Source organism: Cherax quadricarinatus, chromosome 6 (assembly GCF_038502225.1).
Source record: "Cherax quadricarinatus isolate ZL_2023a chromosome 6, ASM3850222v1, whole genome shotgun sequence".
In the NCBI taxonomy this organism is placed as follows: Eukaryota; Metazoa; Arthropoda; class Malacostraca; order Decapoda; family Parastacidae; genus Cherax; species Cherax quadricarinatus.
The window spans coordinates 54485629-54557717 of record NC_091297.1 but is presented as its reverse complement, the minus strand read 5'-3'; positions in this window follow the sequence as shown (position 1 = coordinate 54557717).

Below are 72089 nucleotides of genomic sequence, written 5' to 3'. Positions count from 1 at the left end.
ACAAACTCCCTCATCGCATTGAGTAAACGAACCATAAAAGTCCGTATTACCTCCCAATGCTGGATATAAAATTCACACGGGATGCCGTCAGTGCCTGGCGCCTTACTCTTGCTCACTCCCTGCAATGCCTCCCACACCTCCGCCTCAGTTATAGACCCACCCATGAGAAGGCGATCATGATCATTCAACTCGCATCGTACACCCTGCCCCAATTCATGCATTGCATGCTCACTCACTTCTTTACTTTGCATTTTGAGCTTACACCAAGTATCGACATAACTTATTCCTTCAGTTGTTGTTAAGACCTGTCCCTCATTATACCCGTCAACTCCATCCTGCACCACTAAACTCACAATTTCAGTCGCCTTTTGCCTTTGTGCCTGACTACATAAGACACAAGTAGACGGCTTATCACCCCACAAAGCCTCCTCCACCTCACTCGTAATACATGCCCCATCAAAAATCTTATTTTTCAGTACCTGGATTTGTTCCTTAAGATCGTCAATTTCGTCCACTAGGTAAATTCCAGACACCTCTCCCTGCACATAACAATGCTGTAAATAACCCTCCAGGTACCTCAGGAAACCATACCCCAAGCGAGAGGCCTCCTTACCCCAATGCACATAAAAATCCTTAATTCGAGGCTTCACAACCTCATCCCATTGTCGCATTAAATCCCACCCTTCCCAGGAGTCTACTTCCATAGACGCCCATAACTCCATGAATAGTATCCTATCATCTGCACTTTGTAGCAGCTGCGTATTTAACTTCCAATATCCCTTATCAGTATCAAGCTCCACAAGAATTCCATGATGGTCGGAGAAATAGACATTTAACATGCACACATTGATTACAACTACCCGCCGAGACGCACACCCTATCTAAGTGCGCCACTACACACGAAAGTATGCTCAATCCCCAAGTCACGTCTTCTGCTTACATCCACCAACCCCAGCCCAGACAACAAATCACCCAAAATAAGCAAACAAAAACCCGCCCCCCCTTGGCTCAACGTCTTTACGGCGCACCACACAGTTCCAATCACCACCGACCACTGTAACATCTGGCAGGGACCTCAAATAGTGCATTAGGACATCTCTAACAAAAGTATTTTTGATATTAACATCATGTTCGGCCGGCCGATATACTCCTATGAAAGCAACCCTCCTATTACCCCAATCTCCCATGACTTGCACCACCCAGCCCTCCCCCCTTCCTCCCAATGTTTCATCACAAATGGGCTGGTCGGTTTTATCAACACAGCCACTCCACCTTTCAGACGTCTTGAGTGGGTCATGTAAATGTCATAACCATCCATCTCAAACAAACTTCCTACTTTATGGTTATGTTCTTGTAAAAAAACACACATCTACTGCAAAACGATTCAACCACTCATGTACCTGCGCACACTTTCTGAGAGTTTTTAAACCATTAACATTAATAGTTACACACCTAACTGTGCCAAAGGTGGCTTTCCTCTAGGGGCCACCACTCCCTTTTTCTCTGCATCGGCAAGCACCTTAGGCACTTCCCATACCTTTGGCATTCTCCGTGGTATTACCTGTTGTCCTGGACCTGCGCGACCCTCCACCCATGATTTCCGACCACGTCTTCTTCCCTGAACGTGTTCCAGGGGTCAAGACGTCGTCGGAGTCGGATGGGGTAGCCGCACGCGTCCTAGAAACAACATCCTCAGCTATGTCAGTGCTTGGGGTGTTCTTGTGAATGTCAGCCTCAACAGTATGAACTCTCGGACCCTCCAAATCTTGCACGTTAGTTAACTGATCAACATCAACTAAACATACTCTCTCCTCACTTGAACACTTCAACAAAGACACACATGGCACATAATCATACTCATGCGATGCTGAAAGGTTCTTCAATGTAGAAACAATATTGGCCTCCATGTCACCTGCCTCTCTTGCTAGAGGGATCTCACTTCTCACATGTTCTGCCTCATCAAGGGAGACAGTCCCAGGTAGAGTCACACAAGATGACTCTACTAGCATTGCCCGATCAACCTTAGCACTCAACGATGTCAGGCATGGCAAATCCTCGACGGCTTCGTCTTCCGGAGTCTGACGCGGAACCTCGCCGTCCGGACGACGAAAACGTCCCGAGAGCAGTTGGCGCTGAACACATTGTGCCACCATGTGATCCAAAGCGCCGCAGAGGCAGCAAGTTCGTCTCTTTCCAGGATACGTAATGTACACCTAGGAACGAAAATCCTCCAGGCGTACGTACGAAGGAATCGGCTGGCGTTGGGACATTTTCAGAGTGAAGGACCCCTCTTGAAGACCAGCATAAAGGCTGTCAGACCACCGACCCATAGTAACCTGGTGGATCTTCCCATAACCTTCAAAAGTGTCACGTATGTCGACTTCATTGGCCTCAAAAGGCACGTTTCACACACGCACCCATGTATAGTATTGAGAAACATCGTGCAACTGAACAGTGACTGCTGGGGTGACTTGCTTGCTTACATCCTGGTACTGGTTGACAGTCTGCTCATAGGTCTGAGTATCACAAAACTTGACGAAAATCCAGGAAAGTCCATTCAAGGCGACACCACACAGGGATTCACGCTGGATGCCATATGTATTATGAATGATCGCTGGCACTAACCCATTAATCAATGCACTGGTGATTGAGCCCCGTATTAGCTCAGTACAAACAGAATTAACTTTTCGGCAAAACGCAGTCGCCATTGTTGCTGATGTATCAAAACACTCCTCCACCAGGTGTGTGGACTGAGCAGAAGCAGCTGACAAACGCTCAGCACAACGTCTGAGCAGAGAATGAAGATTGAAATTAGGACTCCTCAAAACAGGAGCAAAGGAAAGCAGATGCTTCAACCTTGTAAACAAGTCTGAACAATCCCTAGTCCAGATGAACTGAACTTTGCTACTAGTGAGCTCAGTGAGAGGTGTAGGTGGAAGTGTGTGTACTGGCTTGCCTGTCACTTGACAGACGGGGCAATGTCGCACATGATATACTACTGTTTCCTTCATTTTTGGCCAAGTAAAATGTTTTACCAGTTTACCGAGTGTCTTCTTGACACCCAAATGTCCTCCAATGGGACTACTGTGAGCAAAATCAATGGCTTGTTCACGAAATGTAACTGGTAACACTACGAGATACTTGACTGTGGTGGAAACACTATCAGCTGACAACTTACATGTATTTTTCTCCATCAGTACACCGTTACTATAATAATAACAATTATCGAGATCCTTTGATTCACTCTCAGTAACTGCTATATCTCTCAGTCTTTCCGGTGACTGATCAACAAACTGATCCTTGATTAAATCATCATGAGTTAGAAATTTTACATCAGTTGTGTCCTGACTAGGTTGATGACCAGGGGAAGTCAGTGTTAATGATCCTGGGCGCAGAGCATCACTAAACATATTCAAGCTCAAATCATTGTCATCTGCTAACTCAACAGGAGACAAGGATGGTTGTTGTATCTTTGACATAGCTCTAGTAATTGCGCTGAGAGGAAATAAAATAGGTTTCTCTCTACAAGCTTCAATGGCATAATTATCATCAGTGGTATTATCAATCACAAGTGGTTCCTTACATATACCAGCATGAAGGATATCGTTCCCTATCAACAAGTCCACTGACCTGTTGAGAAATACACCACTGGATATACCCACTGAAATATAACCAGTATAATAGCTTGTTTCAATGTAAACTTTGTGCAGAGGTACTTTTATAGCAGCCCCACTGTAAGCTTCTAACAATACATCTATCTTGCAATAGGTATCATCAGTTATGTGCAGCACATCTCTTAGTAATGTGAGATAACTGCCAGTGTTTCTGAAAGTAATTATCTCAGTTAGATGGGATTCGTCAAGTCCTACTTTGCCTCTCGATAAGTACGGACACATCGCTGAACGAATCTTTTCGTCAGATACACTTTCTGATGCTAGTCATCTATTCTGAGTAATATTAACTAAAACAGTGGGATCCGAGGTATTACTAGGATTTTGGTTGCACGGAAGAGGATGCAACTTGTGTGGGGGCACCAGCCACACGGCTGCTTCTCGTATCTCTTTCTAACTTATAGCAATACTCTCTAGAATGTCCTTTTCTGTTACAATAGGTACATTTAGCTTTCTTATTCTCGATATGAGACTTCTGTCTTACCACAGAGACAGATTCAGGATTGTGAGTTTTCCTGGTAAAGGTACGAGAAGTTACAGTAGCAGGTGCATCAGGCCGGCACTGATCAGCTGATTTAGGTTGCTAACTTCTAGGGCAATTTTTAGTTACCTTGTTTCTCTGTGTTTTAGTACGTACAAGTTTGTGAGAAATCTCGTAATTGTCTGCTAATGCTGCAGTTTCCAGAATATCCGAGGTAGTATGATCGATCAGATATTCTTGTATGTCCACGGACATACAGTTGTAAAACTCTTCGTGAAGTAACAACTGAACCAGACTGTCATAATTATTGCACTTAACAGCTCTGCACCACTTCCCAAATGCAATTTTTTTCTCATGAGCAAACTCTACAGAAGTTTGATCTTGTCGTCGTTGTAACGTACGAAATACACGTTGATAACTTACAGGTAACAAGTTATATGTCTCTAGAATAGTTTGCTTGACAGCATCATAACTAATGTATTTGGCAAATGGTAAAGCAGCAGTACAAGTTTGAGCTCTTCATGTCAAAGCTGTGTGCAACAAGGTAGCCCAGTGCTTACATGGCCAGTTCGTAGCACGTGCCTGGTTCTCAAACACATCAAAATATGTGTCTAAGTCACTCTCAAAAAACTTAGGAACCATTGAGGCAGCTTTCTGTACATTAAATGTGTCCCGTGTTGTACTAACAGGTTTATCAACTTTGTCAGATCTGTCAGTCCGTTGTCTTCTGAGATGAACATTTTCTCTCTGGAAATCTTCTTCGTTCAATTTCCTCTGTGCCTCTATTTGTGCAGTCTGCAACATAATGAGGCTTTCCATCCTCTCAAATTGTTCCTCAGAGATAGGACCAGTGGGTAATGGAAAAGTGGGGAAATTAACATGTCTCTCTGGATGGTCCTTAGGTCGGACACCTTGTCCAGCCATCCCTAGAGAGTCTAGATCTGGTCTAGGATAAATAGATACAGGTGTAGCATACGCTACTAGAATGAGGCTGAGCCATATTACCAGCTACACTCTGTACTGTTGTGTTAGTCAGGCAGGAAGGTGTGAGCTCGAACGGAGTTACACTAGGCTCAGACACTTCTGCCGTAGTCATCAAATAGAGTCATACTTCCTAACAGAGACACTATGCTCTCTGTATCTGAATCATAATCAAACATCTCTGCATGAGCAGGAAACAATATATCTTTAATTAACGCTCTGACAGTTTCTGCAGTGTAATTCCTGTTATACGTCACACCAAGATATTTGGCTACTCGCCAACACGTCTGAAGTTTTAAGGTTCTCAACTTTCACAAAGTCAGAGTATCAATTAACTGTTTCACTTTGACATACATCACGAAAATAAATGTACTACGAGAGAGTGATAATGGGAAACTATAATCTTAATGGGAATTTTAGTGTTGATTGTCTTACAGCTAGAGCTCATAAACAGTATTTCCATCTCCTTGGATCAAGAGACTCGTTCAAGTACATACATCAACGTATTATGTTGTACATGACTAAACTCAAAGTCTTTAGATTAGGAAAGAACTCAAAGTGTTTGACCATAGAGTTACTAGTGTGTCAAACTGGACAATTTCTCCAACACCCTGGATCAAAAGCATCCCGGACAGGCCCCCCTTTGTTACAAAAAACGCGATATCTAATAATGATAGAGATCTCCAGTGAATACTAGAAAGGACTGCTCGTCTAGCATCCAGTCTGTTACTGGATTTTTGTAACAAGTAGTCAGTATCCTGATCCAATTATCCATTAGAATTTAGTAAGATTCAATAGTGCTTCAGGATTACAACTGGTAGGCTACTAACTAAAGAGATTAAAATCTAATAAGTTTATTAATGACAATAAAGTTGTCTAGGCATATAAGAGCAAAGTAAATTATAGTAATCAATTGAACATAATATAGGATACAAGTTCCTACACTTCTCTCATGTACAGTAGTATTGTGCTGAAGGCACATATCACCTCTTTATGGCTTTTAAGTACCGTCTGGTACATTGTTAGCATTTAATAACATAATACACATATATACAAGTAAGTTTGTGTGTATGTGTGTAAGTGCTCTAAGTAGTTCGCTATGTTTCAAGACTTGACTAGACTTAACCTGTGACTGACTAAAAGTCCTCACATAAACTAACTTCTTGACCAACCAGGCAATCAGAACAGCTTGCTTGAACAATAAAGCGACTGTTAAGCCAAACAGCAATATAACAAGCAACAGCAACACAGAATCAGGAACAAGGAGATAATATAACGACACTAAGTAGGGACCATCTGCAGATCCTCCACAAAAGTCACAAAACTCCCATACTACTGAATCTAAGTTCAGCATTAGAAAATCCCCGACTGTGACAATACACAGATACCAGTACAAATTAGGTCAGAAGCTACAGCTCAGGACCTGAGTTTCTCAGAGTGTCGATACAACACACAACCTCAGTACAACGTCGAAAATCACTAAGTCTAGGCCATGCTCTGTGAACAGAGTTACACAGAACCAACAACAAGAACGCTACAGAGACGATCTTCCAACAAGGGCCAGCAAGATAAATTAGACACATGTGCAACACTTGGGTATCTTTATTGAGGAAACGTTTCGCCACACAGTGGCTTCATCAGTCCATACAAAGGAGAATCTTGAAGAACAGGAGGAGAATGAGGTAATCAGTCCCTCAACCTTGAGTCGATGTGGTCAGTCCATCCTCTAAAGCCACCAAACCCCCCTCCCCCCCTTTTGCTTCCACGAAATCCCTTAGGAACTCATGTCCCTCCACTATTGACCTCCCTGGCAACCCAAACTGAGTTTTCGATACTACTCTATCCACTACGCATTTAAACTGATTCCCCAAAATTTTGGCAAACAGCTTATAATCTGTGCATAACAACGATATTGCCCGGTAGTCTCTAAGTGTATGTTGCCCCTTACCCTTCGGTACCAATACTACTACAGCTGTTGCCTGCTTCTCCTCCAACTCTCCCCTCTCCTTCATTAAATTTAATTACCTAACCAAAACCCCCTCATTAACTCCCAATGCTGTAGATAAAACTCTGCCGGGAGTCCATCGAATCCCGGAGCTTTACCCTTATGTATTTCACTTAAAGCCTTCCATGTTTCTCCCTCAGTTATTTCCCCTCCCAACGCTTCCCTATCACTGTCTCCCAACAGACATATCACATTCTCACACACCTGTTTTAAAACCCCAGCTCCTACCCCATCCCTTTGCCAATACTTTCCATACCACTCGTCCGCAAACACTCCCATTCCGTCTGTGGTGTGTATAACCTTACCCACCCTATACCCACCTACCGACTCATGAACCTCCAACCATTGAATAGCTGTTGCCTGCTGCCATTGCTTTTGCCTACACAACACACACGACGAAGGCTTATCGCCCCATAACACCTCTTCCACACCTGCCATTACTCTCACCGCTTGGAACCTCTCATCTTGGAGCTCGCACAGCCTCCCCTTAAGTGCCAGTATGTCATCCATAGGATAAATACCCGCCACCGCCCCTCTCGCATAACAACCCCGTAACCTGTCCTCCAAATAGTTGGCCAGCCCATATTTTAAAGAATTAATTCGTTTCCCTTCTCTCACGTAATATTGCCTAATTTGTTCTTTAGCCACACCATCCCACCATGTTACCATATCCTCCACCCCATGTACCTCCACACTTAACCCCTCCCACAGTGTTGTAAATCCCTCCAACCCCTCCTCATCTCCTAACACACGTATTTAACTTCCAGTAACCCCTAGAGATACCCACCAGTGACTCCCTTCCCACCTCTGCCACGACCGCCCTATGATCTGAATAAGCTACCTCTATTGTGAAGAAAAACTTTACCAAGACCCCTTGAGAAATGTACATCCTATCTAACCTAGCCGCATAACCCCTCCTCACGGAAGTGTGCTCTACCTCCCACACTCCCCCTCCAACTGCATCCCTCAACTGAATATCCCTCAAGAGGTCTCGTAAGGCCGCCGACATGTGCCCTGCCCCTTTTGGTTCCACGTCAGCCCTCCTGATAACACAGTTCCAGTCCCCACCAACGATGGCCACCGCAGGTAAACCACGTAAGAAGAAAACTAGGTCATCACTTTCACATCGTTCTCAGCAGGTGCATACACACTAACAAAGGTTACCCTCTTCCCCTCCCCCTCCCTCCTCCCCCTCCCCCACCCCCTCCCCCCTTCCCCCTCCCCCCTCCCCCTACCCCCTACCCCCTACCCCCTCACTTCTTATCAACACAAACGGGCTCGCCTCCCTGATCAGTATACCCACACCACCTTTCAGACGTGCAGATGGCAGAGTCATGACCTGAAACCCCGCTACCTCCAGCTCTCTTCCCTCCTTGAAATTGTGTTCTTGCAGGAACACTACATCCACCCTATATTTACACAGAAACATTCGAAACCATTCCCTCTTCACACTATTACACAGTCCATTTACGTTCACAGTCATACACCTAAGGCCTCTTTATATTTTAAAACCCTTCATTCATCCCAGGGCCTCCTGCCCCAGAGCCAGCACAGGGCTTCATACCATCAACTCCCCCCTTTCTTGCGATGCCTCTTTCTTATCCTGACTACCTCGACAGTACTCTTCCTTCCTCCCAGACCTCTGCGCCGGCGTCAGACCATCATCTGAGTCTGATGCCGCTGCCATCTTCCTCGTGATTCCCTCCACTTCTATGTTGTCTTCTGAGGTTCCCTCACCATGAATCTCAACCTCCACCACGCCCCATTCCACGGCACACGGCTACATCTCACGCTTACTGCTTGGCCCGTCATCCCTGCTATGGTTTTTATCATCACATTCCTCCACAAGCAATACCGTGCCTCTCACCAGCTCAGGAACAACATCCTCTGCAGGCGGCATCAATGTCCTTAACACTTCCTGAAGCTCTTCCTCGAGAGCCTGTACCTCCTCCTGCACTTGCACTTCTTCACTTTTCTCCTGCCTAGTAACAGTTCCTGTTATGTCACAGCTTGCCTCACACACGCCAGTCTCCTCTATGAGATCCTCTACCACTTCACTCCACAAGCGCCCATGCCCTTGCTTTCGCGTGGGGCTCTCAACAACAGCTACCACACTGGTAACTGGTGCTTCACCAGTTTGTGCAGGCGCCCTCCTCAGCTTCACACACGCTGCCGCCATATGGTCGTATGCCCCACATAACCTGCATGTACGTCTCTGTCCGGCGTACGAAACCATAACTTGCGTCCGGAAGTCCTCCAACACGACGTAAGACGGTATGGGATGTCTCAGAGTCATCTTCAGGGAAAAGGTTCCCTCTAGACGGCCCATGTAAGCACCAGCTGTCCACTTGCCCTGTTGTGCCAGATGTACGGTCCCATATGCCTCGAAAACACTCCTGATGTCAGCCTCATCTGCCTCAAATGGGACATTACGAATCTTAACCCACGTAAAGTGGCGAGATATGCCGATCAAACGCACCTTCACAGCTGGAGTAGCATCAAGACTCACGTCTTGGAATCTCGTCACCAAAGACTCGTACGCGGACGTGGAATTCAGTTTGACGAAGATTCTGTATGCCCCATTCAGGGCAACACCATACATCTCATCGTCCTGGATACCATACGTCTCCCTAATGATGGTCAGGAGTAACACCTACGCTGAAGAGGGTGAATTTGCCCCACAAAGCAGCTCTATACCGATGGTATTTACGCGCCTCCTCACACTCAGCGCCATGTTGGTACAAGGTAGCTCGCCTGAAAACAGCAGAGGGGTGCAGAGCACAACCGCACTCTAACGTGGTCAGGCAGCGAATCAGTATTTAAGTCCAGACAATACTCTGGAAAAGTCTTCTAAGAACTGGTCCTGGGTGGGAGGGCGGTAACTAGTTCCTACTAAGATGGGTTTAGTCTTGGGAAGCAGATCTTTAAACCATAGAATCTCCAGTTTATTGTTATCTAAATCAGGTCTTGGGTTGTAAGCTAAGTCATTTCTAATGGCACATACCCCACCACCCTTTCTGTTCCTATCTAAGCGTTTTATATTGTAACCTTATATTTTGACCTCATTGTCAGTCACCCTATCATCCAACCAGGATTCAGAGATGGTTATTACTGCCGCCCTAGTTCTGTTAGCTAAAATCCTAATCTCTGCCAATTTTGGAAAAAGTGATCTTGCGTTGACATGAATAAAGTGAAGGCCTGTTTTCATAAAACAATTATAATCATCAATATATGGCAATGGGTCATTTGTATTAAAATTAGGTAAATCAATGTCATCACTGCTAAAGGGTAACTGTGCCAAAGTGTATTTGTTACACACAAAATGAATTCTGGCACCGTTGCTATAATTGTACATACATCCATCATGCACCCACCCCTTACACAATTTTCATAAGGTGCATTTTTTGTTTTTCATGCGTACTTTAGTACAGTGTATGCACCTGTTTGGTAGTGTTTGAGATAATAAGATTGGCTGTATTGTCTCACATTGACGTATGTATGTATTACATATGGAGTTAAGGTTATCATCCCTAGCTACTAGACCATCATTATCACCGTCATTTATCTGTCTGTTTTGCCTCTGCACAATAGTTTGAGGTCCTGGACTAATTTGGATATCACCACTTAAGAGCGCTACAATAAGAGCTGTGTGCCACTGTTTTTGTTTGGGTATGCGGTGTTGCCATACCTTGCGACAATAGTAACATTTATTTTTCTGGTAGGATGGCAACTGTTGGGCTTTTACTGTCCAGGATGCTATTACTCCATTCACCTTTTCCAGCCACCATGACTGATTTCTTTCTTCATAGAATTGCAGGAGAAAGATAAATATAATTATGGCAGCCTGTACCCCCCTAATGCCTGCCATTTTCACTCTTCACTCTTTTACTCATATACAACCATATTTATTTCTCTTTTCCAGTCCCTAGTACACTTAGTATCTGCTTTAGCAATCACCACTGAATTACTAGTAAATTTTCTACATCAAAACCCTCTTCGTTCCTCACTTTTCCCTTAACTTCACAAACCCCTTTCAGTAAACCCCCTTGTTTCACACTCCCCTTCCCGCCTCATTTCACAGTCTGGTTTCACCTATTAACTTCTAACTCCCTTCCATTCTGGCAGGACCAGAAAGTTTTAATCAATGGTTTTATCCTTCCAAATCCCCCTCAGTTCCATTTATCGGGGGTTGTGTTGCGTTGTTGACTGCCTGACCTGGTCTGCTGTCTCAGCCATTTTTAAAACACTGAGGGAAGTAAACGCCACCTACAATCTGATTTTCCTTGAGTTTTATAGATAGATTTGGCGTTTTCTACTATGATTCTCTCACTGTACACTGGTCAGCTGAATATATGTCAGCTACTAAAGCATTAACCTCGACTGTTTAACTATTCACTTCTTTCCCACGACTGGCACTGAGGGATATCCGACCAATATCCTTGGAGTTTTGTATTGTAGATTTGACGATGTCTCTTGTGTTTCCCTCTCGTTAGCACTGGTACAGGTGATATGATGGTGGTACAGATATGATGCTACTGTTGAACAGATGAACGTCAGTATAGATGGGAACTTCACTTCGCTAGTTGTACGTCTGGCAGTAGCTGGTGTTTGGATGCCGGTCAGCCATGTTTAAATGCTCAATTCTTTCCCTCGTTTGGCACTGAGGGAAAAAAGTCCTATAGACTTGTCATTTACTTGGAGTTTTGTTGTTAGGTTTTCTGCCATGTTGTCTTCCCGTTGAACACTGGTACAGTTGATATGGAGGTCAGTTATTTCAGTGTAGTGGAAAACGTCTCATGTCTGGTTCACGTCTGGCAGCAGTTCTAGTACTTGAAAGTCGGTCCCTCTTTTGTCACATTTAGTCAATTTCGTTGTCGTCACCGTCAGTTTTCATGTCACTATAGGTTCCTTGCATGTTGTTTCAGCAGTACTTGCAATTTGGCCATCACTGGAGTTCGGATAGGCCCAAGGGACGGCAAGATATAGGAGCAACCTTGTGGCTGCTTGCTGCCACGGAGTGGCTGCCATGGAGCAAGAACCAAGTCAAGCAGATTGTTTCTCTAGTTGGTTCTGTCACAACCTGTTCTAAAAAACAATCCTGAACCGTGTCAAGAAAGTAAATAGACTCAAGATTTCTTGTCTTATTGTTCCAATCAATTTGTCTAAAGTTAAAAATCTCCCATTACCACAACATTTTTATATCTAGATGCCTTATGAATTTCGTCCCATAACTGCTTACTGCCCTCCCTATCAAGGTTTGGGGGCCTATAAATCACACCCAAAATTAATTTGTCACGACCCTCGAGAAACTGTAGCCAAACAGATTCTGTGTTCGATGTTTCTAATCTTATATCATGTCTAAGACAACAATTTAAATTATCTCTGACATACATCGTCACTCCACCACCCTTCCTATTGGCCTTATCAGTGTGGAATAGTTTATAACCTTGTATGTTGCATTCAGAAGGCATTTCTCTATCTTTCAGGTTGAACCAGGTCTCTGTTATACCAGTAATATCTATATTACCTGCACTTGCAAGTAATCTTAGCTCTATCTTATTTCCTAGACTCCTACTATTTGTATAGTAAGCCTTAAGTGAGCTAGTCACTCATTGCCTTCTACTATCTCTCTTTGTTTGTTGATCAATTGGTTTGCCTTTACTATCAACTTTATTTTGTATATTGTCTTTTAAAAATATCCCTGAGGTATCCCGGTAATATCTGCTGTTTTGAACCCTAATACTGCATCCTGGTTGTTTCCCACAAACACCCATGCCCCTATAATCTATCAGTTTAAAGTCCTAGACAAGTCATCAATTACCCCCTCAATCGAATTGGCTAATGCAACCACTCCAACCACAGAGAGATGAACCCCATCCCTTGCATACAATCACATTTGCCATAGAAGTTGTCCCAGTTATCAATGAATGTGATTGCAAGTTCCTTGCAGAACCTGTCCAGCCAGCAATTTATACCAATTGCCCTAGACATCCATTCATTGCTCACTCCCTTTCTAGGCAAGATACTACTTATGACTGGGATCTTTCTCTTAAACCTGACTATTTCTATGGCTGACCTGTACTTATCCAGCAGCTCCTGTCTCTTGCACTACCCCCACCACTAAGACAGATAATGGGCTTGTTCCCATTACCTGACATAATATTATCCAACCCTCTGACTATGTCACCAACACAAGCTCCTGGGAGGCACACTCTCTATCTGACCTTTCTATCTCTGTTACAAAAAGCACGGTCCATATATCTTACCTGAGAATCTCCTACAATGAGTATATTCTTACTTTGATTAGCAGGGGGATCAGTGGTACCTTCAACCTCACTAACCACTGAAGTACACTCGTTCTGGAGAACAGAGAATCTATTTCCTACCTTCACATCTTTTCTATTAACTCTCCTTATCTTCCTTCTTCCTGAACTGTGAGCCACTTTCCACTTCAAGTGGCTGCCACTCTTACTGCTGGTGACCATTTCTTCCTTACCAGCTAAATTCATCTCATACTCACTCCCAAACCCGTCTATGTGTAGCCTCAGCCTCCTATTTTCCTTCTGAAGAAGTAGAACCTCCTTCTTCAACACTTTAACCTGAGATTCTAAAACACTACAACTAACCATTGTCTTGGTAACAGCCCACGCTAACTCCTAAGTGCTTAGGCAGGTATGACCACACGTGACCACTGACCTTTGCATACTATACGTATCAGTGACCGTTGCACCCTGTGTAGGGCCCAAGGTGTTATTTTTCATGGTCAAACTGGAGTGTAATCTTTACTTAATATTATATCATGAATATCATTATTAATAGCTGAAATGAAGATGTTCAGCATTATATTATCTAATCATCGTTATCATCATCATGACTGTTATGATCGTTATTGTTATTATTTGATATATTTTAGGTAGGATGCTTTACTGGAGAGTTAAATTGACTGTGGAATAGCGGGTGGTCAATGACTGTTAGTCTTAGGGTATAGCATTGACACTCATGATGGTCAGAGTCATGCTATCCTACCCAACCTAACTTGACACGCGAAATCGTAATGACACGATTGCAAACAAACCATACCGATGGTCTGGAGTTTTGAGACTCTCTGATCGCGGGTTCTATCCCCACCCGTGGTATGGTTTTTTTCTACCTGACCTAAGGTGGAGAACATGTGCTCTGAGGCAGTCTGGTTCTGCTTGGGGTCAAGCAAACGTATCACTCTTATTGAGTGTCTTGCATTGATTCAGAGCTAACTAGAAGGCAGAGTCTTCCATGACTCTCCTTCTTTTGAGGTTGTCACACAATATTGCATTCTGTAGGTCTGGGACTAGTCTTGTTGCAAACCTTTGCACTTTCTCTAGTTTCTTTACGTGCTTGGCTAGGTGTGGGTTCCAAACTGGTGCCGCATACTCCAATATGGGTCTAACGTACACGGTGTACAGGGTCCTGAACCATTCCACATTAAGGTGTCGGAAAGCTGTTCTGAGGTTTGCTAGGCGCCCATATGCTGCAGCCGTTATTTGGTTGATGTGCGCTTCAAGAGATGTGCTTGGTGTTATACTCACCCCAAGATCTTATTCCTTGAGTGAGGTTTGTAGTCTCTGGCCCCCTAGACTGTACTCCGTCTGTGGTCTTCTTTGCACTTGGTGGGATTGAACTCCAGGAACCAATTGCTGGACCAGGTCTGCAGCCTGTCCAGATCCATTTATAGTTCTGCCTGGTCTGCGATCGAGTGAATTCTCATCAACTTCACGTCATCTGCAAACAGGGACACCTCGGAGTCTATTCCTTCCGTCATGTCGTTCACAAATACCAGAAACACCACTGGTCCTAGGACTGACCCCTGTGGGACCCCGCTGGCCAGAGGTGCCCACTCTGACACCTCGCCACGTACCATGACTCGCTGCTGTCTTCCTGACAAGTATACCCTGATCCATCGTAGTGCCTTCCCTGTTATCCCTGCTTGGTCCTCCAGTTTTTGCACTAATCTCTTGTGGGGAACTGTGTCAAACGCCTTTTTGCAGTCCAAGAATATGCAATCCACCCACCCCTCTCTCTCTTGTCTTACTGCTGTCACCATGTCATAGAACTCCAGTAGGTTTGTGACACAGGATTTCCTGTCCCTGAAACCATGTTGGCTGCTGTTGATGAGATCATTCTTTTCTAGGTGTGTGTGTGTGCGTGTGTGTGTACTCACCTAGTTGTGCTTGCAGGGGTTGTGTCATAGCTGCTGGTCCCGCCTCTTCACTGGCCTCTACTCGGTCACTCTCCCTGCACCATAAGCTTTATCATACATAAGAACATAAGAAAGAAGGAACACTACAAAAGACCTACTGACTCATGCGGAGCATGTCCATGTCCCTCCCCAGATTAGCCCAATGACCCACCCAGTCTGGTCACCTCCACTCAAGGATGGAGCACGGCACCAGACCCAGCCGCACAAGCTAGTCAGGTCCAACTCACACCCACCCACACCCACTCATGTATTTATCTAACCTATTTTTAAGACTACACAACGTTTTAGCATGAATAACTGTACTCGGGAGTTTGTTCCACTCATCCACAACTCTATTACCAAACCAGTGCTTTCCTATATCCTTCCTGAATCTGAATTTTTCCATCTTGAAACCATTGCTGCGAGTCCTGTCTTGGCTGGAAATTTTAAGCACGCTATTTACATCCCCTTTATTTATTCCTGTTTTCCATTTATACACCTCGATCATATCCCCCCTAATTCTACGCCTTTCGAGAGAGTGCAGATTCAGGGCCCTTAGTCTATCCTCATATGGAAGATTTCTGATACTGGAATCATCTTTGTCATCCTCCTCTGTACGTTTTCCAGAACATTTATATCCATTCTGTAATACGGTGACCAGAACTGAGCAGCATAGTCTAAATGAGGCCTAATCAAGGATATATAGAGCTGAAGAACAACATAAGGACTTCTATTATTTATACTTCTAGATATGAAGCCAAGAATTCTGTTAGCTTTATTGCGACCACTAATGCACTGTTGTCTTGGTTTTAGATACACAAATAACCCGCACATAAAAGAGAGAAGCTTACGACGACTTTGTCAATGGTCCAAGTCGGACCGAAGCGTCGTCGTAAGCTTCTCTCTTTTATGTGCGGGTTATTTGTGTATCGTTCCAGTCACGGTATTGTGCCTTTTTTGTTATTTATGGTTTTAGGTTACTGCTAACCAGAACTCCTAAATCCTTTTCGCAATCAGTAGCATTAAGATCTACATTATTTAGTTTATACGTTGCATGGTTATTTAACTTTCCAACATTTAGAACTTTGCATTTGTCTAATATTAAACTGCATCTGCCACTTCTCCGACCATTGCATCAGTCTATTAAAATCATCCTAGAGTGCTCTAGTGTCCTCATTAGAATAAATTGGACGGCCTATTTTGGTGTCATCAGCAAATTTGCTTATGTCGCTATTTACTCCCTCATCTATGTCGTTCATGTAAATTGTGAACAACAACGGGCCGCCCAACACTGACCCCTGAGGAACACCGCTTGTGACGTGCCCCATGCTGATTTCTCCCCATTTATGCAAACTCTCTGCTGCCTATTTGTCAGCCATGCATCTACTTAGAAAAAAATTCTCCTCCTATTCCATATGCCTTAAGTTTCCTCAATAGCCTCTGATGTGTAACTCTATCGAAAGCCTTACTGAAGTCCATATACACAATATCATATTCATTTCCATGATCTACCTCTTCAAACACCTTAGTGAAAAAGTTAGTAAATTCGTAAGACAGGAACGCCCCTTTGTAAAACCGTGTTGAGATTCATTAATCAATCTGTTCCTATCAAGATGGCTACGAATTACTTCGGCAATTATTGATTCCATAAATTTTCCCACTATGAAGGTAAGGCTTATTGGTCTATAGTTCGAAGCTAAGGACCTGTCATCTGCCTTGTAAATAGGTATTACATTTGCCATTTTCCACTTATCAGGCACTACCCCAGTTTGTAGTGATATGTTAAAAAGATTAGCCAAAGGTATGCTAAGTTCCTCTTTACATTCCTTTAACACCCTTGCAAACAGTTCATCAGGGCATGGGGATTTGTTAGGTTTTAGTTTCTCTATTTGCCTAGGGACCATGTCACTAGTTACTGCAATCGTACATAGTTTATTATTCTGTTCTACATAATCTATTATTTCAGGAATTTCGCTAGTATTTTCCTGGGTGAAATCTGAGAGGAAGTAGGTATTGAGAATTTCACACATATCCTTATCACTGTCAGTGATCTGACCAGAGTTACTCTTAAGTGAGCCAATCTTGTCCCTAATCTTACTTCTGTATACCTGAAAGAACCCTTTTGGGTTAGTCTTTGAATCCCTTGCGACCTTAGCCTCATAATCCCTTTTTGCTTTTCTTATTCCTTTCTTTATTTCTCTCTTTAATTGAATATATTGATTTCTTAACTGCCCAACTCCTCTTTTGATAAGCCTATATATGCCTCTATTTTGACCAGTGAGATGTTTTAATCTATTGTTCATCCATTTGGGATCATTTTTGTTAGATCTAATTTCCCTACTCGGAACAAAAGTTGTCTGGGCAGCTAGAACTATGCTGAAAAACGTCATATTGGCAACCAAGATCACCTACCTGACCCATAGTCAGGACATCCCAGTTTAGCCCACCCAGGTCATTTCTCAGTCCCATGAAGTCGGCCCAGCAAAAATCTGGGACATTTTGATTGCAGTTATCTGGGTAATTCCATGATATATTGAAACTAAGTGATTTGTGATCACTTTCCCCAAGCTCATCATTAACCTCAAGATTAGTGAATCTTTGTTGGCAAGAACCAAGTCAAGCAGATTGTTTCCTCTAGTTGGTTCTGTCACAGCCTGTTCTAAAAAGCAATCCTGAACCGTATCAAGAAAGTCACTAGACTCAAGATTTCCTGTCATATTGTTCCAATCAATTTGTCTAAAGTTAAAATCTCCCATTATCACAACATTTTCATATCTAGATGCCTTATGAATTTCGTCCCATAACAGCTTACTGCACTCCCTATCAAGGTTTGGGGACCTGTAAATCATATTCAGAATTAATTTGTCACGTCCCTCGAGAAACTGTAGCCAAACAGATTCTGTGTTCAATGTTTCTAATCTTATATCATGTCTAAGACAGTAATTTAAATTTTCTCTGACATACAGCGCCACTCCACCACCCTTCCTGTTGACCCTATCAGTGTGGAATAGTTTATAACCCTGTATGGTATAAACCTTGGTAATAAATACCGACAAGTTGGTTTAGAAAGACACGTAAGCAAACACTATGACATATTTATTAGAAAACGTTTCGGTCCTGGGACCTTGATCACTTCTAACATACAGAGGTAGAAAGACATTATATATATAGGCGGAGAGTGAGGTGTGACGCACGTGACCTGAGGAATGTCATAAGAACATAAGAATGGAGGAACACTGTAGAAGGCCTACTGGCCCATGCGAGGCAGGTCTTTATCAAAACAACCTCTACCTATGATGAGGACGGGTAGACGATGAAATCATGTGACTCTTGTGTTGTTGGGTTGGTGGTGCTTAAGTATCATGTATGCTAATGTTTTTGAAATTTTGTAGTTTCCAGTGTTGCGTTCTATAGTGTCGGTGACGGCGATTAGTGAGGCTTCTAGGAACCATCGGCGTCTGAGGTCTGGTTCGGTGAGAACGAGTTATGCCTCATTCCAGTTCATCAAATGCCCCGTGGAATCTCTGTGGAGGACACAGGCGTACCTTATATCGTCTCTGTTAGAGGCATATCGATGCATCGAAATGCCTCTAACTATCCCTATAATCTATCACCTATACCTCTATAATCTATCAGTTTAAATTCCTAGACAAGTCATCAATTACCCTCTCAATTGAATTGGCTGATGCAACCACTCCATCGCCAGAGAGATGAACACCATCCCTTGCATACAAATCACGTTTGCCAAAGAATAGGTCCCAGTTATCAATGAATGGGATTGCAAGTTCCTTGCAGTACCTGTCTACCCAGCAATTTATACCAATTGCCCTAGACATCCATTCATTGCCCACTCCCTTTCTAGGCATGATGTTACATATGCCTGGGATCCCTCCCTTAGACCTAACTACTTCTATGACTGACCTGTACTTATCCAGCAGCTCCTCTCTCCTGCCCTTCCCAATGTCATTATCCCCAGCACTAAGACAGATAATGGGTTGTTCCCATTACCTGCCATAATATTATCCAACCTGCTGACTATGTCTCCAACACCAGCTCCAGGAAGACACACTCTCTGTCTGACTTTCTGTCTCTGTTACAAAATGCACGGTCCATATATCGTACCTGAGAATCGCCTACTATTAAAACATTCTTACCTTGATTAGCAGGGGAATCAGTGGTACCTTCAACCTCACTAACCACTGAAGTACACTCGTCTTGGAGAACAGAGAATCGATTTCCTACCTTCACATCTTCTCTATTAACTCTCATCTTCCTTCTTTCTGAACTGTGAACTGTGTGTATATCTGTGTGTGTGTCTGACTGTGTATGAGTGCATGTGTGTGCATGTGTGTGCCTGTGTATGCATGTGTGTGGTATAGATGGTTGCGATGATAGTGAGTATGTTGCAGATAGTGGAGATAGTGGTGATGGTTCAGACGGTGGTGATAATGGTGGTGATAGTGGTAGTGTTGGTGCAGATGGTCGTGATAGTGGTGGTGGTGTAGATGGTGGTGATAGTAGTGGTGGTGTAGATGGTGGACACAGTGGTTGTGGTGTATAGTTGGTGGAGATAGTAGTGGTGATGTACATGGTGGTGACAGTGATGGTGGTGGTGATAGTGGTGGTGGTGGTGTAGATAGGGATGATAGGGGTGGTTGTGGTGTAGATGGTGGTGATAATGGAGGTGGTGTAGATGGTGGTGATAGTGGTGATGGTGGTGTATATGGTGCTGACAGTGGTGATGGTGGTGGTGTAGACGGTCGAGATAGTGGTGGTGGCGGTGTAAATTATGGTGATAGTGGTGGTGGTGGTGGTGTAGATAGTGGTTTTGATGGTGTAAATGGAGGTGTTAGTGGTGGTGGTAAAGACGGTGGTGATAGTGGTGTTGATGGTGTAGATGATGGAGATAGTGGTGGTGGTGGTGTAGATGAAGGTGACAGTAGTGGTGATGGTGCAGATGATGGTGATAGAGGTGGTGGTGGTGGTGGCGTAGTGGGAGTGGTGGTGAAGATTGTGGTGATAGTGGTAGTGGTGCAGTAGATGGTGGTCATAGTGGTGGTGGTGGTGATGGACTAGATGGAGATGATAGTGGTGATGGTGGAGTAGATGGTGGTGATAGCAATGGTGGTGGTGGTGTAGATAGTGGTGGTGTTGGTGTAGATGATGGTGATAGTGGTGATGGTTATGTAGATGGTGGTGATGGTGGTGATAGTGGTGGTGGTGGTGGTGGTGGTGGTGATGTAGATGGTGGTGCTAGTGGTGGTGGTGTAGATGTTGGTGATAATTGTGGTGGTGTAGATGTTGGTGATAGTGGTGGTGGTGTAGATGTTGGTGATAGTGGTGGTGGTGTAGGTGATGATAGTGGTTGTGGTGGAGATGGTGGTGATAGTGGTGGTGATGGTGGTGTAGATGGTGCTAATAGTGGTGGTTGTGTAGATGGTGATAATGGTGGTGGTGTACATTGTGGTGATAGTGGTGGTGGTGGTATGGATGGTGCTGTTAGTGGTAGTTGTGGTGGTGCTGATGGTGGTGATACTGGTGATGTTGGTGGTGGTGGTGGAGATGGTTGTGATATTGGTGGTGGTGGTGTAGATGGTGGTGATAGTGGCGGTGTAGATGGTGAAAGTAGTGGTGGTGAACTGAAGATGGTGGAGAGAGTGGTGGTGGTGTACATGGTGGTGATAGTGATAGTGCTAGTAACAGTGGTGGTGGTGGTGTAGATGGTGATGATAGTGGTGGTTGTGGTGTAGATGGTGGTGATAGTGGTGGTGGTGGTGTAGATGGTGTCATTGGTGGTGGTTGTGTAGATGATGGTGGTACTGGTGGTGGTGTAGATGGTGGTGATAGTAGTGGTTGTGGTGTAGATGGCGGAGATAGTCGTGGTGGTGGTGTAGACGGTGGTGATAGTGGTGGTGGTACTGTAGACAGTGATGCGTGGAGGTGCAAATGGTGGTGATAGGGGTGGTGCTAGTGGTATTAGTGTAGATGGTGGTGATAGTTGTGGTGGTGGTTTAGTTCGTGGAGATAGTGGTGGTGGTGGTGTAGATAGTGGGAGTGTAGATGTAGATAGTGGTAATAGTGGTGGTGGTGATATAAGTGGTAGTGATAGTGGTGGTGGTGTAGATGGTGGTGATAGTGGTGGCGGTGTAGATAGTAGTGGTGGCGGTGTAGATAATAGTGGTGTTGGTGTAGGTGGTGGTGATAGCTGTAGTGGTTGTGTAGATGGTGGTGGTGTAGATGGTGGTGATAGTGATATTGGTGATAGTGGTGGTGGTGGAGATGGTCGTGATGATTATGGTGGTGAAGATTCTGAAACGGGTGGTGGAAGTATAGATGGTGGTGATAATGGTGGTGGTGTTGTAGTTAGTGGTGATAGTGGTGGTGGTGATGGTGGTGCAGATGGAGATAGTGGTGGTGTTGGTGCAGATGGTGGTGATAGTAGTGGTGATGCGGATGGCGGACATAGTGATGGTGGAGTGTAGATGGTAGAGATAGTGGTGGTGATGGTGTACATGGTGCTGATAGAGATGGTGGAGGTGATAGTGGCGGTGCTGGTGAAGTAGATGATGATGATAGTGGTGGTTGTGTAGATGGTGGTGACAGTGGTGTTGGTGGCGGTGTAGATGGTCGTGATAGTGGTGATGGTGGTGGTGGTGGTGTACATTGTGGTGATGGTAGTGGTGGTGCTGTAGATGGTGATGATAGTGGTGGTTGTGGTGTAGATGGTGGTGATAATGGAGGTGGTGGTGCAGATAGTGGTGATAGTGGTGGAGGTGGTGTAGATAGTGGTTTGATGGTGTAAATGGTGGTGATAGTGGTGGTGGTGTAGATGGTGGTGATAGTTGTGTTGGTGGTGCAGATGATGCAGATAGTGGTTGTGGTGGCGTAGATGGCGGTGAAATTGGGGTGATGGTGTAGATGGTGGTGGTGGTGTAGATAGTGGGAGTGGTGGTGAAGATTGGGTTGATAATGGTGGTGGTGGTGTAAATTGTGGTGATAGTGGTGGTGGTGGTGGTGTAGATGGTGGAGATAGTGGTGGTGGTGGTGGTGTGTAGATGGTGGAGATAGTGGAGGTGGTGGTGTAGATGGTGGTGATAGTAATGGTGGTGTAGATAGTGGTTGTGATGGTGTAAATGGTGGTAATAGTGGTATTGGTGTAGATGCTGGTTATAGTGTTCGTGGTGGTTTAGATGATGGAGATAGTGGTGGTGGTGGTGGTCATGTAGATGGCGGTGATAGTAGTGGTGGTGATGTATATGGTGGTGATAGAGGTGGTGGTGGTGTAGATGGTGTGAGTGGTGGTGAAGATTATAGTGATAATGGTCGCGATGCAGTAGATGGTGGTGATAGTGGTGGTGGTGGCGGTGTAGATAGTGGTGGTGTTGGTGTAGATGATGGTGATATTGGTGGTGGTGTAGATGTTGGTAATGGTGGTGGTGGTGGTGTAGATGGTGATGATAGTGGTGGTGGTGTAGATGGTGGTGATAGTGGTGGTGATGGTGGTGTAGATGGTAGGGATAGTGGTGGTGGTGGTGTAGATGGTGGTGATAGTGATGGTGGCGGTGATAGTCGTGGCGGTGGCGTAGATGGTGGTGGTGGTTTAGATGATGGTGACAGTGGTGGTTATGGTGGTGACAGTGGTGGTGGTGTGCTGATGGTAGAAATAGTGGTGGTGTGTATATGGTGGAGACAGTGGTGGTGGATGTGGTGTAGATGGAGGTGATAGTGGTGTTGGTGGTGTAGATGGTGGAGATAGTGGTGGTGGTGATGTAGATAGTGAAAGTGGTGGTGTAGATTGCGGTGATAGTGGTGGTGGTGTAGATGGTAGTGATAGTGGTGGTGGTGTAGATGGTGGTGATAGCGGTGGTGGTGTAGATGGTGGTGATAGCGGTGGTGATGGTGGTGTAGATAGAGGTTGTGGTGGTGTAAATGGTGGTGATAGTGGTGGTGGTTGTGGTGTAGATGGAGGTGATAGTGGTGTTGGTGGTGTAGATGATGGAGATAGTGGTGTTGGTGGTGTAGATGGTGGAGATAGTGGTGGTGGTGATGCAGATAGTGAAAGTGGTGGTGTAGATGGTGGTGATAGTGGTGGTGGTGGTGTAGATGGTGGTGATAGTGGTGGTGGTGGTGGTGTAGATGGTGGTGATAGCAGTGGTGGTGGTGTAGATGGTGGTGATAGTGATGGTGGTGGTGATAGTGATGGCAGTATTGTAGATGTTGGGGATAATGGAGGTGGTGGTGGTGGTGTCATGTGGGAGGTTCCATTACATGGATTGGGTAAAGGAAAGTCACGCAGACAATAATAGAGTATAATTATAACGGAATATATGGGAAGCACCAGGCCCGCCCTGCCTCTCTGCTCTCTATCTTAAGACTGACTCACGAATTGGGTCCTAGTGGTGAGCGGCGTTCAAAAACATGCTATGGTCAGCAGCAACATGAATAACAGTCAGTGATTCACGCTGACGGTTGGTAGTGAGTCATACTACTGGTAACTGGTTACTGGTAACTGGTACTACTGGGAACTGATACTGCTTTTAGCTCGGCGAAACTAACGTATATTGTACCGACATACAGCTAATACAAACTAGAGACGGCAGGCATACGGCTTGGGCTGATTCTATACAGTGGCAAAGTACACATGAATTGAACATTGTCCAACCTTTGGACGAAGACCTACTTCGACTAGTGGATGGTACCACTATGACCCCACCTCCTCCTGCTTCATCTCACCTCACTACAGTATATAAGCCACGTCTACGGCCCTATGCTGTACATTCTACAAGATTGATGGACTGAGCACATCGACTCCAGGCTGAGGGACTGATTACCTCAAACTCCTCCTCTCCTTATGCCTTTCTACTTTGTATTCGACTGATGAAGCCACTGTGTGGCGAAACGTTTCCTGAATAAAGATTCCCATATGTTGCATAAGTGTCTCAATCTTTAATATCTCCTTTGTTTATGCCCGTCATCCACCTATACACCTCAATGATATTTTCCCTCATTCTACGTCTCTCCAGAGAGTGGAGATTTAAGGCTTTAAGTCTATCTTCATACGGGAGATTCCTTACAGAGTAAATCATTTTAGTCATTCTTCTCTGTATGTTCTCCACTGAATCTACATCCATCCTGTAGAAAGGAGATCAAAACTGAGCGGCATAATCCAAATGAGGCCTCACTAGTGAAGTATAGAGCTGTAAAATAACTTTTGGGCTTCTGTTACTTATACTTCGAGAGATAAATCCTAGTAATCTATTAGCCTTGTTGTGCACACTAAGGCACTGCTGTGTTGGCTTTAGATTTCTGCTTACCATGACTCCCAAGTCTTTTTCACATTCTGTATGATCAAGCTCTACTTCACCTAGATTATAGCTTCGAGGGTTATTTTCATTACCAAAGACTAGTATCTTACACTTATCCACATTGAATTTCTTCTGCTATTTTTCAGACCAAGACATTAATTTGACCAAATCCTCCTGGAGTTCATCGCTATCCTCCTCATAATGAATTATACGGCCTATCTTTGTATCATCAGCAAATTTACTCATGTCACTAGTAATACCTTCATCAAGGTCATTAATATAAATTATGAACAAGAGAGGGCCTAAAACTGATCCTTGTGGAGCGCCACTAGTGACTAATTCCCATTCAGATTTCACCCCATTAATGGTAACTTTCTGCTTTCTATTGGTAAGCCATGCCTCTATCCATGCTAGAACTTTACCTCCTATACCATAAGCTGCCACTTTTCTTAAGAGTCTCTTGTGAGGTACTCTATCGAAGGCTTTACTAAAATCCAAATAAACAATATCATATTCTTTATCACTGTCAGCTGCCTCAAATATTCTATTGAAGAACGTCAGCAAGTTTGTCAGGCAGGAACGACCTCTCGTGAATCCATGCTGAGATTCATTTATCAAGTTATGCTCTTCAAGGTGACTTCTAATAATGTCAGCTATAATTGATTCTAATAACTTGCCCACTATAGATGTCAGGCTTATTGGACGGTAATTTGAAGGAGTGGACTTATCCCCTGATTTGAATATAGGAACCACATTAGCCATCTTCCACAACTCTGGCACAACACCGGTAAGGATGGACGCATTAAACACACTCGTTAATGGCTGACTAAGCTCCATCTTGCATTCCTTAAGTACCCTGGAAAACAACTCATCGGGTCCCGGGGACTTATTTTGCTTCAGTTTGTTTATCTGTTTAATAACCATGTCCCTCGTGACAGTAATATTAGTTAATTTAAATTCATCAGGAACTAAATAATTGTTAATTACTGGAATCTCATTTACATCTTCCTGTGTAAAAACTGACAAAAAATAGTCATTAAATAAGGAACACATTTCCAGTTCGTTATCCGTCAGCTGTCCATTCCCAATTTTCAGAGATCCTACTTTTTCCTTCACCTTCGTCCTATACACTTGAAAGAACCCTTTTGGATTAGTCTTTGATTCACTAGCAACTCTAATTTCATAGTCACGTTTAGCCTTTCTAATTCCCTTTTTTACTTCTCTTTTAAGCTGAACATATTGGTCAGTAAGGTTAACCTATCCTCTTCTGATACGACTATAAATTTCCCTTTTCTCTCCTAATAGATGCTTTAGCCTCCTGTTAATCCTTTTGGGATCGTTATTATTAGACCTAATTTCTCTCTGGGGAATGTATATACTCTGAGCACAGTGTACATTATTAAGAAAAAAATCATAAATGCAGATCCCTTCATATTCATAAGCATGATCTTCGTCAATAAAATCATTAGCTAGATAACCCCAATCGAGATTTGACAGGTGTTCCCTAAGTCCATTATAATCGGCAGAACGAAAATCAGGGATTTTTACCGTATTATCATTATTCTTGTATTCCCAGTTAATGCTGAAAGTGATGGATTTGTGATCACTTGCGCCAAGCTCTTCAGCGATCTCCATAATATTTACGAGTGTTTCCTTATTTGACAAGACTAGGTCTAGCAAATTATTACCCCTGGTAGGCTCTGTTACACACTGCTTCAGAAAACAGTCTTGAACTGTTTCCATAAAGTCACTGGACTCTAGATTACCTGTCAAAGAATTCCAGTCAATTTGACTAAGGTTAAAGTCCCCTACTATCACTATGTTATTGTGTCTAGAAGCCCTAACAATTTCGTCCCACAAAAGTCTCCCTCTATCGTGATCCAAGCCTGCAGGTCGGTATATTACACCTAGAATTAGTTTTTCTTGACCTTCTACAAACTCTACCCAAACAGATTCTGTTACTGTTTCATCTATTTTTATACCTGTTTTTATGCAACACAATATTTTCTCGAACATATTTTGCAACTCCTCCCCCCTTCCCATTACATCTATCCACATGGAAGAGCTTAAACCCTTGAATATTACACCCAGCAATCATATCCCGACTCTTTAAATCGTACCACGTTTCTGTTAATGCAATGACATCAAAGTTCCCAGCACATGCTATCAAACATAGTTCATTACTCTTATTTCTTGCACTTCGACTGTTAGCATAAAATACCATCATATGTTTTTTCTTCTGCACATTTTTCCTATTCATCTTTGTTTTCACACAATTTCTGAAATTATCATTACCCAGAGTTACCCCCATGAGAGTTACTATTAAGATTCTTAATATCAGAGCGTAAGTCAATATATCCATACTTATTATTTATCATTTCTAAACCCATACCTCTAACTAATCCTAGTTTAAAGTCCTAACAACCCCCTCAACTGAGTTAGCAAGAAAACCCACACCTGCCCTGGATAAGTGAACCCCATCCCTGGCATATATGGTTTCTGATTAGAATATAGCAACTCATAAGGCAAACGTTAATCTACACCGTACAATGCATAATGTGGAGTGTCACCTATAGAAACATTGTAAGCAGAATTTATAGCACACTACACATCAGGTATAACTTCATCCCAAATTTCACTGTTGGGATTGATAGTGGCTCTCAAGACATCAAATACTTTCTTATTGGTTCGTTCCGCTAACCCAGTGGTTCCCAAACTGGGGGTAAATTACCCCCTGGGGGTAATTTAACCATTTTTGGGGGGTAATGGAGGGGTGACAGAAAAAAAGTTATGAATTCTGAAAATCAAGAAAACAATGCGGTACCCGGTATGAGGATTATTGTTAACTTTGTCTTAGTATATAAAGTTGTAAAGTAAACCTATTATAAGTAAGTAATAAAGCTAAACCAAATAACAATAAACATCAAAAACTAATATACAGTATTAGAAAAGAAGAAATATATAGCTAAGTGTGTGGAAACCCAAAAGTATTTTGACAAGTATGCTTCAGGACAAAAGTCACTCAGTAGCCCAGATCGACCTGTCCAGTATGCATCACTCACTTCCTGAGGCTGCCTCTATTTCACACTGTCAGTTTATCTGTGAGCATCAGCCGAGGTAGACATAAGCTGGTATGTATGTGTACTGCCCTGTGCAATATATAGTTAGTATTTACCCACTGTTACTGTGTGTGGAGAAATTTTCTCCAGGAGGGGGGTATCAGCTCCCTTCAGCCCCCTTCAGCCCTTTCAGCCCTGAGGGGCCACTCAGAAGGGGCGAGCATCTTGTTTACTGCTAGAGTGAGTAATTGATCACAGATGCTATGCCATGTAATCAAGTGACCTCTGCTCCTTGCAACGGTGTTGCAACGTGTATTTTTATAAGAGACAATACATTCTTACTTAGCAGGACAATTAAGGAAAATCCTGCTCCCACTTTATTACCATAGTAAAATTAGTGTACATTGTTGTTTCTGCTTAAGACAGCAAGAAACAAACATTCTGCTTTGCTTCATCGAGGAGGTGACAAGGATGCAAGGTACTAGGTCAGCGTTTTTTTTTTTTTTTTGTGCTGGGGGCAGCACACTGACGCCAGGATAACCAACAAAGAACACTGATCTGTGCGTTAGTGTGAACAAAGTGTCTCTAACACAAACACTTAGAGAAGTGTGATCAGCTTCTCTTGTGATACATTGTGAACAATAAAGACAAATCTTGTTGAACATAGTGTACCAGTGTACGTTTCCTAGACAATGGAAGACGTGGACATCCAAGGACACTTCAGCTTCTATCAAGTCACCGATATCTGTCGAAGGTGTTGAGAACACCATAGCTCACGTTACAAAGAGCAAGGTATGTTACGAATTTCTTGTAGATCGGGGGATTGCGCAATTCTTGAGTCACAAGGAGTTTGTAATCAACCTATAATCGGCAGTAAGGTGTGGACTTTTGAGTCCAAACAAGTAAGTATTCGTCAGCCATCATCGAATGAAATATGCTGACATAACACCCCCTAGGGGTAATTTATACTTACAAATTGTATCTCTTGACAGCCCACTGTTGTGATGGTTTCGACAGCTTCTAGACCTCGTCTGCAGGGGCGGCTGTGTAGACGATTTGCTGTCATTTATCAGCTAAGTGTTCATTATATATATTTATAATGAACACAGCAGGTAAGGCCAAATATTCTCAATAGAGTTTTGGTCGTGTTCGAACCGGATAAAGACCACACTGTGGTCCAAATATGTTGTACTACAGTGTACAAATAACCTATGAGCCAAGGTCCTTCGAAAAAAGATGTAAAACTAGTGTTTTACAATATAAATCAGTATAAATGAGTCCCTCCAGACTCAATCAAAGAGAATGGGCAGCCAAAAGAAAACGAGCGCTCACCCAGCGTTCACCCAAAAGAAAACGGGCGCTCACCCAGCGGACACCCAAAGAAAACGGGAGCTGGGTGACTCACCCACACCCTGCAACCACTGCTCCAATCTCGAGAAAATGCTGATTAATACAACAACTACCCAAATGATGTTGTTTGTCTGAGTGTATATATACACATAGTGTTTATAATGTTTATAGACAGAAATTAAGAGACAAGATTGTGTTAAAGTTTGTTTCTTATAGATCTACCTGTTATATTAAAGGAACTTATATATAAAGTGTAAGCTTTCAAATATATATTAACAGTGAAATTTATATATGTGTAAGTAATATTCACGTGTGATTACAGTTATACAGTGACATTTATAGTGTATAGTGAATGAAGTGTATAACATCGTTATTTACGATTAATCATCATGGTCAGGCTGACACAGCACACAAGCCATAAACACCAGACACATGTACGGTGTACCCTTCATGGTCATTGACCCTGAGGTTAAGCTTAGTGGGTCAGTAGTGTCTGACTCGATTATTGCTGACTTAAGCATAACCAAAACTCAGCTGTCTATAGCAGTACAGTGTTTTATAAACACTCTAAGTGTGGTGCTAGAATTTTCAGTATACCATTAAAATGGCTTGTTTGAAAACTCAGTTTCAGTCTTTACAGACTAAGATTACACAATTAGAAAATCTAATTTCAGTCTGTCTAGGATTAACTCAAGATACAAACATAGATTTTGATGATCTTGAGGTCAAGTTTCGATTATTTACACAGCGTCTGGAAATAATTAATTCAGACTATACACATTATGAAAATAAATTTCCTGAATCAGATCCATCTGAAGATGAAATTAAAAATGTTTTGGATACTTTTAGTGATCAACAATTAAGGTGGACAGGAGTACAGGCTATCTGCCATAAAACTCTGTCACAGAGACCTACTACTAGTGGTCAAACACCTGTTACACCTGTAACAACAAGAAGTGTCCCATTACCAAGCTTACCTACATTGTCATTACCTATTTTCCAAGGTCATAATTATGAAGAATTCATTAGTGGTTTTCAATCCATAGTAAATTCACGAACTGACATAGATGAGATTGCTAAGTTCAATTACCTTAAATGTCTTGTGAAGGGAGAACCCTATGAACTGATTAAGTCATTTTCGGTGGTTAAAGGTAATTATCAAATAGCCTTACGTGTCTTAGCAGACAATTACTTTGATGCTGACAAGGCCAGAGTTAGACATGCAGTCTTAATATCAAGCTTGAAGCCACCCAAACATTGTTTTTCAGACTTACAGGCATTTAGAATTACATTAGACAATAGTCTCAGATCTCTAGATGCTAAATATGACCTAAGACAATGTGATTGGTTTATCAGTGGTATTGTACAAGATAAGTTGTCACCACAAACTATTGAACGATTAAACATTATGTTCAATAAACGCTATTTCACTTGTGAGGAAATTAGCAATGGTTTACAAACAATAGTTTCATGCATGCAAGCAACGAGACAAGATGAAAAATCCACAAATCCAGTGGATAACAAACCTTCAACTCAGTATAAAAAGAGTATACCTACTCCCACTAAACCACATAATGGGAAATCCCATATAGGCATTTATCAAGCTGTGAATACAATAGACAGTAAACAGACTGTCATACATAAACGTACTCCAAAATGTGTACTTTGTGATGGAACACATTGGGCACAGTATTGTATTCAATACACATCAATGGAGGCACGTAAACAACGTGTTCATCAGCTGAAAAGATGCATCAAGTGTTTAGGTGAACACAAGGGAGGAAAATGCTCACTGAAGAAGTGTTTTAAATGCAAGGGTATGCATCATACAGCATTATGCCCAAATACTTTTGCTGAACAGCAGCAGACTTCCACAGAATCAGGAAGTCAACAAGCAACAGCATTAAATGTGAGAGATAAGTTTAAAGCAACTGCTCTCCCGATAGCTCGAGTTGAGTTATCTAATAAATTACACAAAACCAATGTGCTAACACTATTTGATCAAGGCTCACAAAGGTCCTTCATAAGAAGAACAGTGTTGCAGAAACTGAATAAACAACCCTATGCCAAAATACAGTTAGATATAGCTGGTTTTTTCCATAATTCTGGTAAACAGACATATGACCTAGCCAAAATCACTGTTGGTCTAGGAAACAGGAAAAAGACAGTAGAAGCTGTGGTAGTAGATGATTTGCCTAAGTCTGTGCAGATCCAGGGATTAAAAGAAACAGTTGCAGCACTGAAAGCAGCTAAGGTCAAGTTAGCCTGTCCTGACATACAGACGGACACAATTAGTCCAATTGATTTAATCATTGGAAGTGATTATTATCACTGTTTTGTGCAAAATATAGTAAGTAAACATGATGTTCACTTGCTGAAAACAGCAGGAGGCCACATGATATGTGGTCCCATTCCCTCTCAAAGTGGGAAAGAAGCTGATACTGATTCAGTGGAAAATGTACTAGTTACGAGAATAACCGCTGATCATGTACCACAGCAAAAATTATCATTACTGGAAGAAATGAATGAACCAGTTGATAAGTTGTGGGATTTAGATGCGATAGGTATTCATGTAAATAAACCAAGCCCACAAGAGTCTCAGACTTATAACCAATATTTGGACACTGTCAAATATAAAGATGGACAGTATTGGGTTAGGTTACCATGGAAATTAAATCCACCACATCTGCCTAGCAATTATCGCATGGCTTTCGGACAGATGAAAGCACAAATACATGAGCTCAGGAAGAATCCAGAGCTACTGACTGTCTATGATAATATCATACAAGAACAGTTGGACAATAAATTCATTGAGGAAATAGTCGAAGATAAGTTGAAGACAAACGCTCATTATCTCCCGCACCATGGAGTTAGAAAAGATTCTGAAACCACTCCACTACGTGTTGTATATAATTGCAGCGCACGTGCAAATAAAGATGTAGCAAGTCTTAATGACTGTCTGATGACCGGACCTTCACTAACTGAGAAGCTTGGAGACGTGCTTATGAAATTTCGCACAAACCCATATGCCTACACGGCTGATATTTCCAAAGCTTTCTTGAGAGTAGGACTACAAGAAATAGATAGAGATTATACTCGATTCTTGTGGCCTGAAAATCCACATGATCCTCAAAGTCCTGTGAAAACTTATCGTTTCAAATCAGTATTATTTGGTGCAACATCCTCTCCATTCTTACTAGAAGCTACTCTAAATACACATTTGAAGAAATCTGAAAGTCCCTTCAAAGAAGTCTTAAAGAAAAGTTTCTATGTGGACAATCTTCAAGGTACTGTGAATAAAGAGGAGGATTTGAAATCCTTATACAGAGAAGCTAACAAGGAGATGAAAGAAGCGAATATGCCTCTTAGGATGTGGAATACAAATTCAAAGCAATTAAGGGAACTTATCAAAGAAGATTTCCCTGAAACTGAAATTCCTGATTGCAACAATATGCTGGGATTTAATTGGAACACACAGGAAGATACTCTGAGTCTCAAAAAGATAAACAATAAATCATGCAGTACACTCACTAAACGTAGTTTACTGTCAGAGGTATCACAATGTTTTGATCCTCTAGGACTCGTCTCACCAATTACCATAAAGGGTAAAATGCTTATGCAAGATGCATGGAAGCTCAAAATTGGATGGGATGAGAACTTGCATCTAGAAATGAGTCAAGCATGGGATGGAATATCCAGGGAGTTTAAACAACTTCATCAAATTACATTTCCCAGACAAATAGGTCAAGAGGGAAACAAGTACACATTACATGTGTTCTGTGATGCGTCAACCATAGGTTATGGCGCTGTAACTTACATGAGTAATGCTGAAGGAAGTACACTAATTACTTCAAAGGCCAGGGTAGCACCCTTGAAGGTCAGAACAGTACCACAATTGGAACTGACAGCACTCTATGTAGGTACAAAATTAGCTGTCTATCTCAACAAAGTACTTGATCATCTCACTATTGAGAAAACCGTGATCTGGAGTGATAATGAGGCAGTTCTCCAGTGGTTAAGAAATAATAAGAGTAAGTTGGTCTATGTACAGAACAGAGTAGCAGAAATAAAAGAGATGCAGAGAGATTATCTCTTTCTTCACGTCTCTACCCAAGAGAATCCAGCTGACATGTTGTCACGTGGTGTCCCACTTAAGAAATTTGTGTATAATAAATTATGGCTCCACGGACCGAACTGGCTCTCTGATGAAAATAACTGGCCTCAGCAAAAAGCTCACATTATGCCAGAAGAAACAGTCTGCTTGAACACAGCAGAAATAAGCTGTGTAAATACTGCAGACACAACAGAAATAGTCATTGATGGATCTAAATACTCATCTTTGGGTAAACTCTTAAGAGTTACAGCTCTTGTCTTTAAATTCTTTAAAAGAATGAAACCTGATTATGAATGTCTTGAACCCATTAAATACTGGGTGAAACTAATACAGAAAGACGTTTTCTCTACAGAATATAAATTTCTAGAAACACAAGATAAATCCCCAAAGAAACCTGTTATGATTAATTCTTTAGGACTTTATCTCGACTCAGAAAAGATTATAAGATGTCGAGGAAGAATTCATAATTCTTCACTACCTAAAGAAGCCATACATCCAATATTGATCCCCAAGAATCATTGGCTAACAAAACTGATTGTGCAAAACGCCCACAGTAACGTGTTACATGGTGGGGTAGCTGACACACTTTGTCATATACGACAATCCTACTGGATACCTCAAGGTCGACAAAGTGTGAAAAAACAAATAAAGGACTGTATTACTTGTCGTCACTACGATATGCGAGTATGTCAGTATCCAGGTCCACCTCCATATCCCTCTGAAAGAGTTTGTCATATCACTCCATTTGAGGTGACAGGTGTAGATTATACTGGACCAATAATTTTAACCAAAACAGTTGACAAAGTTCCCATCAAGGTGTACATCTGTTTGTTCACTTGTGCTACGACTAGAGCAGTACATCTAGAAGTAGCCACTGACATGTCTGCTGAAACCTTTATCAAATTATTCAGAAGGTTTGCAGCCAGAAGGGCATGTCCCAGACTGATGATTTCAGATAATGCAACGAACTTTGTTGCTGGTGCTGCTTATATAAGCAAGATCTTTGATCAACCAGAAGCACAACAGATGCTGAATCAACGCAGATGTCGTTGGAGATACATTCCTCCTAAATCTCCATGGCACGGCGGATTTTATGAAAGAATGATCGGCATTGTAAAACGTTGTTTAAGGAAGACTCTTCATCGTCAGAGAATAGACTTAGAAGAATTCCGTACAGTTGTGACTGAAATAGAAAATAGAGTCAACAACAGACCTCTAACTTATGTTACCGATGATCTGGACAATTTAGAAGTGTTAAGTCCATCTCATTTACTCCATGGCAGAAGGCTCGAACCTGTTCCTCCCATGAATGATAAAGAAATCATAGAGGATCCTACTTATTTCGAACCTGAGCAACTCAGACGTAAATTCAAACACCTTAATAAAGTGATTGAATGTTGGGAGAAAATTTGGCGAGAAGACTATCTCACCTCATTGAGAGAACACTTCTATGGAGCTGGTGTTCCTGAAAATCATAAGTCCTTAAGACCTGGTGACATAGTGATTATCGACAATGATGGTCTGAGGTCTCAATGGCCACTTGGAAAAATTGTGACCATATATCCTGATGCAAATGGAATCATCAGGACAGTTGATGTTTTGAGCAAAGGTGTAGTGAATAAGCGGACAATAAATAAACTAGTGCCGTTAGAATTACACAGTGTTGAAAACAAAATTAGTGATTCTCCAGAAACCACACAGACTAAAGCTGTTCAGAAAAGACAAGCAGCAGTGGTGGCGAGTGAGAAAATTAAATTAATGTTAAGTGATGAATAGTTCACCTGCAGCGAACCTCCGCCGCCCCCCAGTGTGGAGAAATTTTCTCCAGGAGGGGGGTATCAGCCCCCTTCAGCCCCCTTCAGCCCTTTCAGCCCTGAGGGGCCACTCAGAAGGGGCGAGCGTCTTGTTTACTGCTAGAGTGAGTAATTGATCACAGATGCTATGCCATGTAATCAAGTGACCTCTGCTCCTTGCAACGGTGTTGCAACGTGTATTTTTATAGGAGACAATACATTCTTACTTAGCAGGACAATTAAGGAAAATCCTGCTCCCACTTTATTACCATAGTAAAATTAGTGTACATTGTTGTTTCTGCTTAAGACAGCAAGAAACAAACATTCTGCTTTGCTTCATCGAGGAGGTGACAAGGATGCAAGGTACTAGGTCAGCGTTTTTTTTTTTTTTTGTGCTGGGGGCAGTGACTGCATGGAGCGCTGGGGCATCTGGCTGATTACTTTTGACTCTAGAGAGAGTCACACTGATGCCAGGATAACCAACAAAGAACACTGATCTGTGCGTTAGTGTGAACAAAGTGTCTCTAACACAAACACTTAGAGAAGTGTGATCAGCTTCTCTTGTGATACATTGTGAACAATAAAGACAAATCTTGTTGAACATAGTGTACCAGTGTACGTTTCCTAGACAATGGAAGACGTGGACATCCAAGGACACTTCAGCTTCTATCAAGTCACCGATATCTGTCGAAGGTGTTGAGAACACCATAGCTCACGTTACAAAGAGCAAGGTATGTTACGAATTTCTTGTAGATCGGGGGATTGCGCAATTCTTGAGTCACAAGGAGTTTGTGATCAACCTATAATCGGCAGTAAGGTGTGGACTTTTGAGTCCAAACAAGTAAGTATTCGTCAGCCATCATCGAATGAAATATGCTGACATAACACCCCCTAGGGGTAATTTATACTTACAAATTGTATCTCTTGACAGCCCACTGTTGTGATGGTTTCGACAGCTTCTAGACCTCGTCTGCAGGGGCGGCTGTGTAGACGATTTGCTGTCATTTATCAGCTAAGTGTTCATTATATATATTTATAATGAACACAGCAGGTAAGGCCAAATATTCTCAATACTGTGAATTTGTAGCTATTATTAATTTTATGTATAATGTATGTGTGGTTCTTACGTTTTCAATGGTTTTGCTAGGATTAGCAGAGTATGCGAGGCTGTATACGTTCACGTTTAGCCATATATATCAATAATAACAACATTTTGTGAAAGGGGTAACATGCTTTATGTGGCATGTTAAATTGGGTAACAAGCTGAAAAAGTTTGGGAACCACTGCGCTAACCCATTGCTGGCAGGATGATGAGGAACAATGGTGGATTTAGAGATCTTGTACAAGGTACACAATTTTCAAGAATCTCATCACAGAATTCACCTCCATTAACTGTTACTATTGACTTAGGGGTGGTATGCCTGGAGATAATGAGTTCTTTAAACGCTTTAGCTACTGTCTCAGCAGTCTTATCTGCAATAGGAACTAACTCACAATATCTGGTGAAATGGTCTACCATAACACAGATGTTTGTTGCCCTGGAGGGAACATTGGAAATTAGTTAACAAATCTAGCGCAACTCTTTCCCACGGTTCGCTAGTAGTTGGATATACTTGGATTGGATTAGGACCATTAGCATTACCTTTATGTTGCATGCAGACACTACATTTCTTAACATACTCAGAAATATCAGTTGCCATACAAGGCCAAAAGTATTTCAATCTGGCTTGTTTTACTGAACGATCCATACCAGGGTGCGCAACACCTGGTACATAGTGAACTAGCTGTAAGGCTACATTCACTAGTGACTGTGGAATTACTAACTCGTATACTCTTCTGCTAGAAGTACCCAACTCGGCTGTTCGATACAGTAATTCTTGGTTCATGGCAAAGTCACTGATGAGTGCTGGTTGCTTCACAGTCAGAATAAGATCTTCCTGGAGCAGGAATCAAATCACACCAGACCACATAAGAACATAAGAACATAAGAGCGAAGGAACACTGCAGAAGGCCTACTGGCCCATGCGAGGCAGGTCCAAGTCTCCTACCGGCTTAAGCCAATGCACCCAACCTAGTCAGGTCAGGTCACATTGATTTAAGGGAGAAACACGGCAACCGACCTGGTAGCACAAGCTATCAGGTCCAACTCACACCCACCCACATCCACTCATGTATTTATCCAACCTATTTTTAAAGCTACACAACGTTCTAGCCTCTATAACTGTACTCGGGAGTTTGTTCCACTCATCCACAACTCTATTACCAAACCAGTACTTTCCTATATCCTTCCTGAATCTGAATTTTACCAACTTAAAACCATTGCTGCTAGTCCTGTCTAGGCTAGATATTTTCAGCACACTATTTACATCCCCTTTATTTATTCCTGTCTTCCATTTATACACCTCAATCATATCCCCCCTAATTCTACGTCTTTCTAGAGAGTGCAGATTCAGGGCCCTTAGTCTATCCTGAGCTCAGGGAAGGTTTCTGATACATGGGATCAACTTTGTCATCCTCCTTTGTACATTTTCCAGAGAATTTATATCCATTCTGTAATACGGTGACCAAAACTGTGCAGCATAATCTAAATGAGGCCTAACCGAGGATGTATAGAGTTGAAAAACAACCTGAGGACTCCTATTACTTATGCTTCTTGATATGAAGCCAAGGATTCTATTAGCTTTATTGCGAACACTTATGCACTGTTGTCTTGGTTTCAGATTACTGCTAACCAGAACTAAATCATTTTCGCAATCCATAATATTAAGATCTACATTATTTAGTTTATATGTGGCATGGTTATTGTCCGGTCCAACATTTAGAACTTTGCATTTGTCTATATTAAACTGCATCTGCCACTTCTCCGACCACTGCATCAGTCTATTCAAATCTTCCTGGAGTGCTCGAATGTCCTCGTCAGAATGAATTCGACGGCCTATTTTGGTGTCATCGGCAAACTTGCCGATGTCGCTCTTTATGCCCTCATCTATGTCGTTTATGTAGATTGTGAACAGCAGGGGGCCCAACACTGACCCCTGTGGAACACCGCTCGTGACGCTTCCCCACTCTGATTTCTCCCCATTTATGCAAACTCTCTGCTGCCTATTTGTCAACCATGCCTCTATCCAGGAAAAAATTTCTCCTCCTATTCCATGTGCTTTAATTTTCCTCAATAGTCTCTGATGTGGGACCCTGTCAAAAGCCTTACTGAAGTCCATATACACAATATCATATTCATTACCATGATCTACCTCCTCAAATACCTCAGTGAAAAAAGTTAATAAATTCGTAAGGCAGGAACGCCCCTTTGTAAAACCATGCTGAGATTCGTTGATTAATTTATGCTTTTCAAGGTGGCTACGAACTGCCTCGGCAATTATTGATTCCATAAATTTTCCCACTATGGAGGTTAGGCTTATTGGTCTATAGTTCGAAGCTAAGGACCTGTCACCTGTTTTGAAAATAGGTATCACATTTGCCATTTTCCACTTATCTGGCACCATGCCAGTTTGTAGTGATATGTTGAAAAGATTAGCCAAAGGTGTGCTAAGCTCCTCTTTACATTCCTTTAGAACCCTTGCATACAGTTCATCAGGGCCTGGGGATTTGTTAGGTTTTAATTTATCTATTTGCCTAAGTACCATGTCACTTGTGACCCTAATCGTGCACAGTTTATTATCGTCCTGTTCTACATAATTTATCATTACTGGAATATCGCTGGTATCCTCCTGTGTAAAAACTGAGAGGAAGTATGTGTTAAAAATTCTACACATTTCCTTATCACTGTCAGTGAGCTGACCCGAGGAACTTTTGAGTGGGCCTATCTTGTCCCTGATCTTACTTCTGTATACCTGAAAGAATCCTTTTGGGTTAGTCTTCGATTGTCTTGCAACTTTAACCTCATAATCTCTTTTTGCTTTTCTAATTCCCTTTTTTATTTCTCTCTTTAACTGAATATATCGATTTCTTAATTGCCCCTCTCCTCTTTTGATTTGCCTATGTATGCCTCTCTTTTGACCAATCAGATATTTTAATCTATTGTTCATCCATTTAGGATCATTTTTGTTTGATCTGATTTCCCTATTTGGAACATAATTTGACTGAGCAGCTAGAACTATGCCCTGGAAAGCATCATATCGGCAACCATCACCACCTACCTGACCCTTAGTCAGGTCATTCCAGTTCAGCCCACCCAAGTAATTTTTCAGTCCTATGAAATCAGCCAAGCGAAAGTCAGGGACGGAGACTTGATTGCCATTATTAGGGGAATTCCATGATATATTAAAACTGAGTGATTTGTCATGGGATCTGTTCGTTGAGCATTCATTACATCCTCGGCAGTAAATGGAGGGTCTGCAGTTACTATACTAACATGTCGCGATAAGGCATCTGCGACTACATTTGACTTCCCAGGTAAGTGTTCAAAGGTGGGATTGAACTCTTGGATAGTCAAGGTCCATCTGGCTAACCTTCCAGTAGTTTGTTTGCTCCGGAATAAAGGTATCAGTGGAGTGTGGTCTGTCAAGACATGAACAGGGTACTGATAATAATGTCTCGGAAGTGCTTTAAGACCATACTATTGCTAAAGCTTCTTCCTCAGTTACTGTATAATTATGTTCAGCCTTAGTAAGGACTCGGCTAGCAAATGCAACTGCGTTGTACTTGCCATCAGTCTTCTGAGCTAGTACGGCACCTATGCCAATTGAACTAGCATCAGTTGTCAGATAGAAGGGCTTAGAAAAATCTGGAAATTTCAAAGTTGGAGCAGATGTTAGCTTTTCTTTTAGAGTTTGGAATGCTCTTTCTTGGCGGAAGGTCCAAACGAAAGAAGCATCTTTCTTAAGCAACTCAGTTAGAGGAGCAGCTATGGAAGAAAAGTTGGCAATGAAAATTCTATAAAAAACTGCTAAGCCCACAAAGGATCTTACAGCATCAGCAGTTTTGGGAGTTGGAAAATTTAGTACTGCAGTTACTTTACTTTGGTCAGTCGTAACCCCTCCAGGAGTGACTACGTGACCAAGAAACTTAATTTCTGATCTGAAAAATTGATATTTAGACAGTTTGATCTTTAAATTGGCTTCTTCAAGCTTACCAAGTACTACATCAAGTCTTTTCAAGTGTGTATCCACGTCTTTAGACATGACGATTACGTCATCTAAGTACACCATAAGTGCATTACCTATGAGACCTCTAAAGATATTAGTCATTGTTGCGAATAAGAAATTTTATAAAGAACTTCAGAATGTGGTCTGTTACTATTTTTTCTTATGCAACAAAATTTTGGATCCGAGTTATTTAAAAGGTATTTTAGAGTCTAGGGGAAATAATTTCTACTGGGAAACTCCATAGAATAATATTCAAATTTATTAAAGTATTTAAATACAATACTTTATCTTCTCTCTGTAGTTAATGTAACTTAATACTTTGTACAATAAATTTACAATATACATTTAGTTCAAAATCATGGAAATATCACATTAATAGGGAAGATTAATTATTCTTCCAGTAATTAAGTCTTCACTAACATTTACGTCTGTCTTAACAAGACTGTGTAAACTCAAACTACAAAATATACAAGATTCAACAAGACCTTTGAATCCGGCCGTAAAGTAAGTAGAAAGCAAGAGTTTGTCTGAGAAGATGAATCTCTATGGATTACTGAACTGACCAAGAATATAAATATCAAAAGAATCTTTCAGAGCAATGAGGAACAAACTGAGTCAGCTCTAGAGTCTAATTCTCAAACCCATTCAAACTGTACACCATAAGAGAGCCAATATACAATCAGTTGTCAATGCTAGAGCAGGGAGTGGACTGACTACCTGCCAGTCTGTTGACCTGTCGTCAGGTTGGATCACCTGACCCAAACATCAGTCAGCCGGACATAATCAATTGAACAATTCACCGGATGGTTCCGAGACTTGTATGCTGTATATACATAAGAAATCCTACCTAACAATAATAATAATAATAATAAAATAGGGACAATACCATATTTTAACAGATAATAATATAACGCCGAAAGTCTCTATTCTAGCTATAAACGGGGACTTTCACGCTATAATATTAAGTGATGATCATATTCTCTTACAATAGTTAAATATCAAAGGATAACCAATCTACAGGATATAACAGTCATGAGCCGTGAGAACGTGATAGGGGAAGATTGTAATCCAAAGGCCATACAGAGGAAGTAATAATGACCTGTAGGAGTGGAGAATGCAGTTAACTCTTGGCTGTCCTCGTGAAGAGGGACTTGCTAAAACCCTTGTAACAAGTCCAGGGTCGAAAAGACTTTGTTATCTCTGATGTTACGTAAAACATCACCAAGTACAGGAAGTGGGAAGCGATCTGGAATAGTTTTCGCATTTAACTTCCTAAAGTCAATCACTGGGCGCCAAGTACCATCCTTCTTAGGTACTAGGATCAAGGTCGCATTCCAAGGTGAATTACTAGGTGCAATAACTCCATCATCAAGCATTTGATTGATCAATTCTCCTGTGACAACAACTTGTAAAAGAGGCATTCTGTATGCAGGTATATAGATAGGTCTAGTACCAGGTTCAAGTGGGATACGATGGGACAATAAGTTCGTTATACCCATCTTCTCACGTTTGTTCAACAGAGTCAACAAGCGCTTGACCTCATCTGGGAAGTCAGTGGGAGCTAAGTCTTTCTCCTCTACTGGTGGAACGGATTGATCCAGTGAAGTGGATGAGGTCTCCCCGGTAGAAATAGCACCGACCCACTGGTCAGGTGACAACTCATCCTCTACCTGAACAGGGTAAGGATAGTGAACAAGGTCAACAAGATTGGTATTTCTCTGAGACGAACACTGTGACCAGAAGTGTTTTGCAAGGAAGAAATGGATCTTACTATCTCTTACAAGATGTAAGGATGGCTCAACAAATAAACCCTTCACTTTGCAAGAATCACTGTCAACTAAGATGTTATCACCATCTGGAACACTAGGAACAGCAACAGACACTCTAGTGAGGGAACTAGCCACGACAGAAACGTCTTTCTGCAGACGGCATGTGACATCAACAAGAGATGGCATTACTAGTTGCAAGTAATCGTTTTCCGACAAGGCATCCCCTGTGGAGAAACTACTACTTGAACTAGAAGACATTGCAGGGATAGACTCAGCACTCAAGGTAGTCAGAGTGTCCTCAGACACTTGAGGTAACTGGAAGCCTGAAGTTGTAGGTGGAACACAGACAGGAGTGACAGGATCACCAGTGCCTGACTGCTTGGGTACGCTACTGGAAAATGCACTGGTTTGTAAGGACTTAATACGAACGTTGTACTCTGCGGCAGTATACCAGATCTCGGATCCAAGCTGGTAACCCCAAAATGGTACGATCAAGTCATCAATTTGGGCATGCCATCGATAAGGGTCGAGCGCAATGCGTAAGTCTCTCATGGAAGCAAATCCCAGTAGAAGATCACCAGGGAAAGTAATCTGGTCGACAACAAGGAAGGAAGCAGTAAAGTCTCTACCTTGGATAGAAAAGGTGAGGGAAGGCCAACCTCGGACACGCAGGTGAGAACCAGCTACTCCACTAAGGGAGGACACATGAGTCGGTTCTACGAGAAGGACATGTTATTACATCCCAGGAATCCAAATGGCCTGTTATCATGGGTGTAAAGGGAGCAAAATAAACACAGCAGAAAAAGTTTAGACTTATATTATCCTTCACCAATTTAGAACAGCAATATGTACACTATGTACAGTGATAAGTATTAGTGCACTCCACGGTAAGCAAGGCAGAAATATAAGCCACAAGAGAGCAGACCGTGCTTCAACTAGCTCTAGAATGGGAATGACAAGGGCAGACAGGAGAGTGGTACCCACATAACCTCTGCGATTGCCAAAACCATCTTTTATTGGCTTGAACCTGGTCACTAGTTGAACGACAGGGCCCCATCATCAACTCTCAGCAATCTGGTTCGCTGGTTGGGGAAGATAGCCTGTAAATGAGGGTGTGTACATGCGCCGAATAAAGGTTACGTACTCTTTGCATGCCACACCCCCACCCCAAGAAGGCTCAGGATTAGGCTGCCACCTCCCAGTGGTAACCGTGCCGCCATGGCACAAAATAATGGGACCGCCTTTCCTCTCCACCATCCAACTCTTAGATAGAGCTCAGCTTTTCTCGTGACAAAAAGCCAAACCCTAAACTCAGAGTGAGAGAGCAGTCAATCGGGCTAGCATAGGTCCAAGATACAGGCGGATGGTAACCCGCATCCCCTCACTAAAAAAAAAACCCACACCAGGGGATAAAAAAAAAGAGCTTGAAAGGGGTTACCACAAGTAACCTAACATCCTAACCTAAGTAAATAATGTAATTAGACTCTAGATAAAGAGTCTGCCAACATATTTTCTTTGCCAGCAATATATATAATTCTGATGGAATAGGGTTGCGGTCGTATAGCCCAACGCATGAGCCTTGTGTTGTGGTTCTTCATGGCTTGGAGATATACTAGAGGATTGTGATCACTGTAGACAGTGACCACCTGCGATGTCTGGCCCACATGAACATCGAAATGCTCCAAAGCCAGCACCAGCGCGAGGGCTTCTTTTTCAATGGTAGAGTAAGCCCTCTGATGTGGCTGGAACTTAGCAGAATAATAAGCTACAGGCTGCAACTCCTCATTCTCGTTTTGTAATAGTACTGCCCCAACCCCAGACTCACAAGCATCAACCTGTAATGAAAAAGGTTTGGAGAAGTCTGGAAACAAAAGAATGGGTGCAGAACACAATATTCGTTTTGCTTTGTTAAAAGACTGTTGACAATCTGGGGTCCAATTAAAGGGAACTTTGTGACTGGTAAGAGAGGTAAGAGGGGCTACAATATCCGAGAAATTCTTACAGAATCTTCTGTAAAACCCTATCATGCCTAGGAAACGTTGAAGAGATTTCCTATCATGGGGAACTGGATAATCTTTAATAGCAAGAACTTTAGCAAGTTTAGGAGCAACTTTACCACTACCTACTTCATGGCCTAGAAAAGTGATAGTGGCCTGGCCAAAGGAAGATTTAGATAAATTAAAAGTTAAATGGGAACTCTGAAAGGTCTCAAAAAGAGCCTTAAGTCTAAGTAGGAGTTGATCCCATGTATCAGAAACCAAAACAATATCATCCAGGTACGCTGCCATGCCTTCAAGTCCTTTAATAGCCTGATGGATAAGTTTCTGGAATGAAGAGGAGGGATTTTTCATTCCGAAGGGGTAACTGTGTATTGATAATGACCTCCTGGAATTACGAAGGCAGAGATTTCCATTGCCTTATCCGTCAAAGGTACCTGATAGTGTCCTTTAAGGAGATCTAACTTGGACACAAAAGTAGCCTTACCCACAAAGTCAATTACGTCATCCAGACGAGGAAGAGGGTAAGCATCAGTAATTGTGACCTCATTCACCTTACGGTAGTCTGTACACATACGAAACCCTCCATCAGCTTTTTTAACAAGGATGCACGGTGAAGCCCATGGACTAGATGACTCCTCCACTAAACCATGCTCTAACAGAAATTCTACTTCCTGCTGAAGTAGCCTCTGCTTTTCAGGATTAGCTCTGTAGGGGGAGAATTTAATTGGTTTAGAGTTTCCCACATCTACATCATGATAACCTAACGTTCATTTTTTTGGCACATCCGAAAAAATATTAGGATTTGACTGTAGAAGCTCAGTTAAACTTGTTGCTTACGTTTCAGATAGTCCCTCCATAAAGGGCTAGGATCCTTGAGGAGGACAGAATTTGAAAGTTTAACATTAATTTCAGAGATAGAGTGCAAAGAATCAGAGTCGTCCTCAGAGGTAGAGGACAGAGTCATTACTGGGACTTTATCTCGTGTATGAAAACATTTCAATTGATTAATGTGGTAAGCTTGTAAATGAGGGTGTGTACATGCGCCGAATAAAGGTTACGTACTCTTTGCATGCCACACATGTCGTAACTGCTTATCCCTAAACAAACTAGACCTGATGACATTGACTTGCGCACCAGAGTCCACAAACAAATGAACGGGCGCATTATGAACAGATGCTTGCACTATAGTGCCTATCGTTGCATTGGAAGTTATGTGCAAACAAAAAGGTGGATTGTCATCAGAAAAAATTTGTTCCACTTCATCCCCAAAATCACCTACGTCAGAGAAGTGTAAAGCAACGTCATCAGCGGGACTGTCATTCTCGAGACTGCTTCAAAGGAATTGTGAACGGGGATGGTGTACTCATTATCACCTACTGACACAATGGGACGGGGATGGTGTACTCATTATCACCTAGTGTCACCATGGGACGGGGATGGTGCACTCATTATCACCTACTGTCACCATGGGACGGGGATGGTGTACTCATTATCACCTACTGTCACCATGGGACGGGGATGGTGTACTCATTATCACCTACTGTCACCATGTGACGGGGATGGTGCACTCACTATCACCTACTGTCACCATGGGAAGGGGATGGTGCACTCATTATCACCTACTGTCACCATGTGACGGGGATGGTGCACTCATTGTCACCTACTCTCATTATGGGACGGGGATTGTGTACTCATTATCACCTACTGTCACCATGGGACGGGGATGGTGTACTCATTATCACCTACTGTCACCATGGGACGGGGATGGTGAACTCATTATCACCTACTGTCACCATGGGACGGGGATGGTGTACTCATTATCACCTACTGTCACCATGGGACGGGGATGGTGTACTCATTATCACCTACTGTCACCATGGGACGGGGATGGTGTACTCATTATCACCTACTGTCACCATGGGACGGGGATGGTGTACTCATTATCACCTACTGTCACCATGGGACGGGGATGGTGTACTCATTATCACCTACTGTCACCATGGGACGGGGATGGTGTACTCACTATCACCTACTGTCACCATGGGACGGGGATGGTGTACTCATTATCACCTACTGTCACCATGGGACGGGGATGGTGTACTCATTATCACCTACTGTCACCATGGGACGGGGATGGTGTACTCATTATCACCTACTGTCACCATGGGACGGGGATGGTGTACTCATTATCACCTACTGTCACCATGGGACGGGGATGGTGTACTCATTATCACCTACTGTCACCATGGGACGGGGATGGTGTACTCATTATCACCTACTGTCACCATGGGACGGGGATGGTGTACTCATTATCACCTACTGTCACCATGGGATGGGGATGGTGTACTCATTATCACCTACTGTCACCATGGGACGGGGATGGTGTACTCATTATCACCTACTGTCACCATGGGACGGGGATGGTGTACTCATTATCACCTACTGTCACCATGGGACGGGGATGGTGCACACATTATCACCTACTGTCACCATGGGATGGGGATAATGTACTCATTATCACCTACTGTCACCATGGGACGGGGATGGTGCACTCATTATCACCTACTGTCACCATGGGACAGGGATGGTGTACTCATTATCACCTACTGTCACCATGAGACGGGGATGGTGTATTCATTATCACCTACTGTCACCATGGGACGGGGATGGTGTACTCATTATCACCTACTGTCACCATGGGACGAAGATGGTGCACTCATTATCACCTACTGTCACCATGGGACGGGGATGGTATACTCATTATCACCTACTGTCACCATGGGACGGGGATGGTGCACTCATTATCACCTACTGTCACCATGGGACGGGGATGGTGTACTCATTATCACCTACTGTCACCATGGGACGGGGATGGTGTACTCATTATCACCTACTGTCACCATGGGACGGGGATGGTGCACTCATTATCACCTACTGTTACCATGGGACGGGAATGGTGTACTCATTATCACCTACTGTCACCATGGGACGGGGATGGTGTACTCATTATCACCTACTGTCACCATGGGACGGGGATGGTGCACTCATTATCACCTACTGTCACCATGGGACGGGAATGGTGTACTCATTATCACCTACTGTCACCATGGGACGGGGATGGTGTACTCATTATCACCTACTGTCACCATGGGACGGGGATGGTGCACTCATTATCACCTACTGTCACCATGGGACGGGGATGGTGTACTCATTATCACCTACTGTCACCATGGGACGGGGATGGTGTACTCATTATCACCTACTGTCACCATGGGACGGGGATGGTGTACTCATTATCACCTACTGTCACCATGGGACGGGGATGGTGCACTCATTATCACCTACTGTCACCATGGGACGGGGATGGTGTACTCATTATCACCTACTGTCACCATGGGACGGGGATGGTGCACTCATTATCACCTACTCTCACCATGGGACGGGGATGGTGTACTCATTATCAACTACTGTCACCATGGGACGGGGATGGTGTACTCATTATCACCTACTGTCACCATGGGATGGGGATGGTGTACTCATTATCACCTACTGTCACCATGGGACGGGGATGGTGTACTCATTATCACCTACTGTCACCATGGGACGGGGATGGTGTACTCATTATCACCTACTGTCACCATGGGACGGGGATGGTGCACACATTATCACCTACTGTCACCATGGGATGGGGATAATGTACTCATTATCACCTACTGTCACCATGGGACGGGGAAGGTGCACTCATTATCACCTACTGTCACCATGGGACGGGGATGGTGTACTCATTATCACCTACTTTCACCATGGGACGGGGATGGTGTATTCATTATCACCTACTGTCACCATGGGACGGGGATGGTGTACTCATTATCACCTACTGTCACCATGGGACGAAGATGGTGCACTCATTATCACCTACTGTCACCATGGGACGGGGATGGTATACTCATTATCACCTACTGTCACCATGGGACGGGGATGGTGCACTCATTATCACCTACTGTCACCATGGGACGGGGATGGTGTACTCATTATCACCTACTGTCACCATGGGACGGGGATGGTGTACTCATTATCACCTACTGTCACCATGGGACGGGGATGGTGCACTCATTATCACCTACTGTTACCATGGGACGGGAATGGTGTACTCATTATCACCTACTGTCACCATGGGACGGGGATGGTGTACTCATTATCACCTACTGTCACCATGGGACGGGGATGGTGCACTCATTATCACCTACTGTCACCATGGGACGGGAAGGGTGTACTCATTATCACCTACTGTCACCATGGGACGGGGATGGTGTACTCATTATCACCTACTGTCACCATGGGACGGGGATGGTGCACTCATTATCACCTACTGTCACCATGGGACGGGGATGGTGTACTCATTATCACCTACTGTCACCATGGGACGGGGATGGTGTACTCATTATCACCTACTGTCACCATGGGACGGGGATGGTGCACTCATTATCACCTACTGTCACCATGGGACGGGGATGGTGCACTCATTATCACCTACTGTCACCATGGGACGCGGATGGTGTACTCATTATCACCTACTGTCACCATGGGACGGGGATGGTGTACTCATTATCACCTACTGTCACCATGGGACGGGGATGGTATACTCATTATCACTTACTGTCACAATGGGACGGGGATGGTGCACTCATTATCACCTACTGTCACCATGGGACGGGGATGGTGTACTCATTATCACCAACTCTCACCATGGGACGGGGATGGTGTACTCATTATCACCTACTGTCACCATGGGAAGGGGATGGTGTACTCATTATCACCTACTGTCACCATGGGACGGGGATGGTGTACTCATTATCACCTACTGTCACCATGGGACGGGGATGGTGTACTCATTATCACCTACTGTCACCATGGGACGGGGATGGTGTACTCATTATCACCTAGTGTCACCATGGGACGGGGATGGTGCACTCATTATCACCTACTGTCACCATGGGACGGGGATGGTGTACTCATTATCACCTACTGTCACCATGGGACGGGGATGGTGTACTCATTATCACCTACTGTCACCATGGGACGCGGATGGTGTACTCATTATCACCTACTGTCACCATGGGACGGGGATGGTGTACTCATTATCACCTACTGTCACCATGGGACGGGGATGGTGTACTCATTATCACCTACTTTCACCATGGGACGGGGATGGTGTACTCATTATCACCTACTGTCACCATGGGACGGGGATGGTGTACTCATTATCACCTATTGTCACCATGGGACGGGGATGGTGCACACATTATCACCTACTGTCACCATGGGATGGGGATAATGTACTCATTATCACCTACTCTCACCATGGGACGGGGATGGTGCACTCATTATCACCTACTGTCACCATGGGACGGGGATGGTGTACTCATTATCACCTACTGTCACCATGGGACGGGGATGGTGTATTCATTATCACCTACTGTCACCATGGGACGGGGATGGTGCACTCATTATCACCTACTGTCACCATGGGACGGGGATGGTGCACTCATTATCACCTACTGTCACCATGGGACGGGGATGGTGTACTCATTATCACCTACTGTCACCATGGGACGGGGATGGTGCACTCATTACCACCTACTGTCACCATGGGACGGGGATGGTGTACTCATTATCACCTACTCTCACCATGGGACGGGGATGGTGTACTCATTATCACCTACTGTCACCATGGGACGGGGATGGTGTACTCATTATCACCTACTGTCACCATAGGACGGGGATGGTGCACTCACTATCACCTACTGTCACCATGGGAAGGGGATGGTGCACTCATTATCACCTACTGTCACCATGGGACGGGGATGGTGTACTCATTATCACCTACTGTCACCATGGGACGGGGATGGTGCACTCATTATCACCTACTGTCACCATGGGACGGGGATGGTGCACTCATTGTCACCTACTCTCATTATGGGACGGGGATGGTGTACTCATTATCACCTACTGTCACCATGGGACGGGGATGGTGTACTCATTATCACCTACTCTCACCATGGGACGGGGATGGTGTACTCATTATCACTTACTGTCACCATGGGACGGGGATGGTGCACTCATTATCACCTACTGTCACCATGGGACGGGGATGGTGTACATATTATCACCTACTGTCACCATGGGACGGGGATGGTGCACTCATTATCACCTACTGTCACCATGGGACGGGGATGGTGTACTCATTATCACCTACTGTCACCATGGGACGGGGATGGTGCACTCATTATCACCTACTGTCACCATGGGACGGGGATGGTGCACTCATTATCACCTACTGTCACCATGGGACGGTGATGGTGTATTCATTATCACCTACTCTCACCATGGGACGGGGATGGTGTACTCATTATCACCTACTCTCATCATGGGACGGGGATGGTGTACTCATTATCACCTACTGTCACCATGGAATGGGGATGGTGTACTCATTATCACCTACTGTCACCATGGGACGGGGATGGTGTACTCATTATCACCTACTGTCACCATGGGACGGGGATGGTGTACTCATTATCACCTACTGTCACCATTGGACGGGGATGGTGTACTCATTATCACCTACTGTCACCATGGCACGGGGATGGTGTACTCACTATCACCTACTCTCACCATGGGACGGGAATGGTGTACTCATTATCACCTACTGTCACCATGGGACGGGGATGGTGTACTCATTATCACCTACTATCACCAATGGGACGGGGATGGTGAACTCATTATCACCTACTGTCACCATGGGACGGGGATGGTGTACTCATTATCACCTACTGTCACCATGGGACGGGGATGGTGTACTCATTATCACCTACTGTCACCATGGGACGGGGATGCTGCACTCATTGTCACCTACTGTCACCATTGGACGGGGATGGTGTACTCATTATCACCTACTCTCACCATGGGACGGGGATGGTGTACTCATTATCACCTTCTGTCACCATGGGACGGGGATGGTGTACTCATTATCACCTACTGTCACCATGGGACGGGGATGGTGTACTCATTATCACCTACTGTCACCATGGGACGGGGATGGTGTACTCATTATCACCTACTGTCACCATGGGACGGGGATGGTGTACTCATTATCACCTACTGTCACCATGGGACGGGGATGGTGTACTCATTATCACCTACTGTCACCATGGGACGGGGATGGTGTACTCATTATCACCTACTGTCACCATGGGACGGGGATGGTGCACTCATTATCACCTACTGTCACCATGGGACGGGGATGGTGTACTCATTATCACCTACTGTCACCATGGGACGGGGATGGTGTACTCATTATCACCTACTGTCACCATGGGATGGGGATGGTGTACTCATTATCACCTACTGTCACCATGGGACGGGGATGGTGTACTCATTATCACCTACTGTCACCATGGGACGGGGATGGTGCACTCATTATCACCTACTGTCACCATGGGACGGGGATGGTGCACTCATTATCACCTACTGTTACCATGGGACGGGAATGGTGTACTCATTATCACCTACTGTCACCATGGGACGGGGATGGTATACTCATTATCACCTACTGTCACCATGGGACGGGGATGGTGCACTCATTATCACCTACTGTCACCATGGGACGGGGATGGTGCACTCATTATCACCTACTGTCACCATGGGACGGTGATGGTGTATTCATTATCACCTACTCTCACCATGGGACGGGGATGGTGTACTCATTATCACCTACTCTCATCATGGGACGGGGATGGTGTACTCATTATCACCTACTGTCACAATGGAATGGGGATGGTGTACTCATTATCACCTACTGTCACCATGGGATGGGGATGGTGTACTCATTATCACCTACTGTCAAAATGGGACGGGGATGGTGTACTCATTATCACCTACTGTCACCATGAGACGGGGATGGTGCACTCATTATCACCTACTGTCACCATGGGACGGGGATGGTATTCTCACTATCACCTACTCTCACCATGGGACGGGAATGGTGTACTCATTATCACCTACTGTCACCATGGGACGGGGATGGTGTACTCATTATCACCTACTATCACCAATGGGACGGGGATGGTGAACTCATTATCACCTACTGTCACCATGGGACGGGGATGGTGTACTCATTATCACCTACTGTCACCATGGGACGGGGATGGTGTACTCATTATCACCTACTGTCACCATGGGACGGGGATGGTGCACTCATTGTCACCTACTGTCACCATTGGACGGGGATGGTGTACTCATTATCACCTACTGTCACCATGGGACGGGGATGGTGTACTCATTATCACCTACTGTCACCATGGGACGGGGATGGTGTACTCATTATCACCTACTGTCACCATGGGACGGGGATGGTGTACTCATTATCACCTACTGTCACCATGGGACGGGGATGGTGTACTCATTATCACCTACTGTCACCATTGGACGGGGATGGTGTACTCATTATCACCTACTGTCACCATGGGACGGGGATGGTGTACTCATTATCACCTACTGTCACCATGGGACGGGGATGGTGTACTCATTATCACCTACTGTCACCATGGGACGGGGATGGTGCACTCATTATCACCTACTGTCACCATGGGACGGGGATGGTGTACTCATTATCACCTACTGTCACCATGGGACGGGGATGGTGTACTCATTATCACCTACTGTCACCATGGGACGGGGATGGTGTACTCATTATCACCTACTGTCACCATGGGACGGGGATGGTGCACTCATTATCACCTACTGTCACCATGGGACGGGGATGGTGTACTCATTATCACCTACTGTCACCATGGGACGGGAATGGTGTACTCATTATCACCTACTGTCACCATGGGACGGGGATGGTGTACTCATTATCACCTACTGTCACCATGGGACGGGGATGGTGCACTCATTATCACCTACTGTCACCATGGGACGGGGATGGTGTACTCATTATCACCTACTGTCACCATGGGACGGGGATGGTGTACTCATTATCACCTACTGTCACCATGGGACGGGGATGGTGCACTCATTATCACCTACTGTTACCAAGGGACGGTAATGGTGTACTCATTATCACCTACTGTCACCATGGGACGGTAATGGTGTACTCATTATCACCTACTGTCACCATGGGACGGATATAGTGTACTCATTATCACCTACTCTCACCATGGGACGGGGATGGTGTACTCATTATCACCTACTGTCACCATGGGACGGGGATGGTGTACTCATTATCACCTACTGTCACCATGGGACGGATATAGTGTACTCATTATCACCTACTCTCACCTGGGACGGGGATGGTGTACTCATTATCACCTACTGTCACCATGGGACGGGGATGGTGTACTCATTATCACCTACTGTCACCATGGGACGGGGATGGTGTACTCATTATCACCTACTGTCACCATGGGACGGGGATGGTGTACTCATTATCACCTACTGTCACCATGGGACGGATATAGTGTACTCATTATCACCTACTCTCACCATGGGACGGGGATGGTGTACTCATTATCACCTACTGTCACCATGGGACGGGGATGGTGTACTCATTATCACCTACTGTCACCATGGGACGGGGATGGTGTACTCATTATCACCTACTGTCACCATGGGACGGGGATGGTGTACTCATTATCACCTACTGTCACCATGGGACGGGGATGGTGTACTCATTATCACCTACTGTCACCATGGGACGGGGATGGTGTACTCATTATCACCTACTGTCACCATGGGACGGGGATGGTGCACTCATTATCACCTACTGTCACCATGGGACGGGGATGGTGCACTCATTATCACCTACTGTTACCATGGGACGGGAATGGTGCACTCATTATCACCTACTGTCACCATGGGACGGGAATGGTGTACTCATTATCACCTACTGTCACCATGGGACGGGGATGGTGTACTCATTATCACCTACTGTCACCATGGGACGGGGATGGTGTACTCATTATCACCTACTGTCACCATGGGACGGGGATGGTGTACTCATTATCACCTACTGTCACCATGGGACGGGGATGGTGTACTCATTATCACCTACTGTCACCATGGGACGGGGATGGTGTACTCATTATCACCTACTGTCACCATGGGACGGGGATGGTGTACTCATTATCACCTACTGTCACCATGGGACGGGGATGGTGCACTCATTATCACCTACTGTCACCATGGGACGGGGATGGTGCACTCATTATCACCTACTGTCACCATGGGACGGGGATGGTGTACTCATTATCACCTACTGTCACCATGGGACGGGGATGGTGTACTCATTATCACCTACTGTCACCATGGGACGGGGATGGTGTACTCATTATCACCTACTGTCACCATGGGACGGGGATGGTGTACTCATTATCACCTACTGTCACCATGGGACGGGGATGGTGCACACATTATCACCTACTGTCACCATGGGATGGGGTGTACTCATTATCACCTACTGTCACCATGGGACGGGGATGGTGCACTCATTATCACCTACTGTCACCATGGGACGGGGATGGTGTACTCATTATCACCTACTGTCACCATGGGACGGGGATGGTGTACTCATTATCACCTACTGTCACCATGGGACGGGGATGGTGTACTCATTATCACCTACTGTCACCATGGGACGGGGATGGTGTACTCATTATCACCTACTGTCACCATGGGACGGGGATGGTGTACTCATTATCACCTACTGTCACCATGGGACGGGGATGGTGCACTCATTATCACCTACTGTCACCATGGGACGGGGATGGTGTACTCATTATCACCTACTGTCACCATGGGACGGGGATGGTGCACTCATTATCACCTACTGTCACCATGGGACGGGGATGGTGTACTCATTATCACCTACTGTCACCATGGGACGGGGATGGTGCACTCATTATCACCTACTGTCACCATGGGACGGGGATGGTGTACTCATTATCACATACTGTTACCATGGGACGGGGATGGTGTACTCATTATCACCTACTGTCACCATGGGACGGGAATGGTGTACTCATTATCACCTACTGTTACCATGGGACGGGGATGGTGTACTCATTATCACCTACTGTCACATGGGACGGGGATGGTGTACTCATTATCACCTACTGTCACCATGGGACGGGGGTGTACTCATTATCACCTACTGGTACTCATTATCACCTACTGTCACCATGGGACGGGGATGTACTCTACTGTCACCATGGGACGGGGATGGTGCACTCATTATCACCTACTGTCACCATGGGATGCGGATGGTGTACTCATTATCACCTACTGTCACCATGGGACGGGGATGGTGTACTCATTATCACCTACTGTCACCATGGGACGGGGATGGTGTACTCATTATCACCTACTGTCACCATGGGACGGGGATGGTGTACTCATTATCACCTACTGTCACCATGGGACGGGGATGGTGTACTCATTATCACCTACTGTCACCATGGGACGGGGATGGTGTACTCATTATCACCTACTGTCACCATGGGACGGGGATGGTGTACTCATTATCACCTACTGTCACCATGGGACGGGGATGGTGTACTCATTATCACCTACTGTCACCATGGGACGGGGATGGTGTACTCATTATCACCTACTGTCACCATGGGACGGGGATGGTGTACTCATTATCACCTACTGTCACCATGGGACGGGGATGGTGTACTCATTATCACCTACTGTCACCATGGGACGGGGATGGTGTACTCATTATCACCTACTGTCACCATGGGACGGGGATGGTGTACTCATTATCACCTACTGTCACCATGGGACGGGGATGGTGTACTCATTATCACCTACTGTCACCATGGGACGGGGATGGTGTACTCATTATCACCTACTGTCACCATGGGACGGGGATGGTGTACTCATTATCACCTACTGTCACCATGGGACGGGGATGGTGTACTCATTATCACCTACTGTCACCATGGGACGGGGATGGTGTACTCATTATCACCTACTGTCACCATGGGACGGGGATGGTGTACTCATTATCACCTACTGTCACCATGGGACGGGGATGGTGTACTCATTATCACCTACTGTCACCATGGGACGGGGATGGTGTACTCATTATCACCTACTGTCACCATGGGACGGGGATGGTGTACTCATTATCACCTACTGTCACCATGGGACGGGGATGGTGTACTCATTATCACCTACTGTCACCATGGGATGGGGATGGTGTACTCATTATCACCTTCTGTCACCATGGGACGGGGATGGTGCACTCATTATCACCTACTGTCACCATGGGACGGGGATGGTGTACTCATTATCACCTACTGTCACCATGGGACGGGGATGGTGTACTCATTATCACCTACTGTCACCATGGGACGGGGATGGTGTACTCATTATCACCTACTGTCACCATGGGACGGGGATGGTGCACTCATTATCACCTACTGTCACCATGGGACGGGGATGGTGTACTCATTATCACCTACTGTCACCATGGGACGGGGATGGTGTACTCATTATCACCTACTGTCACCATGGGACGGGGATGGTGCACTCATTATCACCTACTGTCACCATGGGACGGGGATGGTGCACTCATTATCACCTACTGTCACCATGGGACGGGGATGGTGCACTCATTATCACCTACTGTCACCATGGGACGGGGATGGTGTACTCATTATCACCTACTGTCACCATGGGACGGGGATGGTGCACTCATTATCACCTACTGTCACCATGGGACGGGGATGGTGTACTCATTATCACCTACTGTCACCATGGGACGGGGATGGTGCACTCATTATCACCTACTGTCACCATGGGACGGGGATGGTGCACTCATTATCACCTACTGTCACCATGGGACGGGGATGGTGTACTCATTATCACCTACTGTCACCATGGGACGGGGATGGTGTACTCATTATCACCTACTGTCACCATGGGACGGGGATGGTGTACTCATTATCACCTACTGTCACCATGGGACGGGGATGGTGTACTCATTATCACCTACTGTCACCATGGGACGGGGATGGTGTACTCATTATCACCTACTGTCACCATGGGACGGGGATGGTGTACTCATTATCACCTACTGTCACCATGGGACGGGGATGGTGTACTCATTATCACCTACTGTCACCATGGGACGGGGATGGTGTACTCATTATCACCTACTGTCACCATGGGACGGGGATGGTGTACTCATTATCACCTACTGTCACCATGGGACGGGGATGGTGCACTCATTATCACCTACTGTCACCATGGGACGGGGATGGTGCACTCATTATCACCTACTGTCACCATGGGACGGGGATGGTGTACTCATTATCACCTACTGTCACCATGGGACGGGGATGGTGTACTCATTATCACCTACTGTCACCATGGGACGGGGATGGTGTACTCATTATCACCTACTGTCACCATGGGACGGGGATGGTGCACTCATTATCACCTACTGTCACCATGGGACGGGGATGGTGCACTCATTATCACCTACTGTCACCATGGGACGGGGATGGTGTACTCATTATCACCTACTGTCACCATGGGACGGGGATGGTGTACTCATTATCACCTACTGTCACCATGGGACGGGGATGGTGCACTCATTATCACCTACTGTCACCATGGGACGGGGATGGTGTACTCATTATCACCTACTGTCACCATGGGACGGGGATGGTGTACTCATTATCACCTACTGTCACCATGGGACGGGGATGGTGTACTCATTATCACCTACTGTCACCATGGGACGGGGATGGTGCACTCATTATCACCTACTGTCACCATGGGACGGGGATGGTGTACTCATTATCACCTACTGTCACCATGGGACGGGGATGGTGTACTCATTATCACCTACTGTCACCATGGGACGGGGATGGTGCACTCATTATCACCTACTGTCACCATGGGACGGGGATGGTGTACTCATTATCACCTACTGTCACCATGGGACGGGGATGGTGTACTCATTATCACCTACTGTCACCATGGGACGGGGATGGTGTACTCATTATCACCTACTGTCACCATGGGACGGGGATGGTGTACTCATTATCACCTACTGTCACCATGGGACGGGGATGGTGTACTCATTATCACCTACTGTCACCATGGGACGGGGATGGTGTACTCATTATCACCTACTGTCACCATGGGACGGGGATGGTGTACTCATTATCACCTACTGTCACCATGGGACGGGGATGGTGCACTCATTATCACCTACTGTCACCATGGGACGGGGATGGTGTACTCATTATCACCTACTGTCACCATGGGACGGGGATGGTGTACTCATTATCACCTACTGTCACCATGGGACGGGGATGGTGTACTCATTATCACCTACTGTCACCATGGGACGGGGATGGTGTACTCATTATCACCTACTGTCACCATGGGACGGGGATGGTGTACTCATTATCACCTACTGTCACCATGGGACGGGGATGGTGTACTCATTATCACCTACTGTCACCATGGGACGGGGATGGTGTACTCATTATCACCTACTGTCACCATGGGACGGGGATGGTGTACTCATTATCACCTACTGTCACCATGGGACGGGGATGGTGTACTCATTATCACCTACTGTCACCATGGGACGGGGATGGTGTACTCATTATCACCTACTGTCACCATGGGACGGGGATGGTGCACTCATTATCACCTACTGTCACCATGGGACGGGGATGGTGTACTCATTATCACCTACTGTCACCATGGGACGGGGATGGTGTACTCATTATCACCTACTGTCACCATGGGACGGGGATGGTGCACTCATTATCACCTACTGTCACCATGGGACGGGGATGGTGCACTCATTATCACCTACTGTCACCATGGGACGGGGATGGTGTACATATTATCACCTACTGTCACCATGGGACGGGGATGGTGCACTCATTATCACCTACTCTCACCATGGGACGGGGATGGTGTACTCATTATCACCTACTGTCACCATGGGACGGGGATGGTGCACTCATTATCACCTACTGTCACCATGGGAAGGGGATCACCTACTCATTATCACCTACTGTCACCATTGGACGGGGATGGTGTACTCATTATCACCTACTGTCACCATGGGACGGGGATGGTGCACTCATTATCACCTACTGTCACCATGGGACGGGGATGGTGTACTCATTATCACCTACTGTCACCATGGGACGGGGATGGTGTACTCATTATCACCTACTGTCACCATGGGACGGGGATGGTGCACTCATTATCACCTACTGTCACCATGGGACGGGGATGGTGTACTCATTATCACCTACTGTCACCATGGGACGGGGATGGTGTACTCATTATCACCTACTGTCACCATGGGACGGGGATGGTGTACTCATTATCACCTACTGTCACCATGGGACGGGGATGGTGTACTCATTATCACCTACTGTCACCATGGGACGGGGATGGTGTACTCATTATCACCTACTGTCACCATGGGACGGGGATGGTGTACTCATTATCACCTACTGTCACCATGGGACGGGGATGGTGTACTCATTATCACCTACTGTCACCATGGGACGGGGATGGTGCACTCATTATTACCTACTGTCACCATGGGACGGGGATGGTGCACTCATTATCACCTACTGTCACCATGGGACGGGGATGGTGTACTCATTATCACCTACTGTCACCATGGGACGGGGATGGTGTACTCATTATCACCTACTGTCACCATGGGACGGGGATGGTGTACTCATTATCACCTACTGTCACCATGGGACGGGGATGGTGTACTCATTATCACCTACTGTCACCATGGGACGGGGATGGTGTACTCATTATCACCTACTGTCACCATGGGACGGGGATGGTGTACTCATTATCACCTACTGTCACCATGGGACGGGGATGGTGTACTCATTATCACCTACTGTCACCATGGGACGGGGATGGTATACTCATTATCACCTACTGTCACCATGGGACGGGGATGGTGTACTCATTATCACCTACTGTCACCATGGGACGGGGATGGTGTACTCATTATCACCTACTGTCACCATGGGACGGGGATGGTGTACTCATTATCACCTACTGTCACCATGGGACGGGGATGGTGTACTCATTATCACCTACTGTCACCATGGGACGGGGATGGTGCACTCATTATCACCTACTGTCACCATGGGACGGGGATGGTGCACTCATTATCACCTACTGTCACCATGGGACGGGGATGGTGTACTCATTATCACCTACTGTCACCATGGGACGGGGATGGTGCACTCATTATCACCTACTGTCACCATGGGACGGGGATGGTGTACTCATTATCACCTACTGTCACCATGGGACGGGGATGGTGTACTCATTATCACCTACTGTCACCATGGGACGGGGATGGTGCACTCATTATCACCTACTGTCACCATGGGACGGGGATGGTGTACTCATTATCACCTACTGTCACCATGGGACGGGGATGGTGTACTCATTATCACCTACTGTCACCATGGGACGGGGATGGTGCACTCATTATCACCTACTGTCACCATGGGACGGGGATGGTGTACTCATTATCACCTACTGTCACCATGGGACGGGGATGGTGTACTCATTATCACCTACTGTCACCATGGGACGGGGATGGTGTACTCATTATCACCTACTGTCACCATGGGACGGGGATGGTGCACTCATTATCACCTACTGTCACCATGGGACGGGGATGGTGCACTCATTATCACCTACTGTCACCATGGGACGGGGATGGTGCACTCATTATCACCTACTGTCACCATGGGACGGGGATGGTGTACTCATTATCACCTACTGTCACCATGGGACGGGGATGGTGTACTCATTATCACCTACTGTCACCATGGGACGGGGATGGTGTACTCATTATCACCTACTGTCACCATGGGACGGGGATGGTGTACTCATTATCACCTACTGTCACCATGGGACGGGGATGGTGTACTCATTATCACCTACTGTCACCATGGGACGGGGATGGTGTACTCATTATCACCTACTGTCACCATGGGACGGGGATGGTGTACTCATTATCACCTACTGTCACCATGGGACGGGGATGGTGTACTCATTATCACCTACTGTCACCATGAGACGGGGATGGTGCACTCATTATCACCTACTGTCACCATGGGACGGGGATGGTATACTCATTATCACCTACTGTCACCATGGGACGGGGATGGTGTACTCATTATCACCTACTGTCACCATGGGACGGGGATGGTGTACTCATTATCACCTACTGTCACCATGGGACGGGGATGGTGTACTCATTATCACCTACTGTCACCATGGGACGGGGATGGTGTACTCATTATCACCTACTGTCACCATGGGACGGGGATGGTGTACTCATTATCACCTACTGTCACCATGGGACGGGGATGGTGTACTCATTATCACCTACTGTCACCATGGGACGGGGATGGTGTACTCATTATCACCTACTGTCACCATGGGACGGGGATGGTGCACTCATTATCACCTACTGTCACCATGGGACGGGGATGGTGCACTCATTATCACCTACTGTCACCATGGGACGGGGATGGTGTACTCATTATCACCTACTGTCACCATGGGACGGGGATGGTGTACTCATTATCACCTACTGTCACCATGGGACGGGGATGGTGCACTCATTATCACCTACTGTCACCATGGGACGGGGATGGTGCACTCATTATCACCTACTGTCACCATGGGACGGGGATGGTGTACTCATTATCACCTACTGTCACCATGGGACGGGGATGGTGTACTCATTATCACCTACTGTCACCATGGGACGGGGATGGTGTACTCATTATCACCTACTGTCACCATGGGACGGGGATGGTGCACTCATTATCACCTACTGTCACCATGGGACGGGGATGGTGTACTCATTATCACCTACTGTCACCATGGGACGGGGATGGTGCACTCATTATCACCTACTGTCACCATGGGACGGGGATGGTGCACTCATTATCACCTACTGTCACCATGGGACGGGGATGGTGTACTCATTATCACCTACTGTCACCATGGGACGGGGATGGTGTACTCATTATCACCTACTGTCACCATGGGACGGGGATGGTGTACTCATTATCACCTACTGTCACCATGGGACGGGGATGGTGTACTCATTATCACCTACTGTCACCATGGGACGGGGATGGTGTACTCATTATCACCTACTGTCACCATGGGACGGGGATGGTGTACTCATTATCACCTACTGTCACCATGGGACGGGGATGGTGCACTCATTATCACCTACTGTCACCATGGGACGGGGATGGTGTACTCATTATCACCTACTGTCACCATGGGACGGGGATGGTGCACTCATTATCACCTACTGTCACCATGGGACGGGGATGGTGTACTCATTATCACCTACTGTCACCATGGGACGGGGATGGTGTACTCATTATCACCTACTGTCACCATGGGACGGGGATGGTGTACTCATTATCACCTACTGTCACCATGGGACGGGGATGGTGCACTCATTATCACCTACTGTCACCATGGGACGGGGATGGTGCACTCATTATCACCTACTGTCACCATGGGACGGGGATGGTGTACTCATTATCACCTAATTGTCACCATGGGACGGGGATGGTGTACTCATTATCACCTACTGTCACCATGGGACGGGGATGGTGTACTCATTATCACCTACTGTCACCATGGGACGGGGATGGTGTACTCATTATCACCTACTGTCACCATGGGACGGGGATGGTGTACTCATTATCACCTACTGTCACCATGGGACGGGGATGGTGTACTCATTATCACCTACTGTCACCATGGGACGGGGATGGTGTACTCATTATCACCTACTGTCACCATGGGACGGGGATGGTGTACTCATTATCACCTACTGTCACCATGGGACGGGGATGGTGCACTCATTATCACCTACTGTCACCATGGGACGGGGATGGTGTACTCATTATCACCTACTGTCACCATGGGACGGGGATGGTGTACTCATTATCACCTACTGTCACCATGGGACGGGGATGGTGTACTCATTATCACCTACTGTCACCATGGGACGGGGATGGTGTACTCATTATCACCTACTGTCACCATGGGACGGGGATGGTGTACTCATTATCACCTACTGTCACCATGGGACGGGGATGGTGTACTCATTATCACCTACTGTCACCATGGGACGGGGATGGTGTACTCATTATCACCTACTGTCACCATGGGACGGGGATGGTGTACTCATTATCACCTACTGTCACCATGGGACGGGGATGGTGCACTCATTATCACCTACTGTCACCATGGGACGGGGATGGTGTACTCATTATCACCTACTGTCACCATGGGACGGGGATGGTGTACTCATTATCACCTACTGTCACCATGGGACGGGGATGGTGTACTCATTATCACCTACTGTCACCATGGGACGGGGATGGTGCACTCATTATCACCTACTGTCACCATGGGACGGGGATGGTGTACTCATTATCACCTACTGTCACCATGGGACGGGGATGGTGTACTCATTATCACCTACTGTCACCATGGGACGGGGATGGTGCACTCATTATCACCTACTGTCACCATGGGACGGGGATGGTGTACTCATTATCACCTACTGTCACCATGGGACGGGGATGGTGTACTCATTATCACCTACTGTCACCATGGGACGGGGATGGTGTACTCATTATCACCTACTGTCACCATGGGACGGGGATGGTGTACTCATTATCACCTACTGTCACCATGGGACGGGGATGGTGTACTCATTATCACCTACTGTCACCATGGGACGGGGATGGTGTACTCATTATCACCTACTGTCACCATGGGACGGGGATGGTGTACTCATTATCACCTACTGTCACCATGGGACGGGGATGGTGCACTCATTATCACCTACTGTCACCATGGGACGGGGATGGTGTACTCATTATCACCTACTGTCACCATGGGACGGGGATGGTGCACTCATTATCACCTACTGTCACCATGGGACGGGGATGGTGTACTCATTATCACCTACTGTCACCATGGGACGGGGATGGTGTACTCATTATCACCTACTGTCACCATGGGACGGGGATGGTGCACTCATTATCACCTACTGTCACCATGGGACGGGGATGGTGTACTCATTATCACCTACTGTCACCATGGGACGGGGATGGTGTACTCATTATCACCTACTGTCACCATGGGACGGGGATGGTGTACTCATTATCACCTACTGTCACCATGGGACGGGGATGGTGTACTCATTATCACCTACTGTCACCATGGGACGGGGATGGTGTACTCATTATCACCTACTGTCACCATGGGACGGGGATGGTGTACTCATTATCACCTACTGTCACCATGGGACGGGGATGGTGTACTCATTATCACCTACTGTCACCATGGGACGGGGATGGTGTACTCATTATCACCTACTGTCACCATGGGACGGGGATGGTGTACTCATTATCACCTACTGTCACCATGGGACGGGGATGGTGCACTCATTATCACCTACTGTCACCATGGGACGGGGATGGTGTACTCATTATCACCTACTGTCACCATGGGACGGGGATGGTGTACTCATTATCACCTACTGTCACCATGGGACGGGGATGGTGTACTCATTATCACCTACTGTCACCATGGGACGGGGATGGTGTACTCATTATCACCTACTGTCACCATGGGACGGGGATGGTGTACTCATTATCACCTACTGTCACCATGGGACGGGGATGGTGCACTCATTATCACCTACTGTCACCATGGGACGGGGATGGTGTACTCATTATCACCTACTGTCACCATGGGACGGGGATGGTGCACTCATTATCACCTACTGTCACCATGGGACGGGGATGGTGTACTCATTATCACCTACTGTCACCATGGGACGGGGATGGTGCACTCATTATCACCTACTGTCACCATGGGACGGGGATGGTGCACTCATTATCACCTACTGTCACCATGGGACGGGGATGGTGTACTCATTATCACCTACTGTCACCATGGGACGGGGATGGTGTACTCATTATCACCTACTGTCACCATGGGACGGGGATGGTGTACTCATTATCACCTACTGTCACCATGGGACGGGGATGGTGTACTCATTATCACCTACTGTCACCATGGGACGGGGATGGTGTACTCATTATCACCTACTGTCACCATGGGACGGGGATGGTGTACTCATTATCACCTACTGTCACCATGGGACGGGGATGGTGTACTCATTATCACCTACTGTCACCATGGGACGGGGATGGTGTACTCATTATCACCTACTGTCACCATGGGACGGGGATGGTGCACTCATTATCACCTACTGTCACCATGGGACGGGGATGGTGCACTCATTATCACCTACTGTCACCCTGGGACGGGGATGGTGTACTCATTATCACCTACTGTCACCATGGGACGGGGATGGTGTACTCATTATCACCTACTGTCACCATGGGACGGGGATGGTGCACTCATTATCACCTACTGTCACCATGGGACGGGGATGGTGCACTCATTATCACCTACTGTCACCATGGGACGGGGATGGTGCACTCATTATCACCTACTGTCACCATGGGACGGGGATGGTGTACTCATTATCACCTACTGTCACCATGGGACGGGGATGGTGTACTCATTATCACCTACTGTCACCATGGGACGGGGATGGTGTACTCATTATCACCTACTGTCACCATGGGACGGGGATGGTGTACTCATTATCACCTACTGTCACCATGGGACGGGGATGGTGTACTCATTATCACCTACTGTCACCATGGGACGGGGATGGTGTACTCATTATCACCTACTGTCACCATGGGACGGGGATGGTGCACTCATTATCACCTACTGTCACCATGGGACGGGGATGGTGCACTCATTATCACCTACTGTCACCATGGGACGGGGATGGTGTACTCATTATCACCTACTGTCACCATGGGACGGGGATGGTGTACTCATTATCACCTACTGTCACCATGGGACGGGGATGGTGTACTCATTATCACCTACTGTCACCATGGGACGGGGATGGTGTACTCATTATCACCTACTGTCACCATGGGACGGGGATGGTGAACTCATTATCACCTACTGTCACCATGGGACGGGGATGGTGTACTCATTATCACCTACTGTCACCATGGGACGGGGATGGTGTACTCATTATCACCTACTGTCACCATACGGGGATGGTATACTCATTATCACCTACTGTCACCATGGGACGGGGATGGTGTACTCATTTTCACCTACTGTCACTGGGACACTCATTTTCACCTACTGTCACCATGGGACGGGAATGGTGTACTCATTATCACCTACTGTCACCATGGGACGGGGATGGTGTACTCATTATCACCTACTGTCACCATGGGACGGGGATGGTGAACTCATTATCACCTACTGTCACCATGGGACGGGGATGGTGTACTCATTATCACCTGCTGTCACCATGGGACGGGGATGGTGTACTCATTATCACCTACTGTCACCATGGGACGGGGATGGTGTACTCATTATCACCTACTGTCACCATGGGACGGGGATGGTGCACACATTATCACCTACTGTCACCATGGGATGGGGATAATGTACTCATTATCACCTACTGTCACCATGGGACGGGGATGGTGCACTCATTATCACCTACTGTCACCATGGGACGGGGATGGTGTACTCATTATCACCTACTGTCACCATGGGACGGGGATGGTGCACACGTTATCACCTACTGTCACCATGGGATGGGGATAATGTACTCATTATCACCTACTGTCACCATGGGACGGGGATGGTGCACTAATTATCACCTACTGTCACCATGGGACGGGGATGGTGCACTCATTATCACCTACTGTCACCATGGGACGGGGATGGTGTACTCATTATCACCTACTGTCACCATGGGACGGGGATGGTGTACTCATTATCACCTACTGTCACCATGGGACGGGGATGGTGCACTCATTATCACCTACTGTCACCATGGGACGGGGATGGTGTACTCATTATCACCTACTGTCACCATGGGACGGGGATGGTGTACTCATTATCACCTACTGTCACCATGGGACGGGGATGGTGCACTCATTATCACCTACTGTCACCATGGGACGGGGATGGTGTACTCATTATCACCTACTGTCACCATGGGACGGGGATGGTGCACTCATTATCACCTACTGTCACCATGGGACGGGGATGGTGTACTCATTATCACCTACTGTCACCATGGGACGGGGATGGTGTACTCATTATCACCTACTGTCACCATGGGACGGGGATGGTGTACTCATTATCACCTACTGTCACCATGGGACGGGGATGGTGTACTCATTATCACCTACTGTCACCATGGGACGGGGATGGTGTACTCATTATCACCTACTGTCACCATGGGACGGGGATGGTGTACTCATTATCACCTACTGTCACCATGGGACGGGGATGGTGTACTCATTATCACCTACTGTCACCATGGGACGGGGATGGTGTACTCATTATCACCTACTGTCACCATGGGACGGGGATGGTGTACTCATTATCACCTACTGTCACCATGGGACGGGGATGGTGCACTCATTATCACCTACTGTCACCATGGGACGGGGATGGTGCACTCATTATCACCTACTGTCACCATGGGACGGGGATGGTGTACTCATTATCACCTACTGTCACCATGGGACGGGGATGGTGTACTCATTATCACCTACTGTCACCATGGGACGGGGATGGTGTACTCATTATCACCTACTGTCACCATGGGACGGGGATGGTGTACTCATTATCACCTACTGTCACCATGGGACGGGGATGGTGTACTCATTATCACCTACTGTCACCATGGGACGGGGATGGTGTACTCATTATCACCTACTGTCACCATGGGACGGGGATGGTGTACTCATTATCACCTACTGTCACCATGGGACGGGGATGGTATACTCATTATCACCTACTGTCACCATGGGACGGGGATGGTGTACTCATTATCACCTACTGTCACCATGGGACGGGGATGGTGTACTCATTATCACCTACTGTCACCATGGGACGGGGATGGTGTACTCATTATCACCTACTGTCACCATGGGACGGGGATGGTGTACTCATTATCACCTACTGTCACCATGGGACGGGGATGGTGTACTCATTATCACCTACTGTCACCATGGGACGGGGATGGTGCACACATTATCACCTACTGTCACCATGGGATGGGGATAATGTACTCATTATCACCTACTGTCACCATGGGACGGGGATGGTGCACTCATTATCACCTACTGTCACCATGGGACGGGGATGGTGTACTCATTATCACCTACTGTCACCATGGGACGGGGATGGTGCACTCATTATCACCTACTGTCACCATGGGACGGGGATGGTGCACTCATTATCACCTACTGTCACCATGGGACGGGGATGGTGTACTCATTATCACCTACTGTCACCATGGGACGGGGATGGTGTACTCATTATCACCTACTGTCACCATGGGACGGGGATGGTGTACTCATTATCACCTACTGTCACCATGGGACGGGGATGGTGTACTCATTATCACCTACTGTCACCATGGGACGGGGATGGTGCACTCATTATCACCTACTGTCACCATGGGACGGGGATGGTGTACTCATTATCACCTACTGTCACCATGGGACGGGGATGGTGTACTCATTATCACCTACTGTCACCATGGGACGGGGATGGTGTACTCATTATCACCTACTGTCACCATGGGACGGGGATGGTGTACTCATTATCACCTACTGTCACCATGGGACGGGGATGGTGTACTCATTATCACCTACTGTCACCATGGGACGGGGATGGTGTACTCATTATCACCTACTGTCACCATGGGACGGGGATGGTGCACTCATTATCACCTACTGTCACCATGGGACGGGGATGGTGTACTCATTATCACCTACTGTCACCATGGGACGGGGATGGTGTACTCATTATCACCTACTGTCACCATGGGACGGGGATGGTGCACTCATTATCACCTACTGTCACCATGGGACGGGGATGGTGCACTCATTATCACCTACTGTCACCATGGGACGGGGATGGTGTACTCATTATCACCTACTGTCACCATGGGACGGGGATGGTGTACTCATTATCACCTACTGTCACCATGGGACGGGGATGGTGCACTCATTATCACCTACTGTCACCATGGGACGGGGATGGTGTACTCATTATCACCTACTGTCACCATGGGACGGGGATGGTGTACTCATTATCACCTACTGTCACCATGGGACGGGGATGGTGTACTCATTATCACCTACTGTCACCATGGGACGGGGATGGTGTACTCATTATCACCTACTGTCACCATGGGACGGGGATGGTGCACTCATTATCACCTACTGTCACCATGGGACGGGGATGGTGTACTCATTATCACCTACTGTCACCATGGGACGGGGATGGTGTACTCATTATCACCTACTGTCACCATGGGACGGGGATGGTGTACTCATTATCACCTACTGTCACCATGGGACGGGGATGGTGCACTCATTATCACCTACTGTCACCATGGGACGGGGATGGTGTACTCATTATCACCTACTGTCACCATGGGACGGGGATGGTGCACTCATTATCACCTACTGTCACCATGGGATGGGGATGGTGTACTCATTATCACCTACTGTCACCATGGGACGGGGATGGTGTACTCATTATCACCTACTGTCACCATGGGACGGGGATGGTGTACTCATTATCACCTACTGTCACCATGGGACGGGGATGGTGTACTCATTATCACCTACTGTCACCATGGGACGGGGAGGGTGTACTCATTATCATCACCTACTGTCACCATGGGACGGGGATGGTGTACTCATTATCACCTACTGTCACCATGGGACGGGGATGGTGTACTCATTATCACCTAATTGTCACCATGGGAAGGGGATGGTGTACTCATTATCACCTACTGTCACCATGGGACGGGGATGGTGTACTCATTATCACCTACTGTCACCATGGGACGGGGATGGTGCACACATTATCACCTACTGTCACCATGGGATGGGGATAATGTACTCATTATCACCTACTGTCACCATGGGACGGGGATGGTGCACTCATTATCACCTACTGTCACCATGGGACGGGGATGGTGTACTCATTATCACCTACTGTCTCCATGGGACGGGGATGGTGCACACGTTATCACCTACTGTCACCATGGGATGGGGATAATGTACTCATTATCACCTACTGTCACCATGGGACGGGGATGGTGCACTAATTATCACCTACTGTCACCATGGGACGGGGATGGTGCACTCATTATCACCTACTGTCACCCTGGGACGGGGATGGTGTACTCATTATCACCTACTGTCACCATGGGACGGGGATGGTGTACTCATTATCACCTACTGTCACCATGGGACGGGGATGGTGCACGCATTATCACCTACTGTCACCATGGGACGGGGATGGTGCACTCATTATCACCTACTGTCACCATGGGACGGGGATGGTGCACTCATTATCACCTACTGTCACCATGGGACAGGGATGGTGTAATCATTATCACCTACTGTCACCATGGGACGGGGATGGTGTACTCATTATCACCTACTGTCACCATGGGACGGGGATGGTGTACTCATTATCACCTACTGTCACCATGGGACGGGGATGGTGTACTCATTATCACCTACTCTCACCATGGGACGGGGATGGTGTACTCATTATCACCTACTGTCACCATGGGATTGGGATGGTGTACTCATTATCACCTACTGTCACCATGGGACGGGGATGGTGCACTCATTATCACCTACTGTCACCATGGGACGGGGATGGTGTACTCATTATCACCTACTGTCACCATGGGACGGGGATGGTGTAGTCATTATCACCTACTGTCACCATGGGACGGGGATGGTGCACTCATTATCACCTACTGTCACCATGGGACGGGGATGGTGCACTCATTATCACCTACTGTTACCATGGGACGGGAATGGTGTACTCATTATCACCTACTGTCACCATGGGACGGGGATGGTGTACTCATTATCACCTACTGTCACCATGGGACGGGGATGGTGCACTCATTATCACCTACTGTCACCATGGGACGGGGATGGTGTACTCATTATCACCTACTGTCACCATGGGACGGGGATGGTGTACTCATTATCACCTACTGTCACCATGGGACGGGGATGGTGTACTCATTATCACCTACTGTCACCATGGGACGGGGATGGTGTACTCGTTATCACCTACTCTCACCATGGGACGGGGATGGTGTACTCATTATCACCTACTGTCACCATGGGATTGGGATGGTGTACTCATTATCACCTACTGTCACCATGGGACGGGGATGGTGCACTCATTATCACCTACTGTCACCATGGGACGGGGATGGTGTACTCATTATCACCTACTGTCACCATGGGACGGGGATGGTGTACTCATTATCACCTACTGTCACCATGGGACGGGGATGGTGCACTCATTATCACCTACTGTCACCATGGGACGGGGATGGTGTACTCATTATCACCTACTGTCACCATGGGACGGGGATGGTGTACTCATTATCACCTACTGTCACCATGGGACGGGGATGGTGTACTCATTATCACCTACTGTCACCATGGGAAGGGGATGGTGTACTCATTATCACCTACTGTCTCCATGGGACGGGGATGGTGTACTCATTATCACCTACTGTCACCATGGGACGGGGATGGTGTACTCATTATCACCTACTGTCACCATGGGACGGGGATGGTATACTCATTATCACCTACTGTCACCATGGGACGGGGATGGTGTACTCATTTTCACCTACTGTCATCATGGGACGGGGATGGTGTACTCATTTTCACCTACTGTCACCATGGGACGGGAATGGTGTACTCATTATCACCTACTGTCACCATGGGACGGGGATGGTGCACACATTATCACCTACTGTCACCATGGGATGGGGATAATGTACTCATTATCACCTACTGTCACCATGGGACGGGGATGGTGTACTCATTATCACCTACTGTCACCATGGGACGGGGATGGTGAACTCATTATCACCTACTGTCACCATGGGACGGGGA